Below are 72,089 nucleotides of genomic sequence, written 5' to 3' on the forward strand. Positions count from 1 at the left end.
TACGATAAATATTTAGCTTTATCATGTGTATTGCACATGTGTGTTGCAGGGTGTGTTGTGTGTGTTGAACATGTGTGTTGCAGGGTGTGGTGTGTGTTGCACATGTGTGTTGCAGGGTGTGTTGTGTGTGTTGCACATGTGTGTTGCAGGGTGTGGTGTGTGTTGCACATGTGTGTTGCAGGGTGTGTTGTGTGTGTTGCACATGTGTGTTGCACATGTGTGTTGCAGGGTGTGGTGTGTGTTGCACATGTGTGTTGCAGGGTGTGGTGTGTGTGTTGCAGGGTGTGGTGTGTGTTGCACATGTGTGTTGCAGGGTTTCATAACCGACATACCATATCAGAGGGAGCTGGAGGTGAAATGAGCTGTGGAGGCAGATGAATTGCATACAGGTGTGTGTGATTTGGAACCAATCGCTGGATGATGCCGGACAGGACACCCGCGCTGAGCGTTTGAAAGTCGTGCGCAGCCCAAGATCTACTCGCCAGCTGTGAACGCCCAGTGTGCACTAGCAGTGATTTGCTTTGCAGCTGTGTAAAAACGACACCTGTGGCCCCTAGCACACTCCCCTGCAAGACACCCTCCTTCACGCCCCTTTTCACTATCCTGCGAAGCCACGCCCCCGCACCACCTTCATTACGCCTCATTGCCTGACAGTGAACAGAAAATCCATGTGTATTGCTGCACATTTATCGCACAGCGAGGCAGCACATGTGCACTTCTGGCTTCACGCGTGCGCATTTGGCTTAAACCCGCCACTTGTGATGCGAATACCAAGCAGCGATCAGGTCTGAATTACCCCAATATGCTTACAGATGATACATTTACCACATTGGAAACACCCATGACAATCTAGAGGCTTCTTCATCTCTATTGTAGTGACCTTACTAGGAGCCAAAACCTCCATAAAAATCTGAGCCCTTCTGAAGACCACCTGAGGTTCATGTGGTAATACACCTCCAAGTCCGGGGTCTAGGAGTAAATTATTCCAATGCTTATTCAGGACCTCTTTGATGAGCTTTTCATAAGTGTTATACCTCATAATGAATAATAAAGTGTCTTTCCCTTCTGGTCTATTATCAGGTTTACTTTTATATTCTAATAATTCCTCCCTGGTCAGACTTAGGGCCTCTTTTGATGCTTGTTCAACTACTGTTTTTGGATAACAATTTTCTAAAAAGCATTTGCCATAAAATTCTATTTGTTTCTGACTTTTGGTTATCTAACTACAATTTCTATGAATCCTACGATACCCACCTGCATAAGTTCAGTTGATTGGCAACGCTGTAGACCTGCCCTTTTTTGGTGAGCTTCTACCATAATGACCTCTGTTTCACCAGGACTGAGTCACAGACAACTGGTATCACCCACACCTGGAGCTCAGCTAGACAGCCATTTAAGATTGGTATTTGGTTCTCAATACCCAGAGCAACAGACAGATCATCTACACAGCAGTGGCAGACAAGGGCATGACGTCTGGTTGTTTCACCTAGTGGCAGCAGGTATATTGCAAAAAGCATAGGAGATAGGACAGGACTTTTAGGAACATTGCATGGCAATGGTGATGAGATTAAAAAGGTTCCTCACCTGTGTGATATCTATTGTGTGCAACAGAGCTGATTTTTTTCTCATACTTTCGAGAATGGAAATGGATTCTCACCCGTGTGACTTCTCTCATGTTTAATAAGATCTGATTTGAGTGCAAAACATTTCCCACACTCAGAACATGGAAATGGCTTCTCACCCGTGTGACTTCGCTGATGTGTAATAAGATCTGATTTCCATGCAAAATATTTCCCACACTCAGAACATGGAAATTGAGATGTACCTATGTGATTTCTTTTGTGTTCATCAACAGTTGTTTTGTATGTAAAACATTTCCCACACTCAGAACAGGAATATGGTTTCTCACCTGTATGTATTCTCTTATGTATTACAAATAGTGATTTGTATGTAAAACATTTCCCACACTCAGAACATGGAAATGCCTTCTCACCTGTGTCACTTCTCTGATGTGTAAATTGATCTGATTTCCGTATAAAACATTTCCCACACTCAGAACATGGAAATGGCCTCTCACCTGCCTTACCTCTCTGATGGGTAATAAGCTTTGTGTACTGTGTAAAACATTTGGCATCTATAGAACAGGGAAACACTATATCTACTCTCAGAGCTGTAACAGATGCACCAATATCAGAATGATCCAGAAAACATTTCCCAGGATCAGAGGTATCAACTGGTAAAGCTGGATGTAAAATTGGGGTAATGGGGTTATCTCCTGGAGAATCCTGTCTACTGTCATCTTTTATTTCACAATCCGGGGGTTACCATTAGGTGTCTTTCTGAAATATTCCTGCTTGTGTGTCCATCTGCTGGAAATAAAATACATTATGCAAATATGAATTTTCATGAAACAAATTAAATATTGTATAGGTTATGTTCAAAAATGGAAAATTACTATAAATGAGTAGAGAAGACCCAGGATGTTACATGGTACATTGTATAATTCTGTAACTGACATTAACCAGTACTATAGTTCTGGCATTGCTTTTATGTTTAATGAAAAATACTATGAAGGTTGGAATGGAGTATAACATACACTGAAAGAATGTGGGGAGGAAGCTGGCCAGATCTCTGGGCTGGTGGCACACAGTGACATGATGTGAGGGAGAGAGCAGGAGTATAATAGGGGCTGATGGCTCCTGATGTATGAGATACACCAGAGAATGTGGAGAGGAGACTGGTCAGATCTCTGGGCTGGTAACACACAGTGACATGATGTGAGGGAGAGAGCAGGAGTATAATAGGGGCTGATGGCTCCTGATGTATGAGATACACCAGAGAATGTGGGGAGGAGACTGGTCAGATCTCTGGGCTGGTAACACACAGTGACATGATGTGAGGGGGAGAGCAGGAGTATAATAGGGGCTGATGTCTCCTGATGTATGAGATACACCAGAGAGTGTGGGGAGGAGACTGGTCAGATCTCTAGGCTGGTAACTGTCATGACTGAGGTTTTGTGAACCCGGTGTAGTGAAATCTGTGCGGGGAGGATTAAGTGAATACTACCACTGACCTGGTTTGGAAATGTTGTGGACTCGAGGATTCCTCCGATGACTGGGAAGAGGAACCGCGGCAGAGATGGCCGAATCTAGGCTCTCCTCATACAGGATTAGGTCGGCAGACAGGAAGCACGTGGGGGCGCTGACGGTCTCCTGAAAGACAGAACTGGAAAGGCGCTGATGAATCAGTGAAGAATACCAGGTTCAACTGTGCTAAAGGGCACGGGGTGCTTGGAGACACTGAGGTGCTTGGAGACACTGAGGTGCTTGGAGACACTGAGGTGCTTGGAGACACTGAGGTACTTGGAGACACTGAGGTGCGTAGAGGCACTGGGGTGCGTAGAGGCACTGGGGTGCATAGAGGCACTGGGGTGCATAGAGGCACTGGGGTGCTGAGGCACGGAGGTGCTGGAAGCACGGAGATGCTGAGGCACGGAGTGTCAGGTCTCTGGATTTGTCTGTCCCCGGCAGGGGTGCTAGTGGGTCAGTGTTGGTGCAATGTACAAAGCGGGGAGGCAATATGAAAGTCCGGCGCATAAGCGCTGACGTTTATTATACAGGAATCACAGAGTAAATGGCATAGCAGTGAATGACAAACTGAACCCAGGCAATAAAGTAACTGTGATTGGTCATTGAATCCAAAACAACTGAAAAGTCTCTTGCAACAGAAATATAAAGTGACTTGATGCTGAATGTGAATAAAATAAACAGAACTCCGGTAAGACTTGAAAAGCACACAGTCTCTGTATAACAAAGTCCTTATGGCCACACTAGGCCCAAGCAGGAGACAGTCTCTATGCAATGAGATGATATAACTTGCAGAGATGCACAGATGGTATGCAATTAGCAGTGCACAGGTAATAATGAATGCAACACCTGAGGAGAGTCTCTTACTGCTTGATGAGCTGGTAACTGGCTGTGGATGAAGTCTGAAGAAAACAGGAGAGCTGTAGTGAGATGAGATGACAGGAGGTAACCACGGGGAATCGCTGGAAACAGGAACACAGGAGTCCGGAGAACAAGGCACACCGAATGTCTCGTTGTCTGAGGCAATGTGAGTGAGCCACGGACTGGGAGTTATACCCATGGCTCTGCAGTGATTGGTCACTGAACTCTGGGTGGAGACATAGTGCTGGATTGCACACCTGGATCAGCTGAGTGCAGGAGTCATGGCAACGACCTCACAGGCAGGACACCGGCACACAGCAGAATGCACATAGGACCGGACTCAGGGGTACTCAGCAAGGTGGAAGATGACGCTTGCGGTCCATACACACCTGCAGCCGCACCTGGGGCCATGACCTCCAGAGGCCCGCACACCAGCGCGCTGGTAGGTGAGACGTAGCAGAGCGCTGATTCCTCACACGGAGGTACTGAGGCACGGAGGTGCTGTGGCACGGAGGTGCTGGAAGCACGGAGGTACTGAGGCACGGAGGTACTGAGGCACGGAGGTACTGAGGCACTGAGGTACTGAGGCACGGAGGTGCTGGAAGCACGGAGGTGCTGAGGCATGGAGGTACTGAGGCACGGAGGTGCTGGAAGCACGGAGGTACTGAGGCACGGAGGTGCTGGAAGCACGGAGGTACTGAGGCACGGAGGTACTGAGGCACGGAGGTGCTGGAAGCACGGAGATGACGGAAGCATGGAGGTACTGAGGCACGGAGGTACTGAGGCACGGAGGTACTGAGGCATGGAGGTACTGAGGCACGGAGGTACTGAGCTCTGGAGATCCCAACTACAACAGTAGTAAAACTGAAACATGACAGCTGTGGTTTTCAGTGGAGAATTTTTTCTCTTCTTTTGATTCTTCTTTTGATTCAGATTCTTCTGGTGCAGGGACACTGGACTACGTTGTAACACTTTTAGGCAGAGGTAGAGGTCAACGCATGATACCGCAGACGTTAACCCTTGCAGATCCTGGTGCGTTGCATCCGACCTTATACCCGGTCAGGCTTATCACAGCCCCTCCAGCTGGGGGTGTGGGGCCGGCTCTTACATACTCCAAGCATGTTCCCTGGGCGGCATCAGACCTTAGAGCCCTAGCAGAAAAGATGCCCGACCCTAGAAAAGATCCCAGGACAGGGTGGGATCATTTATTTCTAACTAAAAATATTCACCGGCCCACATATAGAGATGTTTTGCAATTATTACTTGCTGTATTTAAACCCAATGATTATACGTCCCTGATGCAGCAATTTAAAATAGGATTCTACTGCTGATAAGCTTAATAGTGATCAGCTAGTTGCCAAATGGTAAGAACTAGAAACAGCATTTAACAAAACATTCCCTGCCATAACTGATTTCGAAAATAGTTTAGTGAAAAAGGATAAACAGACAACAGAAATTAATGAATATGCAGATTAAAGCAGCTGAGCAAAGTGCTCAGCCAGTACACAAGGCACTGTCCAGTGGGAGGGGCCGCTCCCCGGAGAGATATATTGTGTTACAACTGTCGGGAAAAGGGACACTTTTCATATGATTGTAACAAACCCTCCGTGCAGGGGAGACTTAAATCATCTGACAACTACAATCATAGGGACTTTAGACACCGTCCCGGGAATAGAGATTGACAGAATGTCAAGGCTCCGGTGTATCCTGTATTAGCTACAGATAATCATCCCATGGTAAATGTAATAATAAATAATAAGCCAATTTCTTGTTTACTAGACACCGGAGCCTCTGTTTTATCAATAGCAGGTAGTCAGGATATTCCTACCTCTGACAAAACTGTCACTGCAGTAGGAATCTCAAACAGTCCCGTTGAAATGACGCTTTCAGAGCCCTTGTCACGCTATGGGGTAAATGTACTAAGGTGGGAGATTTTTAGAACTGGTGATGTTGCCCATGGCAACCAATCAGAATCTACTTACCATTTATCTAGCTGCTTCTAGCAGGTAATAGATATAATCTGATTGGTTGCCATGGGCAACATCACCAGTTCTAAAAATCTCCCACCTTAGTAAATTTACTCCTATGTCCTCTTACAAACATGCTTTTTGTTGTTGTCCACCAGTGCCCCTGTCAGTTTGCTTAGTCGCGATCTCCTCTCAAAACTTGGATGTTATATCAGCTGCTCGCCTGCTGGATTCTCTCTGCATGTTCCAGAGCAACACACTGATGCCGTACGAGACGCCCTGTGGCAGTATGATGACAACAGGCTTATGCCTGTCTCACAGGCGCTGCCAGGCTGGCTTTCAGAAATCCCTGAGCAATTGTGGACAAAAGAGGCATTGACACCATCATCAGCGCTAGGCATTCCACATTAGAACAAGCTTTGTCCTTGTTTGGTCATAAAGCGATGAGACATTCTGCAGGTGTGTTAACTCCGCGGCATGGCGATAAACAACGCCCTGTGGCATACTACAGTAGGGTTTTGGACCCAGTTTGCAGAGCCTTTCCGGTGTGTTTGCGAGCAGTGGCTGCTGCCGCAATCTTAGTTCACAAATCTGCAGATATTGTCCTGAATCAACCATTGTATCTGTATGTGCCTCATGCGGTAGCTACTTTACTTACTTGCAAGCAGACACAACATTTAACCACTTCACGGCTCACTAAGGGGGAACTGACTTTGTGTCAGGAATCGACTTACCAGGCTGGCATCCGTCCGCCGCTGCGGACTCCGTCCTGGCTCCCTGCGGTCACCTGTCACCTATGCCCCTGCCATGGGTCATCATCTGGATCCTGGGGGTACTCCTGAGCCAGCAGGCGTGTGCGCGCCGCGTCCCCGCTAGGCCGCGGCGTGGGCGCCGCCATGACAGTCTCCAAACAAGCTAGTATGCTGCGGCCAATCCGGTGCGTGGCCGCACCCACTTTCCTTTCCTCCATCCAATCCCTGCACACCATGGGGTATATAGGAGGCTACAGTTTCACCTCACAGGCATCCTGGACTTTGTGTCATTCTGACAACCTGCATGAAGGGATCGGTTCCTGTTTCTCCTGAGTTCCTGGTTCTCTGCTAAGAACTTATGCTCCTGGTGATTCTGCTTTACTCCCGTGGAACTTCAAGGCTCAGCAATACCAGCAACCTGCATTGGGCTTCACACTCATCACCACCTAGTGTGCTTCAGCCTGCGGTTGAAGACTAAACTCCAGGTGTGTTCATTTCCTCCACCTGTGACACAGCTTGCTGCTGCCAGTGCCTCATCACCTGCACTGTGAGTTGGTCTCCTGCTTATGCTCAGGTTTGCAATATCATCTACTGCCTTAGTTCTCTGTTTTAAAACCCGGCTCTGGTTTCTAAACCAGTATCATTTCATTGACATTCATTCTGTAGTTTTATTTCCGGATATGATTTCTCAAGTCACCTATCATCCATTGCCATAGACTGTTTGTTATCATACCAAGTATTTGACTTTCTCATCTGATATATTATTTCTGCTGCATTTTCTGTTATAACTTATCTGCTGAATAAAATACCATTGCGCTCATGCGCAAGAACGTGATACAACCTCCTCGTTTCTTTCCTCCTACCTCCACTGACCCACTAGCGCCCCCTCCGGGGACACAGACCAAACACAATCTGACAGTAAGTCCAGGATCGATGGACTCGGATGGTGGACGGAGTGTGGGGTCAGAGGCCTTGCAAAATCTGGTCTCCCGTCTGGATGGTCAAGAGGTTGCGCAGCAGCAGATGCTTCACTTTCTACAAGGGATGTCCTCCCGATTGGATACACTGCAGCAGTCCCTGCCAAGTGTACTCTCACCTACTGTTACCCCAGCACCTGCCAGTGCTGAAAGTTCTTCTATGTCGGCTGCATCAGCTCCAGTGTCACGTCTGCACCTGCCCGTGCCGAGCAAATATGATGGCAGTCCTAAATTATGTCGCGGGTTTCTTAACCAGTGCGAAATACAGTTTGAGTTATTGCCACATAACTTTCCTACATCAAGGTCCAAGGTTGCCTACATAATTTCCTTACTCTCTGGATCTGCTCTGAATTGGGTGTCTCCTCTGTGGGAACGTGCTGACCCTCTGATCAATAACTACTCTGACTTCGTGTCAACCTTTAGACGGATCTTTGACGAGCCTGGTCGTGCAACATCAGCTTCGGCAGACCTGATCCAAATTCGTCAAGGTAATCGAAGCATGGGACAATATGTCATCCAGTTCCAGACGTTGGCTGCAGAGGTCCAATGGAACAACCAAGCTCTGGTAGCAACCTTCTGGCACGGACTTTCGGATCGGATCAAGGACGAACTGGCAACCCGTGACATTCCTGTTCAACTGTCTGACTTGATCTCCCTGTGTATAAAGCTGGACTCTCGCATCCGCGAACGCAATAATGAATGCGCTCGGAGTGAGCCTCGCAGAGTAAGGTTCATACCCCCTGTACAGTTCCAGCCTCCTTCTTCTTCTGACGAGCCTATGCAGGTAAATAGGTCCCGCCTAACCCCTGAGGAACGGGCAAGGAGAATACGAGAGAGGCTCTGCCTATACTGTGCTGCTGCGGGTCATCAGATTAACTCCTGCACGATGCGTTCGGGAAACGCCAGATCCTGACTTGTAAGGGAGGAGTCAAGTTAGGATCATTCAGTCAAGCTCCTTCTCAACAAGATCTCATTATTCCAGTGACGCTAGAAACTTCCGTTGGGCTCCAGTCTGCGTCAGCATTAGTGGACTGCGGTGCTGCAGGAAATTTTATCACCCAAGCTGCGGTAAACAAATTTTGCCTGTCTACCTGTGAACTTTCTTGTCCTGTATACATCACTGCTGTGGATGGTAGTAGAATCTCCAAAGGGAACATTTCACATCAAACTACCCCAGTGGTTCTGGGAGTTGGATTTCTCCATTCAGAAATTATCAAGTTCCTGGTCATTCCTCAAGCCACCCAGGAGATTGTCTTGGGCATGCCTTGGCTCCAGCTACATAACCCACAGTTCGACTGGACAACGTTGCAGCTTACCTCATGGGGTTCCCACTGTCATCATTCCTGCTTAGCCCAAGTGTGTCCCATTAAGTCTACCGAAGTGAAGTCACAGCTAAGTCTCCCAGCAGTTTATCAAGACTTCGCAGACGTCTTCTGCGAAAAGGCTGCTGACATCCTACCGCCCCATAGGGAATGGGATTGTCCCATTGATCTCCTTCCTGGCAAGAAGCCACCCAGGGGGCGCACCTATCCCTTGTCTGTTCCTGAAACAGAGGCGATGAGTAACTACATTAGAGAGAATCTTCAGAAAGGATTCATCCGTCCGTCATCATCACCCGCTGGTGCAGGTTTCTTCTTTGTCAAAAAGAAGGATGGAGGACTGCGTCCATGCATTGATTATCGGGGTCTCAACGACATTACCGTCAAGAATAGTTATCCTTTACCACTCATTACCGAACTGTTTGATAGAGTTAAGGGGGCTCGCATCTTCACCAAGTTGGATCTCCGCGGTGCCTATAATCTCATCAGAATCTGGAGTGGTGACGAGTGGAAGACAGCCTTCAACACTCGAGACGGCCATTATGAATACCTGGTAATGCCATTTGGGTTGAGTAATGCTCCAGCGGTATTCCAACACTTCGTGAACGAAATTTTTCGTGATGTCCTGTATAAGTACCTCGTTGTTTACTTAGATGATATTCTTATCTTTTCTCAAGACCTTCCATCTCATCGCCTACAAGTCTGTGAAGTTCTCCGACGTCTTCGTGAGAACCGTCTCTACGGGAAATTATCCAAATGTACCTTCGAAGTTCCCTCTATACCCTTCCTGGGGTATATAATTTCCGGATCGGATCTTCAGATGGACCCGGCAAAATTGGAAGCCATTGCCAATTGGTCCATTCCAAACTCCCTCAAGTCTATCCAGCGGTTCCTGGGTTTTGCCAACTATTATAGAAAATTTATTCGAGGATTCTCCACTCTCATCGCTCCTATTACCAACCTGACTCGGAAAGGGGCAGATCATTCCAACTGGTCAGAAGAAGCCTTGGCAGCCTTCCGGAAGATCAAGCTAGCCTTTATGTCTGCTCCAGTGCTGTCACAGCCAGATGTCAACAGGCCGTTCGAGTTGGAGGTAGATGCCTCTAATGTTGGGGTTGGAGCTGTTCTCTCCCAGAAGGGATCTGATGGGAAAGTCCACCCTTGTGGATTCTATTCTCGCAAGTTTCTTCCTGCAGAAGCTAACTACTCCGTGGGAGATCAAGAGTTACTGGCAATCAAACTGGCTCTCGAGGAATGGAGATATCTCCTAGAAGGGGCCAAACATCCGTTTAACATCTTCACGGATCATAAGAACCTGCTATACCTAAAAGCAGCTCAGTGCCTTAACCCTCGCCAGTCCAGGTGGGCTATGTTTTTCTCACGTTTTAATTTTAGGCTTCATTTCCGCCCAGGTTCACAGAATGTGAAAGCCGACGCATTATCCCGGTCCATGGAATCAGAAGAGGGAACATCTGACTCTGTGCCACATTCCATCCTGAGTCCCGTGGTTTTCGCTGCCTCTCAAGTCTCTCCAGCTCCACCTCCGGGTAAGACTTTTGTTTCCCCAGAACTCCGTCCCAAGTTGCTAGCTTGGGCCCACCAATCCAAGTTCACTGGTCATCCTGGTGTCCTGAAGACATTCAAGTTCCTTTCTGCGTCATATTGGTGGCCAAAGATGAAAGTGGACATCCAGGATTTCGTGGCATCCTGTCCTAAATGTGTGCAGCACAAGACTCCTCGTCAGTCTCCAGCAGGTCAGTTACAACCCTTATCAGTCCCTAGTCGTCCTTGGTCTCACCTATCAATGGACTTTATCACTGATCTTCCACCTTCTCAGGGACATAACACTATTTGGGTTGTAGTGGACAGATTTTCCAAGATGGCTCATTTCGTTCCTCTCCAGGGTCTCCCTTCTGCCCCGAAACTTGCCCAGATCTTCCTACAGGAGATCTTCCGTTTACACGGGTTACCCTCCGAAATAATATCTGATCGGGGGGTACAGTTTGTAGCAAGGTTTTGGAGGGCCCTCTGTTCTGCCATGCAGATAAAATTGAAATTCTCGTCTTCATACCATCCTCAGACGAATGGGCAGACAGAGAGAGTCAATCAAGAACTTGAGACTTTCCTACGGCTATATGTGACATCCTCCCAGGATGATTGGTTTAATCTGCTCCCATGGGCCGAGTTTGCCCATAACTTTCGTTACCATACTGCTACAGACACGACACCATTCTTTGCAGTCTATGGGCAACATCCCCGAGTACCTGAATTCCAAGAACTCCCTCACATGGATGTTCCTGCTGCCACTACTGCTCTGACCCAGTTTTCCTCCATTTGGAAAAGAATTCACGTTTCCCTCAAAAAAGCCTCCAGTCGATACAAGATCTATGCCGACCGTAAGAGACGTGCGGTTCCCCATTTGAAACCGGGGGACAGGGTTTGGTTATCAACCCGCAACCTTCGTCTCAGGGTTCCATCCATGAAGTTCGCACCACGCTTTATTGGTCCTTACCCTATTGAGAGTGTCATCAACCCAGTGGCTTACAAGTTGAAATTACCACCTTCACTTCGTATTCCTAATGCCTTTCACATTTCTCTCCTCAGACCTCTAGTCCTAAACCGCTTTCAGAATACTCTTCCAGCAGGTCCCAAGGTTCGAACTCAGCGGGGCGTGGAATTTGAGATCAACAAGATTCTGGACTCTCGTTGCCGGTATGGACGTCTCCAGTACCTGGTCGATTGGTTCGGTTATGGCCCAGAGGAGAGAAGCTGGGTGTATTCATCTGATGTCCATGCTCCTAGGTTGGTCCGTGTCTTCCACAGCAGTCATCCCTCCAAACCACGTGGGTGTTCGGTGTCCACCCCTAAAGGAGGGGGTACTGTCAGGAATCGACTTACCAGGCTGGCATCCGTCCGCCGCTGCGGACTCCGTCCTGGCTCCCTGCGGTCACCTGTCACCTATGCCCCTGCCATGGGTCATCATCTGGATCCTGGGGGTACTCCTGAGCCAGCAGGCGTGTGCGCGCCGCGTCCCCGCTAGGCCGCGGCGTGGGCGCCGCCATGACAGTCTCCAAACAAGCTAGTATGCTGCGGCCAATCCGGTGCGTGGCCGCACCCACTTTCCTTTCCTCCATCCAATCCCTGCACACCATGGGGTATATAGGAGGCTACAGTTTCACCTCACAGGCATCCTGGACTTTGTGTCATTCTGACAACCTGCATGAAGGGATCGGTTCCTGTTTCTCCTGAGTTCCTGGTTCTCTGCTAAGAACTTATGCTCCTGGTGATTCTGCTTTACTCCCGTGGAACTTCAAGGCTCAGCAATACCAGCAACCTGCATTGGGCTTCACACTCATCACCACCTAGTGTGCTTCAGCCTGCGGTTGAAGACTAAACTCCAGGTGTGTTCATTTCCTCCACCTGTGACACAGCTTGCTGCTGCCAGTGCCTCATCACCTGCACTGTGAGTTGGTCTCCTGCTTATGCTCAGGTTTGCAATATCATCTACTGCCTTAGTTCTCTGTTTTAAAACCCGGCTCTGGTTTCTAAACCAGTATCATTTCATTGACATTCATTCTGTAGTTTTATTTCCGGATATGATTTCTCAAGTCACCTATCATCCATTGCCATAGACTGTTTGTTATCATACCAAGTATTTGACTTTCTCATCTGATATATTATTTCTGCTGCATTTTCTGTTATAACTTATCTGCTGAATAAAATACCATTGCGCTCATGCGCAAGAACGTGATACAACCTCCTCGTTTCTTTCCTCCTACCTCCACTGACCCACTAGCGCCCCCTCCGGGGACACAGACCAAACACAATCTGACACTTTGCTAGCACCCAGTAATCTCATTATCCAGCGCTGCAATACATTGAATCTCGCCACCCTTCTGCTTGTAAGGGATGAGTCTTTCCAGACTCAGAGGGAGGAGGGGAAGGTGGGGACACACAAGACACACAGCCCTGGCCTCGCTGATGAATCCATCCTGCATGCAGATTTAACACTGTTCGTAGATGAAAGCTGATTACGACGAGAAGATGTCAGCCTGGGGTCTGCATATGCTGTGTATACACAGACTGAAACGCTGGAAGCCAGACCCCTGCCAGACCCTAACTCAACTCAAAGCGCTGAGCTTGTAGCATTGACCAGAGCTTGCAAATTAGCAAAGGGTAAAATTGTAATCTGACACTGTTGTAAACTTTACACTGACTCGCGCTATGTGTTTGGTGTGGTGCAAATTTTGTCTGTAGAAAATGAGAAATTTCCTAACATGTAATGAAGCACCTATTGCGCATGCAGACAAGGTGTGGGAACTTTTAGAAGCAGTAATGGAACCTGAACAAATTGCTGTCATAAAGTGCCAGGGCCACACTTCTGGCAGAGATGAGGTGTCAAAAGGAAATGCCAGAGTGGATCGAATAGTAAAGTCCACGGCTATGTTAAAAGAACAAGTGTATGTAATGTCTGAAATATGTATACCTGATACACAAGCATTGATTTCTATGCAATTAACCTCCAGTCCACAGGAAATCTCCACCTGGGAGCGGGAAGGATGCCAGCCAGATGCTGATGGTTTGTGGCGCAATAGAGAAGGCAAGCCAGTGGCCCCCAGATCACTTTTACCTGCATTAGCTCAGGTCACGCATGGCCTGACCCATGCATCTAAAACTGCAATGACTAATTTAGTCAGGACCTACTGCTATGCCCCTGGATTCTCTGCATTGGCTTCTAAGTTTTGTCAAGGCTGTCTAATTATGAATAAGTATTGTATTTGGATGACTGTAATAAAGACGAACTGTGTTCCCGGTCACGTAAGCCATTTCTGATGTTATGTGTATTGTATACTATATAAGCTGTAATGACTGTAACGCAAATTGTCTCACTGAGCCTGCGTGCTCTGCTACCACCCATCTGGGCCTAGATGCAAAATAAACCATATATGCTTTTTCATCTGATCCTGCGTATCTTCTCGATTGATTGGTATTACACCCCCTAACCAGTCATTGCATTTTGCTTAATGGCGCACCTCCAACCAGATTAGCTAATCTTTGGTATTAACACTTTCGGATTATTCCCTCTATCGGTTGGTTCATACATAGAAGGATCATAAAACAATTATCATTTGGGCCTGTGCATAGTCTCTCGGACTTAACGTCTTTCCTGGGAATAATTGTAGATAGAGCCCTTCATTCGCTTTGCCGGGATTCAAGGGTGGTCAATCTGTTGAAATCAGAGCACTACATTTAGGCCACCGTGCTCGGTCCTAGGTTTAAAGCCTACATTTTATCTCTCTTTCCGGACACAAGTCTGCAGAGGTGGAAAGACCTGCTGGTGAGAAAATTGTCAACTCAAGCGGAACGTGACCCGTCAACAGCTCCTCCTTCATTTTCTCCAGCAACTGGGGCTGCGAGGAAAAGGATAACATTTCCGAGCCCACTCACTGGACACAGAAGTAACAATACAAGTGACACATACACAGGAAATTGTTTCTGTCATCATAGCTACAATTATCTCGAAATAAGATAATACGCAGACACAAAAAAAGACTCAACGGAAATCTTTTGTTTTTAAACAACTTTATTTCGTATCTTTAATACACAGATTTTTCTCTATATTTTAAACTTAAAAAATACTTTGCTCTGCACAACATGGATAAAATATCCTTTAAAGCACAAAAACAATTCAAGTTACATTATAGTATTGCAGGTAAGTAAAACAGATTCATATCAGGAGAGCCAAAACCCTATGGGGTTCATTCAGACCCAGCCGCAATAGCGTCGTGCAGCAGTTTGCTGGTGGTGACAAAATGCACGTACGCAGCGGCCGCACAGACACCCACATTGTGGTCGCATACCTAGGGGTAAATGCGGGCGGGCCGGGACCATTTTCCAGGGGCTACATGATGTCACATCTGCGATCATCTCTGATTAACCCCCTATAAGCTTCCAGAGTGCACCTCATATCTCATCTTTTCCAAGTTACTACAAATGATATGAGATTGGTAGCAGCACTACTTTCAGGATTATTATACAGAACACACATAAAGGCTGACACAGCAAATAACAGTAACACATACAAGGGATTCATTAGAAATAAGGAAGCATAATCATCATTAAGTCTAATTATCAACTGGTTCTGTGCGGGACCCATACACCTCTTTACTGCCTCCAGCAGCCCCTGGTACTGCACGGTGACCATCCACCCTTTCTCCCCTCAATACTGCCACCCACCCTGTCTCCTCTCCACTACTGTCACCATCTGCCCCACAACTGCCACTGCCCTGCCTCCCCCCACTACTGCCACCCGCCATGTCCTCTCCCACTACTGCCACCTCCCTGTCTCCCCCAATACTGTCACTGCCCTGTCTCCCCTCTGACACCTTAGCACTGCTTGGGGAAAATATTACCCACAGACAGTGCCTCCAGCAGCCCCCGCTACAGCACTAGTACCACAACCCTGTCTCATCTCTGGCATCTCAGAACTTCTTGGGGATTTTTGGCACTGCTGGTAATAGTCCATCTGCAGATGGAAGTAAGAAAGCAGGGCAGTAAGGAGGCAGAAGCTGCTTCTGGTACTATGGTCCCTGGTCATGTAGGGCTGGGAGAGTCAGTAAGATTATGTAATAGAGTCCCCATCTTACAGGCAGCCGGTGAAGGGAGCAGAGAATGGGTGTTATGTGGCAGGAACGGGCTGGTTAGGTAACAGCCTGGCTGCTGCATTCTGTACAAGCTACAAACGGTGCAATTATTTTGCTGGGAGACACAGGTAGAGGACATTGCAGTACTCTATGCGTGATGATACAAGTGCATGTATGACTGTAGGTAGATCTTCTGAGGGAAATAAGTGCTGGAGTCTGGCTATGTTCCTCACATGAGGATCTGATTGTGGCTGATACCTGATGTCTAAGTGTCACTCCACCATCCAGTACACCAAGATTCCGCACAGGATCAGCATTTTGTAACTCTGAACCCCCAAGCGTAATTCTGGTTGGTTTGCAAAGCTGAGCTGTAGCCCTGCCCTTTGTTGGTGAGCATCTATCATAAGAACCTGTTTCACCAGGACTGAGTCACAGCCAACTGGCATCACCCACACCTGGAGCTCAGCTAGACAACCATTTTGGAATGGTACTGGGTTCTCAGTACCCGGAGCAAAAGACAGGTCATCTGCATAGCAGTAGATGAGGGCATGACATCTGATTATTTCACACTGCGGTAACATGTATATTGCAAAAAGCATAGAAGATAGGATAAAAACCTTGAAGAACAACGCATGGCAATGATGAGTATACTCCAGAAGATTAAAATAGTTCCTCACCTGAGTGATGTCTATTGTGTGCAATAAGAGCTGATTTCTCAGAACATGGAAATGGCTTCTCACCTGTGTGACTTCGCTGATGTTTAATAAGAACTGATTTCCGTGCAAAACATTTCCCACACTCAGAACATGAAAATGGCTTCTCACCAGTGTGACTTCTCTGATGTGTAACAAGACTTGATTTCCGTGTAAAATATTTCCCACAATCAGAACATGGAAATGGATTCTCACATGTGTGAGTTCTCTGATGTTTAACAAGATCTGATTTGTGTGCAAAACATTTCCCACATTCAGAACATGGAAATGGCTTCTCACCTGTGTGACTTCTCTGATGTGTAACAAGTTGTGATTTCCGTGTAAAATATTTCCCACAATCAGAGCAAGAAAACGGCTTCTCACCTGTGTGACATCGCTGATGTGTAACAAGTTGTGATTTAGATGTAAAACATTTCCCACACTCAGAGCAAGAAAATGGCTTCTCACCTGTGTGACGATGCTGATGTGTAACAAAATGTGATTTTTGTGTAAAACATTTCCCACACTCAGAACAAGAAAATGGCTTCTCACCGGTGTGACTTCTGTTGTGTCTATCTAGAGCTGATTTGTGTGCAAAACATTTCCCACACTCAGAGCAAGAAAATGGCTTCTCACCTGTGTGACTTCGCTGATGTATAACAAGACGTGATTCAAATAAACAACATTTCCCACACTCAGAGCAAGAAAATGGCCTTTCACCTGTGTGACTTCTTTGGTGTGTAACAAGATATGATTTGTGTGCAAAACATTTCCCACACTCAGAACATAGAAATGGCTTCTTACCTGTGTGACTTCTCTGATGTGTAACAAGATCTGATTTGTGTGCAAAACATTTCCCACACTCAGAACACGGAAATGGCTTCTCGCCTGTGTGACTACGCTGATGTGCAACAAGTTGTGATTTCCATGCAAAACATTTCTCACACTCAGAACATGGAAATGGCCTCTCACCTGCCTTAGCTGGATGATGGGTAATAATCTTTGTGTTCTGTGTAAAACATTTGGCATCTATAGAACAGGGAAACTCTGTATCTACTGTCAGAGCTGTAACAGATGCACCAATATCAGAGTGATCAGGAGAACATTTCCCAGGATCAGAGGGATCAGCTGATAGAGCTGGATGTATAATTGGGGTAATGGGATTATCTCCTGGAGAATCCTGTCTACCGTCATTATCATTTATGTCACAATCCGGGGATAACATTAGATGTCCTTCTGAGATATTCCTGCTTGTGTGTCCACCTGCTGGAAATAAAATACATTATGGAAATGTGACATTTTCTGTAACAATATTAATCTTGTAAACAATAGGAGAAGACGACTCTCTGGGACACTTAATTGTAAATGTGTCTGTATAATAAAACATAACTTTTAATGAAGGCTTTATAATATTGTGTCTCAGACTATCATTGTGTCCACCCTCCTGAGAACACTCACAATAACAAAATGTAATATAATAATAAGACTTAGATATATCTCTCTCTTGTACTGGTAACTAACCATGAAGTATAAATGGAGATGTAGTCACTCGCCAAGTCCTATGTCAGCACCAATGTAAAACAATGGATGGGGAACATATCGTATGAACTGGAGATTCTAGCTGAACAATAACATCAGTCATATGAGCTGATGGATCAGAGAAAAGTCTCCTAACGTTACTCCTGGAAGCATTGGTAAGGTAGCATTCCTTTATGTGTGTGCCCATATGCTGGTAAGCCTGTACATTTGTTACTCGTCCTTATATAAGGTATATTGCTACAGCAGAGTAGGTGTGGAACAAGGTACTTTACATGCAATACACCATATAATACTCTGTAATCATCATCTGCTAGTTTATAATCCATTTTTACACCCCCATCATCAGTGTCTTACCTCTATTGTCTCAATAGTAATAAGGATGATGTGTGTACGGTATGAAACAGAGAATTACATATCAGAATCTATACAGCTGCCGCCATACTTCTGCTTCTCATACGTGTGCTACTGGCAGCAGTGAACATCTGAGTGAGAGTGCAGGGAAGACAGCAGAGTCTGATGAGAAAGAGATTGGATCTGCCTTTGCATGGCTGTACCACATCTGTCACCCCTGTGAGTATATAAAATAAGAGGGGCGTGGTCCATCCAGATGTGTTTTCTGGAGCTCTCCTCACTAAGTGGCCTCTTATCTACCCTACCTGATAGCTCTCAGCCGCCGCTGGGACTAAGACCCAATCTATTAGGGGGGCGTGGCTTTACAGACATGGAGTAAGCAGCCTTTGATCAGCGCTCTCCATACCAACTATCCTGATTCCATATCCTGGTGTCCCTGCTGTGCCCTGTGCGGCATCTGTGGTGTGGGGGAACTTGCGCTGACCCCGCTGATCCTGCTCCGGACTGTATACTGCGGCTGCCATGCTAGTGAGGACCCAGAGAGTACTGCGGGGATTGGCGCGCGGGAAGACGCCGCGCCATCAAAGATGGGAGAGGCTGGAGCTGAAGCTGTGGCTCATGCACAGGACAGCGCCGGGTGCAGAAGACGGTGGAGACAGTGGATCAGCGGGGTAAGGTCTGCTATACGCTTGTGCCCTGCTGTTCCTGTTCTCCTGAGCCCCAGCCCTGACGCCATTGCCACACATACACCCACCCTGCGGGGGGAGATGAGCGCCTGCAGAGAGAGGGAAGAATACATCTGCCTGAGCCCTATTACTGCCTGCTCTAGCCCCAGTAACTCCCTGCTGATATGTGAACTGCTCTACTGTTTATATCTGCTGGGACCCCTGGATGCTTGTGATCCCCATGCTCTACAGTGATTGCAATGTGAGACATACAGAGGTGGGAAATGCCGCCATTTTACCTCTACAGTGTCTGTGTGTCTTGGAAGTGTGGGCATTTGCTTTTCTATGACCGATGCTTGGTCTGATTTATACCCTGCACAGTATCTCTGCTATTTTATTCTATACTATTGTCCTCTGCCTGAGCACCTCTCCTTGTACAACAGCAAAATGGTGAAACCGCAGCAATCAGCTGCTGCTAAGCTGAAGAAATACTCCCAGTCGTCTAATCCTACCTGTAAAGAGGTGACCCCTGACCGTGACTCCTCTCCTCCGCCTAAATCTCTGCGTGGCTCGGCCGCCTTGGATGCTTCTCCTGATGCTGCCCTACAGAAGGTCCTGGAGGCTGTGGCAGCTAGCGAGGCTAGGCTGGCGTATAAAATTGGTCAGGTTCAATCTGACCTGTCTATTATACATCATGACCTTCAGAGGGTCCGGGAACGTGTGGGTGAGGTGGAGGCCCGTACGTCCACCCTTGAGGACTCAGTGAAGCCGCTGGGGGCCAAGGTCACTACCATTATTGCCCAATTAACGGGTGTACAACACAAACTGCTGGATATGGAGGGGCGTTTGAGGAGATGTAATGTGCGATTCGTAGGTCTCCCGGAACGTGAGGAGGGACAGTCTCCTGAGAAATTTGTGGAAAAATGGCTCACTGACAGTTACGGAATGGAATCCTTCTCGCCCTTTTTCACAGTGGAAAGAGCTCATAGAGTCCCCTTCCATCCTCCTCCACCTGGGGCGCCTCCTCGTACCTTGATAGCTAAGCTCCTTAATTACTGCGACAGAGATGTTTTGCGACTGAATTGTACTAAGAGCCCGCTGTTGTGGAATGGCTCCCGCGTATCCGTATTGCCTGATTTTGCGGTGGAAGTCCAAAAGAGTAGGGCCCAATTTACCCGTTAAGAGATGTCTTCGTGAGCTGAACATATCTTATGCCATGCTATTCCCTTCTAAGTTGAGAATTGTGGTGGATGGAGGCGAAATTCTTTTCCACTCCTCGGGAGGCCTCTGTGTGGCTGGACACTGCCAGGCCAGCGAGACGGGCTATGGCTGAGGATTAAGGACGCGTGGCTAACCTTCTGCTGTGGACGCTCTCTTTTACATTTAGACCTAATTTTTTGCTATTTGTAGAGGTGCTAGGGGGAATATATCGAAAGTCGGCCACCTATTTCCACTTTGTGTAAATACTAAGTTCATTGGTTCTGGGTGGTCTCTACAGTGTGTTCCCTTGCTGGCTGGTAGTTGGGTAGGGGTAGTCAGGGGGTCTGACTTAGTCAGTTAGGCATTGAATAGGTTCCACTTAGGGGAATCTCGGGGTTTGGGGCCTTTTAGAGTTTATGCTTCATGCCACAATGTTATGTTAAATAGAATGTTCTTGCAGTTTTCCCTGTGGGGGGATGCCTTAAATGTATGGAGGGCGCTGAGACATGTCTAGTCGCCACTGTATTTTTTGCCTGCCAGTTTGCCATTGGGTATTTAGGATTTTGATACTTTTTTTTCGGTAGAAGTGGGGAGAGGGGCTAGTTTTTGTTGTAGGGATCCAAGTATGCCAATGTTTGGGGTGGTATACAGGGAGGAGGGTGTGGCATTTGGGAGTAAAGGTTTGGGGCGGTAACTGGGGGAGTAGGTACCAGGACTGTTTTTACAACTGTTGAGATGTGTTTTTTTTTCTTCTTCAACTGCATTGTGGTATGTGGGAAATGTGTATTTCTGTGATATTGGGAGTGCAATGTGTTACATGCTGGATGATGTGTGGGCTGGCGGAGTCTCGGTTCTACGACACACTATGGTACTATGACAACTAATTTAATTAAATTTCTCTCCTGGAATGTACGAGGCCTCAATGACAAGGTTAAAAGGATTCTGGCCCTTAGACAGCTCAAGCAATTTGGGGCGGACATCATTTGTCTGATGGAGACCCACCTAGTTGGGGCTAGAGTTCTGTCTTTGAAAAAACCGTGGGTGGGTTGGACTTACCACTCAACCAATACCTCCTCTTCTCGAGGGGTCTCCATCTTGGTCAGGAAACATATTCCGTTCACGATAGAGCAGGTGCAAATTGACCCCTGGGGTAGATCAGTTTTTATGAAGTGCCAGATTCACTCCGTATCTCTTGTGCTGATAGCACTGTTAGGGTCTCCTGCCCTGTGCTGCCACATCGTCAAGGCAACCGGGAGACAAGTGCTAGCAGAGTAACCTGAGCGCAGCTGATACTCCGGTTCGGGTCTTTTGCTGTGCAGTGGTTACAGGCTCTGTGCACGGCAGGGGATCCGGTGCTGGTTTTTGTGCTCACAGTCTGTGAGGTCTGAGTGGGGCGTGGACAGCACCTGCTATATAAGGCCTCTTCTTAGGTTAAGCAGATGCTGCTGAATCTTTGTTGGTTAGTCAGTTCCTGAAAGTTAGCCAGTACTGTGTAGCTTTGTATTTGTTGTTGCTTACTGCAAATAGGCCTGGGGATTTGGTACTACACTATGCCAATCCAGACCTAGCAGTAAGACTGGAGTCAGTCGTTTAACTTGCTGGGGTTCTTTTGCTACTCTGTGAACTTAGCAAGTTTGCGGCTGTATTCTCAGATTTGCCTGCCTAAATCCTGTCTCACTGTGCAAGGTGTTCAGGTGTCAGTTTAGTGGCAGTAAGCTGAACCTGTGCACTGCAAGTGAGGATTAGGATTGTGGAGACTCTCCTTGTGTCTATCATTCCATCTCTGACCAAGGAGTTTACTGCCACACCCGTTGGTAACCCTTTAGGGTTTTGCTGTTGCCCTTAGCAACAGCATTTCGGGTTCTCTACGTATTAAAACACAACATCTTGCTTTTTCCATCTGAGCATTACTAATACTAGGGAGACACCCAGTTTCTTAGCCTCTGGGCTTCTCTGTTCACTTTGTGTTTATTTTGTTACCCTATCACCTTCTGTGTACGTAATGTCATATTCCCCAGTCTGTCTGTGAGTTCATTTGTTTTGCATCCCTATCCGTTCAGACACCAGTACATTCCTGCAGGCACTGGTGTGCATAACAGTTCAGACACCAGTACATTCCTGCAGGCACTGGTGTGCATAACATATTCAGCAGCCTAATACTCCTGTTGAAATTTTGTGGGAATATGGAGCATACCCCTCAAAATACGTTGCAACAGGTGGTCGATCAGGTGCAGGTCCTGACTCGACAATTTAATGATTTATCCATTAAAATGCACACCTCCCAGGCCGCTGGCGGAGCTCCCGCAGCAGCAGCACCTTCAGGGGTTAAGGAGCCGAAAGTAAATCTCCGGGATCGTTTTTCTGGAGATCGCTCGCAGTTCTTTTGTTTCAAGGAGAGCTGCAAGCTATACTTCCGGCTTAGGCCTCAGTCTTCTGGGTCGGAGATTCAGCGGGTGGGCATAGTGATTTCCTTGCTACAAGAAGACCCCCAGGTCTGGGCATATGGATTGTAGCCTGACTGTCCGTCGCTTAAAAGTGTTGATGCTTTTTTTATGGCCCTGGGCATGTTGTATGATGACCCTGACAAGACGGCCTCAGCCGAGGCTCAGATTTCGATCCTTAAGCAAGGTCGAAGGCCAGTTGAGGTTTACTGTACGGAGTTTCGGAGGTTGGCCCATGATACCCAGTGGAATGACCCAGCCCTGAGACACCAGTACCGAAGAGGTCTTTTTAACCAGATAAAAGACCAACTGGTACAATATCCCTTGCCTGATAGCTTGGATCAGCTCATGCAGTTATCCATCCGGGTGGATAGACGGCTGAGAGAGCGTAGGCTTGAAAGGGAGACCGAGGTTTCCTTCTTTCCCAAGGGAACCTCAGACTCTAAGGAATTTTCTGAAGAGCCTATGCAGATTGGGGCTACCTGCCTCTCCTCGCGTGAGAAGACGCGGAGGAGACAGCAGGGGTTGTGTTTGTACTGTGGGAATAAAGGTCATGTGGTAGTATCATGCCCAGAAAAGCCGGAAAACTTCAGGGCCTGACGGTGATGGGAAATATCCTGTCAGGCCAGAAGTCAGAATTTCCCAAGAAGACTTTTATCATTCCGGTGACCTTGAAGATCCTTGGTCAAACTGTCAAGACTGAGGCCTTTGTGGACAGTGGGGCCGACGGGGTTTTTATGGACCGCCAATTCGCCCTGAAACACTCTGTTCCCTTAGTACCCTTGGCATCGGAAATTGAGATTTGTGGGTTAAACGGGGAACCATTATCCCAAGGTAAAATTACCTCTTGCACTAGCCAGTTTTCTTTGTTTATTGGAGCCACACACTCTGAAAAATTGTCCTTTTATGTGACTGTCTGTACTTTTGTCTCATTGGTGTTGGGGTTACCCTGGTTAAGGGCCCACAATCCTCAATTTGACTGGGTCTCTGGGGAGATTCTTAGTTGGGGTACTGATTGTTTCAGGAGTTGCTTGAGCCTTCCAGTCAGGCTCTCGCAGCTAAGTTTGCCAGGATTGCCAGGGTGTTATGCAGATTTTGCGGACGTGTTCTCCAAAAAAGTTGCAGAGGTACTACCTCCCCATCGCCCCTATGACTGTGCCATTGATTTGTTGCCAAATGCTAAGCTTCCCAAGAGCAGGTTGTACTCCCTGTCACGTCCTGAGACTCAGGCTATGGCAGAGTACATTCAGGAGAACTTGGCTAAGGGATTTATCAGACCTTCACAGTCTCCAGCTGGGTCGGGGTTCTTCTTCGTGGGTAAAAAGGACGGTTCGTTGCGACCCTGCATCGACTTCAGGGAATTGAACCGTATCACGATTAAAAACTCATACCCACTACCTCTCATTTCGGCCTTGTTTGACCAGCTTCGTACTGCCACCATTTTTTCTAAGATTGACCTACGCGGTGCGTACAATCTAATCCGAATAAGAGAGGGGGATGAATAGAAGACTGCCTTTAATACCCACTCAGGGCATTATGAATATTTGGTGATGCCTTTTGGGCTCTGTAATACCCCGGCAGTCTTCCAGGATTTCATGAATGATGTACTCAGGGAATATTTGGATAGATTCTTAGTTGTATACTTAGATGACATCCTAATCTTCTCCCATTCCCTGGAGGAACATCGGAAGCATGTACGCTTAGTCCTCCAGAAACTCAGAGACCACCGGCTTGGGGCGAAGCTGGAGAAGTGCGAATTTGAAGTTCAGCAAATCGCATTTCTAGGATATATTATCTCCCCAGTAGGTTTCCAAATGGAGGGTTCCAAGGTACAGGCAGTCCTGGATTGGGTGCAGCCCACTAGTTTAAAGGCGCTTCAGCGTTTCCTGGGCTTTGCGAATTTTTATAGACGATTTATCGCTGGATTTTCGTCTATAGTGGCGCCCCCTTGGTGGCACTCACTAAGAAAGGGGCGGATGTTGCTCACTGGTCTTGTGAGGCTAAAGCGGCTTTTGCCCGTCTCAAAAGGGCATTTGTTTCGGCCAAGGTGCTGCGACACCCAGATCCAGAGCGTCCTTTTGTGGTGGAGGTGGATGCCTCTGAGATGGGTATTGGGGCAGTGCTCTCTCAGATGGGAGTGTCTGATAATCGCCTTCATCCCTGTGCTTACTTTTCCCGTAAAGTTTCGCCTGCCGAGATGAATTATGACGTGGGTAACCGGGAATTGTTGGCTATTAAGGATGCACTCAAGGAGTGGAAACACTGGCTTGAGGGGGCTAAGTTTGTGGTCTCAATTCTCACCGACCATAAGAATCTGGCATATTTAGAGTAGCGAAGCGTCTCATTGCCAGGCAGGCACAATGGGCTTTGTTTTTTGCTCGCTTTAATTTTTTGATAACATATCGCCATGGGTCAAAAAACATCAAGGCTGATGCGCTCTCGCAGAGTTTTGCTCCAATCCAGGAGACCACGAGGAGCCGTTGCCCATTGTGTCCCCATCATGTATTAAAGTGGGCATTACCCAGGACCTCTTATCATTAGTCCTTAGAGCACAGGAGCAGGCTCCTCCAGACCTTCCGGTAGGTCTTTTGTTTGTGTCTCCTAGGTTAAGACAGTGAGTGTTCCTGGAATTCCATGCCAAGAAGTCGGCAGGTAACCCGGGTATTGCCAGAACTCGGGAGTTGCTATCTAGGGCGGTGTGGTGGCCCTCGGTGGCTAAGGATGTGGATCAGTGGGTTCGGGCATGTGACATCTGTGCCCGAAATAAGACTCCTAGAGGGGTTCCTGTTGGCCCATTACATCCACTCTCTATCCCATCTAAGCCATGGACCCACATTTCAATGGATTTTGTGGTGGACTTGCCCATCTGGGTTGTCGTTGACAGGTTTTCGAAGATGGCGCACTTCGTTCCACTGGTTGGGCTGCCATCGGCCAGACACCTGTCTGAATTATTTATGCTGCATGTTGTGCGTCTCCACGGGTTGCCACTTGATGTGGTCTCTGACCGCGGATCCCAGTTTGTGGCCAAATTCTGGAGGGCATTTTGTTCCGATCTCCAGATTTCTGTCAGCTTGTCGTCAAGCTACCATCCGCAGTCTAATGGGCAGACTGAAAGGGTGAACCAGTCCTTGGAGCAGTTCCTCAGGTGTTATGTCTCCAAGTGTCAGACTGACTGGGTTGCTCATCTGTCCATGGCGGAGTTTGCCTATAACAACGTGGCTCACTCTGCTACAGGGATCTCTCCCTTCCTTTGTGCGTATGGGCATCATCCTAAGGCCAATTCTTTTGAGCCCCTGGACTCCACACCTGGTGGTTTCGGTCCTTAGAGGTATTTGGAGGAAAGTGAAGAAAGCCCTTGTGTCTGTGTCATTAGTGACCAAAAGGGTTTTTGATAAGCGGAAAAGACCCTGCAGCTTCAAATTAGGAGACTTCGTCTGGTTGTCTACCAAGAATTTGAAGTTGAGACAGCCATCTCATAAGTTAGGCCCCCGGTTCATCGGCCCTTATAAGATCACCAGGGTTATCAATCCGGTGGCATTTCAGTTAGATCTGCCCCGTTCTTTGGGTATCAATAAAACATTTCATTGTTCCCTTTTAAAACGGGCGATTAGTAATCCTTCTTCCAGTGGAAGACCTTCCCCTCTTCTGATACGTGGCCAGAGGGAGTTTGTTGTTGAAAGGATTTTTGACTCCAAGATGGTTCGGGGTCGGCTGTCATTTTTGGTGCACTGGAAGGGGTATGGCCCGGAGAAGCGGTCGTGGGTGCGCAGTTGTGATCTTCATGCCCCCAGACTGATACGCTCTTTCTTCTCGCAGTTCCCCGATAAACCCGGTGGTAGGGGTTCTTTGAGGGGGGGTACTGTTAGGGTCTCCTGCCCTGTGCTGCCACGTCGTCAAGGCAACCGGGAGACAAGTGCTAGCAGAGTAACCTGAGCGCAGCTGATACTCCGGTTCGGGTCTTTTGCTGTGCAGTGGTTACAGGCTCTGTGCACGGCAGGGGATCCGGTGCTGGTTTTTGTGCTCACAGTCTGTGAGGTCTGAGTGGGGCGTGGACAGCACCTGCTATATAAGGCCTCTTCTCAGGTTAAGCAGATGCTGCTGAATCTTTGTTGGTTAGTCAGTTCCTGAAAGTTAGCCAGTACTGTGTAGCTTTGTATTTGTTGTTGCTTACTGCAAATAGGCCTGGGGATTTGGTACTACACTCTGCCAATCCAGACCTAGCAGTAAGACTGGAGTCAGTCGTTTAACTTGCTGGGGTTCTTTTGTCATGTGGTATGAGGAACCCCAAGCCTGTGTGTGCCCCAACAAGCAGCCGCACCATGCCAGAAATAAGTGGTTTAAACATAGACTGGCGTGTGCTAACAGGGACACTCTCAGGGCATGTAATACCATAGTCAGAGGTACTGCTAGCACACAGTATGGCTTCTGGTGACACACAGTAACAAAATATGAGGAGAGCAGGAGTATAACAGGGGCTGATGTCTCCTGATGTATGAGATACACCAGAGAGTGTGGGGAGGAGACTGGTCAGATCTCTGGGCTGGTAACACACAGTGACATGATGTGAGAGGGAGAGAAGGAGTATAATAGAGGCTGATGGCTCCTGACTCCCCTACTATGCAAATACAGTTCCCTAATTTCTACTGACAGAGGAGGGTGTAGGATAAGAGATTGCTGTAGTGACTGAGAAAGGAGAATATGTGACTCTTTTCTGTAATAATTGTTTATTACTCACCTGTGCTGATATCTGTAGGGATCTCCTCCTCCTTACACTGCTGATCACCCCTCACATACATCTCTTCTTCTCCCTCTATATCTTCTGCCTTTATATCAGTCACATACGTCTCTTCTTCTCCCTCTGTATCTTTGACTTTAATATGATTTAATTGTGCTTCACCCTATGTAAACCATTAATAAAATATTGTAAAATTGTTGATTTCAGTAATAGATTAAACAATACAAATATAATGTCCCATTCCCAGCAGTCACCTCTCCAGTCATCACCCAGACACGTCCCCTGGTGTTACTGTATAATGCCCCATTCCCAGCAGTCACCTCTCCAGTCTTCACCCAGACACATCCCCTGGTGTTACTGTATAATGTCCTATTCCCAGCAGTCACCTCTCCATTTATCACCCGGACACATCCCCCGGTGTTACTGTATAATGTCCCATTCCCAGCAGTCACCTCTCCAGTCTACACCCAGACACATCCCCTGGTGTTACTGTATAATGTCCCATTCCCAGCAGTCACCTCTCCAGTCATCAACCAGACACGTCCCCTGGTGTTACTGTATAATGTCCCATTCCCAGCAGTCACCTCTCCAGTCTTCACCCAGACACATCCCCTGGTGTTACTGTATAATGTCCCATTCCCAGCAGTCACCTCTCCAGTCTTCACCCAGACTTGTCCCCTGGTGTTACTGTATAGTGTCCCATTCCCAGCAGTCACCTCTCCAGTCATCACCCAGACACATCCCCTGGTGTTACTGTATAATGCCCCATTCCCAGCAGTCACCTCTCTAGTCATCACCCAGACACATCCCCTGGTGTTACTGTATAATGTCCCATTCCCAGCAGTCACCTCTCCAGTCATCACCCAGACACATCCCCCGGTGTTACTGCATAATGCCCCATTCCCAGCAGTCACCTATCCAGTATTCACCCAGACACGTCCCCTGGTGTTACAGTACAATGCCCCATTCCCAGCAGTCACCTCTCCAGTCTTCACCCAGACACATCCCCTGGTGTTACTGTATAATGTCCCATTCCCAGCAGTCACCTCTCCATTCATCACCCGGACACATCCCCCGGTGTTACTGTATAAGGGCCCTCATTCCGAGTTGATCGCTCGCAAGGCGAATGTAGCAGAGTTACACACGCTAAGCCGCCGCCTACTGGGAGTGAATCATAGCTTCTTAAATGTGCGACCGATGTATGCGCAATATTGCGATCACAAACGAGTTAGCAGTTTTTGAGTAGCTTCAGACTTACTCTGCCTGTGCGATCAGTTCAGTGCTTTTCGTTCCTGGCTGACGTCATAAACACACCCAGCGTTCGCCCAGGCACACCCACCGTTTCCCCGGCCACTCCTGCGTTTTTTCCGGAAACGGTAGCGTTTTCAGCCACACGCCCCTAAAACGCCGTGCATCCGCCCAGTAACACCCATTTCCTGTCAATCACAATGCGAACGTCGGAGCGATGAAAAAGCCGTGAGTAAACTTACTTTCTTCATAGCAAAGTTACTTTGCGCAGTCGCAGTGCGAACATTGCGCATGCGCACTAAGAGAATTCTCACTGCGATGCGATGAAAATCTCCGAGCGAACAACTCGGAATGAGGGCCAATGTCCCATTCCCAGCAGTCACCTCTCCAGTCTACACCCAGACACATCCCCTGGTGTTACTGTATAATGTTCCATTCCCAGCAGTCACCTCTCCAGTCATCAACCAGACACGTCCCCTGGTGTTACTGTATAATGTCCCATTCCCAGCAGTCACCTCTCCAGTCATCACTCAGACATCCCCTGGTGTTACTGTATAATGCCCCATTCCCAGCAGTCACCTCTCCAGTCATCATCCATACACATCCCCCGATGTTACTATAGAATGCCCCATTCCCAGCAGTCACCTCTCCAGTCTTCACCAGACACATCCCCTGTTGTTACTGTATAATGCCCCATTCCCAGCATTCACCCAGACACGTCCCCTGGTGTTACTGTATAATATCCCATTCCCAGCAGTCACCTCTCCAGTCATCACCCAGACACATCCCCCGGTGTTACTGTATAATGACCCATTCCAAGCAGTCACCTCTCCAGTCATCACCCAGACACGTCCCCTGGAGTTATTGTATAATGCCCCATTCCCAGCAGTCACCTCTCCAGTCATCACACAGACACGTCCCCGATGTTACTGTATAATGTCCCATTCCCAGCAGTCACCTCTCCAGTCATCACCCAGACACATCCCCTAGTGTTACTGTATAATGTCCCATTCCCAGCAGTCACCTCTCCAGTCTTCACCAGACACATCCCCTGGTGTTACTGCATAATGCCCCATTCCGAGCAGTCACCTCTCCAGTCATCACCCAGACACATCCCCTGGTGTTACTGTATAATGCCCCATTCCCAGCAGTCACCTCTCTAGTCATCACCCAGACACATCTCCTGGTGTTACTGTATAATGTCCCATTCCGAGCAGTCACCTCTCCAGTCATCACCCAGACACATCCCCTGGTGTTACTGTATAATGCCCCATTCCCAACAGTCACCTCTCTAGTCATCACCCAGACACATCTCCTGGTGTTACTGTATAATGTCCCATTCCCAGCAGTCACCTCTCCAGTCTTCACCCAGACACGTCCTCTGGTGTTACAGTACAATGCCCCATTCCCAGCAGTCACCTCTCCAGTCTTCACCCAGACACATCCCCTGGTGTTACTGTATAATGTCCCATTCCCAGCAGTCACTCTCCAGTCATCACCCACACACATCCCCCGGTGTTCCTGTATACATCCCAATCCCAGCAGTCACCTCTCCAGTCATCACCCAGACATGTCCCCCGGTGTTACTGTATAATGTCCCATTCCCAGCAGTCACCTCTCCAGTCATCATCCAGACACAGCCTCCGTTTTTTCTGTATATAGCTAGTTCCTAGCAGTCACCTCTTCAGTCATCACCCAGACACATTCCCCGGTGTTACTGTATAATGCTCCATTCCCGGCAGTCACCTCTCCAGTCATCACCCAGACACGTGCCCCAGTGTTACAGTGTAATGCTCCATTGCCGGCAGTCACCTCTCCAGTCATCACCCAGACACATCCCCCGGTGTTACTGTATAATGCCACATTCCCAGCAGTCACCTCTCCAGTCATCACCCAGACACATCCCCCGGTGTTACTGTATAATGCCACATTCCCAGCAGTCACCTCTCCAGTCATCACCCACACACGTCCCCCGGTGTTACTGTATAATGCCCCATTCCCAGCAGTCACCTCTCCAATCATCACCCAGACACGTCCCCCGGTGTTACTGTATAATGTCCCATTCCCAGCAGTCACCTCTCCAGTCATCACCCAGACACGTCCCCCGGTGTTACTGTATAATGTCCCATTCCCAGCAGTCACCTCTCCAGTCATCACCCAGACACATCCCCTGGTGTTAGTGTATAATGTCCCATTCCCAGCAGTCACCTCTCCAGTTATCAACCAGACACGCCCCCCAGTGTTACTGTATAATGTCCCATTCCCAGCAGTCACCTCTCCAGTCATCACCCAGACACATCCCCTGGTGTTACTGTATAATGTACCATTCCCAGCATTCACCTATCCAGTCTTCACCCAGACACGTCCCCTGGTGTTACTGTATAATGTCCCATTCCCAGCAGTCACCTCTCCAGTCATCACCCAGACACATCCCCCGGTGTTACTGTATAATGACCCATTCCAAGCAGTCACCTCTCCAGTCATCACCCAGACACGTCCCCTGGAGTTACTGTATAATGCCCCATTCCCAGCAGTCACCTCTCCAGTCATCACACAGACACGTCCCCGATGTTACTGTATAATGTCCTATTCCCAGCAGTCACCTCTCCAGTCATCACCCAGACACATCCCCTGGTGTTACTGTATAATGCCCCATTCCCAGCAGTCACCTCTCCAGTCTTCACCCAGACACGTCCCCTGGTGTTACAGTACAATGCCCCATTCCCAGCAGTCACCTCTCCAGTCTTCACCCAGACATGTCCCCTGGTGTTACTGTATAGTGTCCCATTCCCAGCAGTCACCTCTCCAGTCATCACCCAGACACATCCCCTGGTGTTACTGTATAATGTCCCATTCCCAGCAGTAACCCCTCCAGTCTTCACCCAGACACATCCCCTGGTGTTACTGTATAATGTCCCATTCCCAGCAGTCACTCTCCAGTCATCACCCACACACATCCCCCGGTGTTACTGTATACATCCCAATCCCAGCAGTCACCTCTCCAGTCATCACCCAGACATGTCCCCCGGTGTTACTGTATAATGTCCCATTCCCAGCAGTAACCTCTCCAGTCATCACCCAGACACATCCCCCGGTGTTACTGCATAATGCCCCATTCCCAGCAGTCACCTATCCAGTATTCACCCAGACACGTCCCCTGGTGTTACTGTATAATGTCCCATTCCCAGCAGTCACCTCTCCAGTCATCACCCAGACACACCCCCTGGTGTTACTGTATAATGTCCCATTCCCAGCAGTAACCCCTCCAGTCTTCACCCAGACAAATCCCCTGGTGTTACTGTATAATGTCCCATTCCCAGCAGTCACTCTCCGGTCATCACCCACACACGTCCCCCGGTGTTACTGTATACATCCCAATCCCAGCAGTCACCTCTCCAGTCATCACCCAGACACATCCCCTGGTGTTACTGTATAATGTCCCATTCCCAGCAGTCACCTCTCCAGTCATCATCCAGACACAGCCTCCGTTTTTTCTGTATATAGCTAGTTCCTAGCAGTCACCTCTTCAGTCATCACCCAGACACATTCCCCGGTGTTACTGTATAATGCTCCATTCCCGGCAGTCACCTCTCCAGTCATCCCCCAGACACGTGCCCCAGTGTTACAGTGTAATGCTCCATTGCCGGCAGTCACCTCTCCAGTCATCACCTAGACACATCCCCCGGTGTTACTGTATAATGCCACATTCCCAGCAGTCACCTCTCCAGTCATCACCCAGACACATCCCCTGGTGTTACTGTATAATGCCCCATTCCCAGCAGTCACCTCTCCAGTCATCACCCAGACACGTCCCCTGGTGTTACTGTATAATGCCACATTCCCAGCAGTCACCTCTCCAGTCATCACCCACACACGTCCCCCGGTGTTACTGTATAATGCCCCATTCCCAGCAGTCACCTCTCCAGTCATCACCCAGACACGTCCCCCGGTGTTACTGTATAATGTCCCATTCCCAGCAGTCACCTCTCCAGTCATCACCCAGACACGTCCCCCGGTGTTACTGTATAATGTCCCATTCCCAGCAGTCACCTCTCCAGTCATCACCCAGACACATCCCCTGGTGTTACTGTATAATGTCCCATTCCCAGCAGTCACCTCTCCAGTTATCAACCAGACACGCCCCCCAGTGTTACTGTATAATGTCCCATTCCCAGCAATCACCTCTCCAGTCATCACCCAGACACATCCCCTGGTGTTACTGTATAATGTACCATTCCCAGCAGTCACCTCTCCAGTCATCACCCAGACACGTCCCCTGGTGTTACTGTATAATGCCCCATTCCCAGCAGTCACCTCTCCAGTCATCACCCAGACACGTCCCCCGGTGTTACTGTATAATGCCCCATTCCCAGCAGTCACCTCTCCAGTCATCACCCAGACACGTCCCCTGGTGTTACTGTATAATGTCCCATTCCCAGCAGTCACCTCTCCAGTCATCACCCAGACACGTCCCCCGGTGTTACTGTATAATGTCCCATTCCCAGCAGTCACCTCTCCAGTCATCACCCAGACACATCCCCTGGTGTTAGTGTATAATGTCCCATTCCCAGCAGTCACCTCTCCAGTTATCAACCAGACACGCCCCCCAGTGTTACTGTATAATGTCCCATTCCCAGCAGTCACCTCTCCAGTCATCACCCAGACACATCCCCTGGTGTTACTGTATAATGTACCATTCCCAGCATTCACCTATCCAGTCTTCACCCAGACACGTCCCCTGGTGTTACTGTATAATGTCCCATTCCCAGCAGTCACCTCTCCAGTCATCACCCAGACACATCCCCCGGTGTTACTGTATAATGACCCATTCCAAGCAGTCACCTCTCCAGTCATCACCCAGACACGTCCCCTGGAGTTACTGTATAATGCCCCATTCCCAGCAGTCACCTCTCCAGTCATCACACAGACACGTCCCCGATGTTACTGTATAATGTCCCATTCCCAGCAGTCACCTCTCCAGTCATCACCCAGACACATCCCCTGGTGTTACTGTATAATGCCCCATTCCCAGCAGTCACCTCTCTAGTCATCACCCAGACACATCTCCTGGTGTTACTGTATAATGTCCCATTCCCAGCAGTCACCTCTCCAGTCTTCACCCAGACACGTCCCCTGGTGTTACAGTACAATGCCCCATTCCCAGCAGTCACCTCTCCAGTCTTCACCCAGACATGTCCCCTGGTGTTACTGTATAGTGTCCCATTCCCAGCAGTCACCTCTCCAGTCATCACCCAGACACATCCCCTGGTGTTACTGTATAATGTCCCATTCCCAGCAGTAACCCCTCCAGTCTTCACCCAGACACATCCCCTGGTGTTACTGTATAATGTCCCATTCCCAGCAGTCACTCTCCAGTCATCACCCACACACATCCCCCGGTGTTACTGTATACATCCCAATCCCAGCAGTCACCTCTCCAGTCATCACCCAGACATGTCCCCCGGTGTTACTGTATAATGTCCCATTCCCAGCAGTAACCTCTCCAGTCATCACCCAGACACATCCCCCGGTGTTACTGCATAATGCCCCATTCCCAGCAGTCACCTATCCAGTATTCACCCAGACACGTCCCCTGGTGTTACTGTATAATGTCCCATTCCCAGCAGTCACCTCTCCAGTCATCACCCAGACACACCCCCTGGTGTTACTGTATAATGTCCCATTCCCAGCAGTAACCCCTCCAGTCTTCACCCAGACAAATCCCCTGGTGTTACTGTATAATGTCCCATTCCCAGCAGTCACTCTCCGGTCATCACCCACACACGTCCCCCGGTGTTACTGTATACATCCCAATCCCAGCAGTCACCTCTCCAGTCATCACCCAGACACATCCCCTGGTGTTACTGTATAATGTCCCATTCCCAGCAGTCACCTCTCCAGTCATCATCCAGACACAGCCTCCGTTTTTTCTGTATATAGCTAGTTCCTAGCAGTCACCTCTTCAGTCATCACCCAGACACATTCCCCGGTGTTACTGTATAATGCTCCATTCCCGGCAGTCACCTCTCCAGTCATCCCCCAGACACGTGCCCCAGTGTTACAGTGTAATGCTCCATTGCCGGCAGTCACCTCTCCAGTCATCACCTAGACACATCCCCCGGTGTTACTGTATAATGCCACATTCCCAGCAGTCACCTCTCCAGTCATCACCCAGACACATCCCCTGGTGTTACTGTATAATGCCCCATTCCCAGCAGTCACCTCTCCAGTCATCACCCAGACACGTCCCCTGGTGTTACTGTATAATGCCACATTCCCAGCAGTCACCTCTCCAGTCATCACCCACACACGTCCCCCGGTGTTACTGTATAATGCCACATTCCCAGCAGTCACCTCTCCAGTCATCACCCAGACACGTCCCCCGGTGTTACTGTATAATGCCCCATTCCCAGCAGTCACCTCTCCAGTCATCACCCAGACACGTCCCCCGGTGTTACTGTATAATGTCCCATTCCCAGCAGTCACCTCTCCAGTCATCACCCAGACACGTCCCCCGGTGTTACTGTATAATGTCCCATTCCCAGCAGTCACCTCTCCAGTCATCACCCAGACACATCCCCTGGTGTTACTGTATAATGTCCCATTCCCAGCAGTCACCTCTCCAGTTATCAACCAGACACGCCCCCCAGTGTTACTGTATAATGTCCCATTCCCAGCAATCACCTCTCCAGTCATCACCCAGACACATCCCCTGGTGTTACTGTATAATGTACCATTCCCAGCAGTCACCTCTCCAGTCATCACCCAGACACGTCCCCTGGTGTTACTGTATAATGCCCCATTCCCAGCAGTCACCTCTCCAGTCATCACCCAGACACGTCCCCTGGTGTTACTGTATAATGCCCCATTCCCAGCAGTCACCTCTCCAGTCATCACCCAGATACGTCCCCTGGTGTTACTGTATAATGTCCCATTCCCAGCAGTCACTCTCCAGTCATCACCCACACACGTCCCCCGATGTTACTACATATATCCCATTCCCAGCAGTCACCTCTTCAGTTATCACCCAAACACGTTCCCTGGTGTTACTGTATAATGCCCCATTCCCAGCAGTCACCTCTCCAGTCATCACCTGGACACATCCCCTGGTGTTACTGTATAATGCCCCATTCCAAGCAGTAACCTCTCCAGTCATCACCCAGACACATTCCCTGGTGTTACTGTATATATCCCATTCCCAGCAGTCACCTCTCCAGTCATCACCCAGACACATTCCCTGGTGTTACTGTATAATGCCCCATTCCCAGCAGTCACCTCTCCTGTCAGCAACTGAATGATCTTGTTGGCGAGTTCCAGGATCTTCTTGTCATGGTGTCTCTCATGTGTCAGTGAGTGAGGTGGAGGCACCGTGATTGGGCTCTGGGTTCTACTCAGTCCTCCTGATACACGGGGATGGCTGCTGGGTGTCTCATACTCATTGGATGTCTTCTTCACTATTGTGTAATCCTGTGTAATGGTGGTCACATCATATATCAATATATACACTCCCAGATCCCCTCACCTCCCCAGTCATGTCCCTGTATTATTACTATACAAATAAGTGACGTCACTGTGACACTTCCAGATCCCCTCACCTCCACAGTTATGTCCCTGTATTATTACTATAGATATGTGATGTCACTGTGATGCTCCCAGATCCCCTCACCTGCCCAGTCATGTCCCTGTATTATTACTGTAGAAATAAGTGACGTCACTGTGACACTCCCAGATTCCCTCACCTCCACAGTTATGTCCCTGTATTATTACTAGTGATGAGCGGGTTCGTATTTACTCGGTTCTCAAAACGGCATCTTATTGGCTCACGGTTGTCACGTGTTCTGGATAGCCAATAAGGTTCTGTTTTGAGAACCGAGTAAAACCGAATCCGCTCATCACTGATTATTACTATAGATATGTGATGTCACTGTGACACTCCCAGATCCCCTTACCTCCCCAGTCATGTCCCTATATTATTACTATATATATAAGTGACCTCACTATGACGCTCCGACTGCCTCACCTCCCCAGTCATGTCCCTGTATTATTACTATTGATATAAGTGATGTCACTGTGACGCTCCCAGATCCCCCCACTTCCACAGTCAAGTCCCTGTATTATAACTATAGATATAAGTTACTTATCAGTAACGCTTCAAAATCCTCTCAACTCCCCAGTCATGTCCCTGTATTATTACTATAGATATAAGTGATGTCACTGTGATGCTCTAAGACCTCTCAGCTTCCCAGTTACATCCCTGTAATATTACTACAGATATGTGACCTCACGGTGACGCTCTGATTCCCTCAACTCCCTAGTCATATCCCTGTATTATGACTATAGATATTAGTGATGTCACAGTGACGCACCCAGATCCCCTCACCTCCCCAGTCACGTCCCTGTATCATTACTATAGATAAAAATAATTTCACTGTATAGCCTCAAGATCCGCACACCTCCCTAATCATGTCCCTGTATTATTACTATAGAGATAAGTGATGCCACAGTGATGCTCACAGATTCCCTCGCCTCCCCAGTCATGTCCCTGTGTTATTACTATAGCTATAAGATCACAGTGATGCTCACAGATCCTATCACCTCCCCAGTCATGTCCCTGTATTATTACTATAGATATAAATGATGTCACTGTGACACTCCCAGATCTTCTCACCTCCCCAGTTATGTTCCTATATTATTTCTATAGATATAAGGTCACAGTGATGCTCCCAGATCCTTTCATCCCAGATCCTTTCACCTCCCCAGTCATGTCCTTGTTTTATTACTATAGATAAAAGTGATGACACAATGATGCTCCCAGATCCCCTCACCACCCCAGTCATGTCCCTGTATTATTACTAGAGATATAAGGTCACAGTGATGCTCCCAGATCCTTTCATCCCAGATCCTTTCACCTCCCCAGTCATGTCCTTGTTTTATTACTATAGATAAAAGTGATGACACAATGATGCTCCCAGATCCCCTCACCTCCCCAGTCCTGTACCTGTATTATTACTATAGATATAAGGTCACTGTGACGCTCCCAGATCCCCTAACCTCCCCAGTCATGTCCCTGTATTATTACTATAGATATAAGGTCACTGTGACGCTCCTAGATCCACTCACCTCCTCAGTCAGCAGGTAGATGATCTCCAGGGTGATTTTTATTATACTCTCAGTCCTGTGAATCCTGTCCTTGTCCATCCTCGCTGAATCAGAGAGAATACAGAACATGTGATGTGTAATAAAGACTCCGTTCCCCACAGCTGGAGTTCCTGGAATAAAAATAATACATAAAACATATTGCACATGTAACATAGTAAATGTGGAATAGAGTGGTCATTAAGTCTCTTATTTCCCCACAGCCATAGAGTCCTGGTCAGTGTCTACGAGGATCCTGTGACCCAGCCCCATAAAGGCTGTACTGCATAGTGGGCCTGATCTAGATTGTAGCGCTATTGTGGGTGGAGTCACAATGTGTTAGGGTCTCCTGCCCTGTGCTGCCACGTCGTCATGGCAACCGGGAGACAAGTGCTAGTGGAGTAACCTGAGCGCAGCTGATACTCCGGTTCGGGTCTTTTGCTGTGCAGTGGTTATAGGCTCTGTGCACGGCAGGGGATCCGGTGCTGGTTTTTGTGCTCACAGTCTGTGAGGTCTAAGTGGGGCGTGGACAGCACCTGCTTTATAAGGCCTCTTCTCAGGGTAAGCAGATGCTGCTGAATCTTTGTTGGTTAGTCAGTTCATGAAAGTTAGCCAGTACTGTGTAGCTTTGTATTTGTTTGTTGCTTACTGCAAATAGGCCTGGGGATTTGGTATTACACTCTGCCAATCCAGACCTAGCAGTAAGACTGGAGTCAGTCGTTTAGCTTGCTGGGGTTCTGTTACTACTCTGTGAACTTAGCAAGTTTGCGGCTGTATTCTAAGACTTGCCTGTCTAATCCTGTCTCACTGTGCTAGGTGTCAGGGGTCAGTTTAGTGGCAGTAAGCTAAAACCTGTGCACTGCAAGTGAGAATTAGGATTGTGGAGACTCTCCTTGTGTCTATCATTCCATCTCTGACCAAGGAGTTTACTGCCACACCCGTTGGTAACCCTTTAGGGTTTTGCTGTTGCCCTTAGCAACAGCATTTCGGGTTCTCTACGTATTAAAACACAACATCTTGCTTTTTCCATCTGAGCAGTTCTAATACAAGGGAGATACCCAGTTCCTTAGCCTCTGGGCTTCTCTGTTCACTTTGTGTGTATTTTGTTACCCTATCACCTTCTGTGTACGTTATGTCAGTTTGTCTGTGAGTCCATTTGTTTTGCATAACAGTTCAATCACCAGTACTTTCCTGCAGGCACTGGTGTGCATAACACAATGAGCTGATGTTCGGTACACCGCTCTTGTGCAGGACCCATACGGAGTATGTGCTCTAGGTGTCCTGAGTTGTCAGACAAGTATGGCTGCAGCCATGAAGTGGTGTAAGGGTGAGAATTGGTTGTGAAGGGACAGGGTCTCCTGATGGAAATTTCATGGCCTCATTCATGGAGCTGCGGCGTACAGTCTCCGTGACCTCAGGTTTCACACATCAAACCGATGGTGTAGCAAAGGTGGCAGGAGACAGGCAAGGGGGTGGCAGGAGACAGGCAGTGGAAAGGCGGCAGGAGACAGGCAGGGGAAAGGTTGCAGGAGACAGGCAGGGGAAAGGTTGCAGGAGACAGGCAGGGGAAAGGCTGCAGGAGACAGGCAGGGAAAAGGTTGCAGGCGACAGGCAGGGGAAAGGTTGCAGGCGACAGGCAGGGGAAAGGTTGCAGGCGACAGGCATGGGAAAGGTTGGGCAGGGGAAAGGCTGCAGGAGACAGGCAAGGGAAAGGTTGCTGGAGACACGCAAGGAAAAAGGTGGCCGGAGACAGGCAGGGGAAAGGTGGCAGGTGACAGGCAGGTGGGCAGCAGGGTGCGGGTGGCAGGAGATAGGCAGGGGAAAGGTGGCAGGAGACAGGCGGCAAGAGACATTATTTGTTCTCAGGAGATTAAATAATTTCTTAATCATTTGTAATAAAAGTTAAGTTTTATTCTTTGAGAATATCTCATTATTTCTTCACAAGAGTGCGCTCACAAAGAGGTCTACTTTCTTTCTCTTGTCACTGTGGCAGTCCCAGGTCCCCCTCACCTCCCCAGTCATGTCCCTGTATTATAACTATAGATATTAGTGATGTCACTGTGACATTCCCATATCCCCTCACCTCCCCAGTCATGTCCCAGTATTACTACAGATATAAGTGATGTCACTGTGACGCTCCCAGATCCCCTCACCTCCTCAGTCATGTCCCTGTATTATTTCTATATATATAAGTGACGTCAGAGTGACTATCCCAGACCTTCTCACCTCCCCAATCATGTCCTTGTATTATTACTATAGATATAAGTGATGTCACAGTGACACTTCCAGGAGTGTGATATACATTTGCTTCCTCCTGCTCCAATTATCATGTGTTACACATGCCAGGGGTATTATGGGCATTGCTTTAATATATCCTAGAATTTGAGCAATATTTTCAATCCCCACAATTACATATAATAAAATTATTAATAATAACAACAACAACAACAACAACAACAACAACACTTAAAGACTGCACCCCAGTATAAATATAATAACGTCTTTATTAACAGGACACCACAGGTTGCTCCTCCTGTATAATAATAATAATAATAATAATAATAATAATAATAGGACACCACAGGCTACTCCCCCTGTATTATAATAAGATTTTACTTACCGATAAATCTATTTCTCGTAGTCCGTAGTGGATGCTGGGACTCCGTCAGGACCATGGGGATTAGCGGCTCCGCAGGAGACAGGGCACAAAAATAAAGCTTTAGGATCAGGTGGTGTGCACTGGCTCCTCCCCCTATGACCCTCCTCCAAGCCTCAGTTAGGATACTGTGCCCGGACGAGCATACACAATAAGGAAGGATTTTGAATCCCGGGTAAGACTCATACCAGCCACACCAATCACACCGTACAACTTGTGATCTGAACCCAGTTAACAGTATGACAAACGTAGGAGCCTCTGAACAGACGGCTCACAACAATAACAACCCGATTTTTTTTGTAACAATAACTATGTACAAGTATTGCAGACAATCCGCACTTGGGATGGGCGCCCAGCATCCACTACGGACTACGAGAAATAGATTTATCGGTAAGTAAAATCTTATTTTCTCTGACGTCCTAGTGGATGCTGGGACTCCGTCAGGACCATGGGGATTATACCAAAGCTCCCAAATGGGCGGGAGAGTGCGGATGACTCTGCAGCACCGAATGAGAGAACTCCAGGTCCTCTTTAGCCAGGGTATCAAATTTGTAGAATTTTACAAACGTGTTCTCCCCCGACCACGTAACTGCTCGGCAGAGTTGTAATGCCGAGACCCCTCGGGCAGCCGCCCAGGATGAGCCCACCTTCCTTGTGGAATGGGCCTTGACAGATTTAGGCTGTGGCAGGCCTGCCACAGAATGTGCAAGTTGAATTGTGCTACAAATCCAACGAGCAATCATCTGCTTAGAAGCAGGAGCACCCAGCTTGTTGGGTGCATACAGTATAAACAGCGAGTCAGATTTTCTGACTCCAGCCGTCCTTGAAATATATATTTTCAATGCCCTGACAACGTCCAACAACTTGGAATCCTCCAAATCGCTAGTAGCCGCAGGCACCACAATAGGTTGGTTCAGGTGAAACGCTGACACCACCTTAGGCAGAAACTGAGGAGGCGTCCGCAGTTCTGCCCTGTCCGAATGGAAAATCAGATATGGGCTTTTATACGATAAAGCCGCCAATTCTGATACTCTCCTGGCTGAAGCCAGGGCCAGTAGCATGGTTACTTTCCATGTAAGATATTTCAAATCCACCGATTTGAGTGGCTCAAACCAATGGGATTTGAGAAAATCCAAAACTACATTAAGGTCCCACGGAGCCACTGGGGGCACAACCAGGGGCTGTATATGTAGTACTCCTTTTACAAAAGTCTGGACTTCAGGAACTGAAGCCAATTCTTTCTGGAAGAAAATCGACAGGGCCGAAATTTGAACCTTAATGGACCCCAATTTGAGTCCCATAGACAATCCTGTTTGCAGGAAATGTAGGAATCGACCCAGTTGGAATTCCTCCGTGGGGGCCTTCCTGGCCTCACACCATGCAACATATTTTCTCCAAATGCGGTGATAATGTTGTGCAGTCACCTCCTTCCTGGCTTTTACCAGTGTAGGGATGACCTCTTCCGGAATGCCTTTTTCCCTTAGAATTCGGCGTTCGACCGCCATGGCGTCAAACGCAGCCGCGGTAAGTCTTGGAATAGACACGGTCCCTGCTGAAGCAGGTCCCGTCTTAGAGGTAGAGGCCACGGATCTTCCGTGAGCATCTCCTGAAGTTCCGGGTACCAAGTTCTTCTTGGCCAATCCGGAGCCACGAGTATCGTTCTTACTCCCCTTTGCCATATAATTCTCAGTACTTTTGGTATGAGAGGCAGAGGAGGAAACACATACACTGACTGGAACACCCACGGTGTTACCAGAGCGTCCACAGCTATTGCCTGAGGGTCTCTTGACCTGGCGCAATACCTGTCCAGTTTTTTGTTGAGGCGAGACGCCATCATATCCACCTTTGGTTTTTCCCAACGGTTCACAATCATGTGGAAGACTTCTGGATGAAGTCCCCACTCTCCCGGGTGTAGATCGTGTCTGCTGAGGAAGTCCGCTTCCCAGTTGTCCACTCCCGGAATGAACACTGCTGACAGTGCTATCACATGATTTTCCGCCCAGCGAAGAATCCTTGCAGCTTCTGCCATTGCCCTCCTGCTTCTTGTGCCGCCCTGTCTGTTTACGTGGGCGACTGCCGTGATGTTGTCCGACTGGATCAACACCGGCTGACCCTGAAGCAGGGGTTTTGCCAGGCTTAGAGCATTGTAAATCGCTCTTAGCTCCAGTATATTTATGTGAAGAGACATCTCCAGGCTTGACCATACTCCCTGGAAGTTTCTTCCTTGTGTGACCGCTCCCCAGCCTCTCAGACTGGCATCCGTGGTCACCAGGACCCAGTCCTGTATGCCGAATCTGCGGCCCTCTAACATATGAGCACTCTGCAACCACCACAGAAGAGACACCCTTGTCCGTGGCGATAAAGTTATCCGCTGATGCATCTGCAGATGCGATCCGGACCATTTGTCCAGCAGATCCCACTGAAAAGTTTGTGCGTGGAATCTGCCGAAAGGAATCGCTTCGTAAGAAGCCACCATCTTTCCCAGGACTCTTGTGCATTGATGCACAGACACTTTTCCTGGTTTTAGGAGGTTCCTGACAAGTTCGGATAACTCCCTGGCTTTCTCCTCCGGAAGAAACACCTTTTTCTGAACCGTGTCCAGAATCATTCCCAGGAACAGCAGATGTGTCGTCGGCGTCAATTGAGATTTTGGAAAATACAGAATCCACCCGTGCTGTTGCAGCACTATTTGGGTTAGTGCTACTACGTCCTCCAGCTGTTCTCTGGACCTTGCCCTTATCAGGAGATCGTCCAAGTAAGGGATAATTAATACGCCTTTTCTACGCAGAAGAAACATCATTTCGGCCATTACCTTGGTAAAGACCCGAGGTGCCGTGGACAATCCAAACGGCAACGTCTGAAACTGATAATGACAGTTTTGCACCACGAACCTGAGGTACTCTTGATGTGAAGGGCAAATTGGGACATGCAGGTAAGCATCCTTGATGTCCAGGGACACCATAAAGTCCCCTTCTTCCAGATTCGCTATCACTGCTCTGAGTGACTCCATCTTGAACTTGAATTTTTGTATGTACAGGTTCAAAGATTTCAGAATTAGAATAGGTCTTACCGAGCCGTCCGGCTTCGGTACCACAAATAGTGTGGAATAATACCCCTTTCCCTGTTGTAGGAGGGGTACCTTGACTATCACCTGCTGAGAATACAGCTTGTGAATGGCTTCCAATACCGTCGCCCTGTCTGAGGGAGACGTTGGCAAAGCAGACTTTAGGAACCGGCGAGGGGGAGACTTCTCAAATTCCAACCTGTAACCCTGAGATACTACCTGCAGGATCCAGGGGTCCACCTGTGAGTGAGCTCACTGTGCGCTGAAATTCTTGAGTCGACCCCCCACCGCCCCTGAGTCCGCTTGTAAAGCCCCAACGTCATGCTGAGGGCTTTGCAGAAGCCGGGGAGGGCTTCTGCTCCTGGGAAGAAGCTGCTTGGTGCACTCTCTTACCCTTTCCTTTGCCTCGGGGCAGATATGACTGTCCTTTCGCCCGCTTGTTCCTATAGGAACGAAAGGACTGCGGCTGAAAAGACGGTGTCTTTTTCTGTTGGGAGGGGACCTGAGGTAAAAAGGTGGATTTCCCGGCTGTTGCCGTGGCCACCAAATCCGATAGACCGACCCCAAATAATTCCTCCCCTTTATACGGCAATACTTCCATATGCCGTTTGGAATCCGCATCACCTGACCATTGTCGCGTACATAAACTTCTTCTGGCAGATATGGACATCGCACTTTCAATAAAATACTGTCCATATCCAGGGTATCAATATTTTCAGTCAGGGAATCCGACCAAACCACCCCAGCACTGCACATCCATGCTGAGGCGATGGCTGGTCGCAGTATAACACCAGTATGAGTGTATATACTTTTCAGGGTAGTTTCCAGCCTCCTATCCGCTGTATCCTTGAGGGCGGCCGTTTCGGGAGACGGTAACGCCACTTGTTTTGATAAGCGTGTGAGTGCCTTATCCACCCTAGGGGGTGTTTCCCAGCGCGCCCTAACCTCTGGCGGGAAAGGATATAATGCCAATAACTTCTTTGAAATTAGCAGTTTTCTATCGGGGTTAACCCACGCTTCATCACACACTTCATTCAATTCCTCTGATTCAGGAAAAACTACAGGTAGTTTTTTCAGACCCCACATAATACCCCTTTTTGTGGTACTTGCAGTATCAGAGATATGCAAAGCCTCCTTCATTGCCGTGATCATATATCGTGTGGCCCTACTGGAAAATACGTTTGTTTCTTCACCGTCGACACTAGATTTGGTGTCCGTGTCTGGGTCTGTGTCGACCGACTGAGGTAAAGGGCGTTTTACAGCCCCTGACGGTGTCTGAGACGCCTGTACAGGTACTAACTGGTTTGCCGGCCGTCTCATGTCGTCAACTGATTTTTGTAACGTGCTGACATTATCACGTAATTCCATAAACAAAGCCATCCATTCTGGTGTCGACTCCCTAGGGGGTGACATCACCATTACAGGCAATTGCTCCGCCTCCACACCAACATCGTCCTCATACATGTCGACACACACGTACCGACACACAGCAGACACACAGGGAATGCTCTTATCGAAGACAGTACCCCACTAGCCCTTTGGGGAGACAGAGGGAGAGTTTGCCAGCACACACCCAAGCGCTATAAATATATAGGAACAACCCTACAGAAATGTTGTTTCCTTTATAGCATCTTAATATATCAAAAAAATGCCAAAAAAGTGCCCCCCCCCCTCTCTGTTTTACCCTGTTTCTGTAGTGCAGTGCAGGGGAGAGTCCTGGGAGCCTTCCTCGCAGCGGAGTTGAGCAGGAAAATGGCGCCGTGTGCTGAGGAGATAGGCCCCGCCCCCTATTTCGGCGGGCTCTTCTCCCGGTGTTTGTGAGACCTGGCAGGGGTTAAATACATCCATATAGCCCCAGGGGCTATATGTGATGTATTTTTTAGCCAGAACAAGGTATTATCATTGCTGCCCAGGGCGCCCCCCCCAGCGCCCTGCACCCTCCGTGACCGCTGGTGTGAAGTGTGTGACAACAATGGCGCACAGCTGCAGTGCTGTGCGCTACCTCATGAAGACTGAAAAGTCTTCTGCCGCCGGTTTCTGGACCTCTTCTGCTCTTCTGGCTCTGTAAGGGGGTCGGCGGCGCGGCTCCGGGACCGGACTCCATGGCTGGGCCTGTGTTCGATCCCTCTGGAGCTAATGGTGTCCAGTAGCCTAAGAAGCCAATCCATCCTGCACGCAGGTGAGTTCACTTCTTCTCCCCTAAGTCCCTCGATGCAGTGAGCCTGTTGCCAGCAGGACTCACTGAAAATAAAAAACCTAATAACTTTTTCTAAGCAGCTCTTTAGGAGAGCCACCTAGATTGCACCCTGCTCGGACGGGCACAAAAACCTAACTGAGGCTTGGAGGAGGGTCATAGGGGGAGGAGCCAGTGCACACCACCTGATCCTAAAGCTTTATTTTTGTGCCCTGTCTCCTGCGGAGCCGCTAATCCCCATGGTCCTGACGGAGTCCCAGCATCCACTAGGACGTCAGAGAAAATATAGTGTTCACTCTAGGATATTTTTAGGGCAGGGTGCTGAGCATTGAATAGGGCACATTTTTGTTTTGAAGGGCACATTTTTGTTTTGAAGGGCACATTTTAAGCATAGCGTATATGTTTATAGTTTTTGTACATACATTTTGCCCTTAGTAAATCATATACCCATACATACATACATATAAGACCCCTAACATCTGTACTGAGAAACATACTGTATATGTCCAGTCTTCTATGTGTTATAAAACAGAAAAGTTAAACAATGGGTTAAAATATATAGGAAAAAAATAAGTCTGTTCTATTAGGGAAATACTGTAAGCAGAACATGCTCACTGCTTACCCTGTTCTTTCCCTCTTTATCAGAGTGCTGTGTTATTACAGTGCCTCCTCTGCCATCCAGTTCACTAAGGATAGAAATTGTGTTCCAATATCAGAGGTGGGCAAGGAGTAGACGACAACATTGTAACCTGCACTCTGCCTGCTGCATTCTGTATACAAGGGGGCGATTTATGTTCCTGCAGGGTGCACCGAGACAGGCAGGGGGCCGCACCCTGCTGAGACAGCCTAGAAGGAACACTATAATAACAGGACACCACAGGCTGCTCACCCTGTATAATAATAACAGGACACTGCAGGCTGCTCACCCTGTATAATAATAACAGGACACCACAGGCCGCTCACCCTGTATAATAATAACAGGACACCACAGGCCGCTCACCCTGTATAATAATAACAGGACACCACAGGCTGCTCACCCTGTATAATAATAACAGGACACCACAGACTGCTCACCCTGTATAATAATAACAGGACACCACAGGCTGCTCCATCTGTATAATAATAACAGGACACCACAGGCTGCTCACCCTGTATAATAATAACAGGACACCACAGGCTGCTCACCCTGTATAATAATAACAGGACACCACAGGCTGCTCACCCTGTATAATAATAACAGGACACCACAGGCTGCTCACCCTGTATAATAAATAACAGGACACCACAGGCTGCTCACCCTGTATAATAATAATAATAATTACAGGACACCACAGGCTGCTCCCCCTGTATAATAATAATAATAATAATAATAATAATAATAATAACAGGACACCACAGGCTGCTCACCCTGTATAATAATAACAGGACACCACAGGCTGCTCACCCTGTATAATAATAACAGGACACCACAGGCTGCTCACCCTGTATAATAATAACAGGACACCACAGGCTGCTCACCGTGTATAGTAATAATAACAGGACACCACAGGCTGCTCACCCTGTATAATAATAACAGGACACCACAGGCTGCTCACCCTGTATAAAAATAGCAGGACACCACAGGCTGCTCACCCTGTATAATAATAATAATAATAATACTAATAACAGGACACCACAGGCTGCTCACCCTGTATAATAATAATAATTACAGGACACCACAGGCTGCTCACCCTGTATAATAATAACAGGACACCACAGGCTGCTCACCCTGTATAATAATAACAGGACACCACAGGCTGCTCACCCTGTATAATAATAACAGGACACCACAGGCTGCTCACCCTGTATAATAATAACAGGACACCACAGGCCGCTCACCCTGTATAATAATAACAGGACACCACAGGCTGCTCACCCTGTATAATAATAATAATAATAATAATAATAATAATAACAGGACACCACAGGCTGCTCACCCTGTAAAATAATAATAATAATAATAATAATAATAATAACAACAACAGGACACCACAGGCTGCTCAACCTGTATAATAATAATAATAATAATAACAGGACACCACAGGCTGCTCACCCTGTATAATAATAATAATAATAATAATAATTACAGGACACCACAGGCTGCTCACCCTGTATAATAATAACAGGACACCACAGGCTGCTACTCCTGTATAATAATAATTACAGGACACCACAGGCTGCTCACCCTGTATAATAATAACAGGACACCACAGGCTGCTCACCCTGTATAATAATAATAATAACAACAGGACACCACAGGCTGCTACTCCTGTATTATAATAATAATAATAATAACAGGACACCACAGGCTGCTCCCCCTGTATAATAATAATAATAATAATAATAACAGGACACCACAGGCTGCTACTCCTGTATAATAATAATAATAATAATAATAATAATAATAATAATAATAATAACAACAACAGGACACCACAGGCTGCTCACCCTGTATAATAATAATAATAGGACACCACAGGCTGCTACTCCTGTATAATAATAATAATAATAATAATAATAATAATAATAACAACAGGACACCACAGGCTGCTCACCCTGTATAATAATAATAATTACAGGACACCACAGGCTGCTACTACTGTATTATAATAATAATAATAATAGAACACCAGAGACTGCTCCCCTGTATAATAACAACAACAACAACAACAACAACAGGACACTACAGGCTGCTCCCCTGTATAATAATAATAATAATAACAGGACACCACAGGCTGCTCCCTCTGTATAGTAATAACAACAACAGGACACTACAGGCTGCTCCCCTTGTATAATAATATTATTATTATTATTATTATTATTATTATTATTATAATACAAGGGGAGCAGTCTGTAGTGTCCTGTTGTTGTTATTACTATACAGAGGGAGCAGTCCTGTTGTTATTATTATTATTAACAGGACACCACAGTCCGCTCCCCCTGTATAATAATAATAATAATAATAATAATAATAATAATAATAATAATAATAATAATAATAATAATAATAGGATTTTAATACCTACCGGTAAATCCTTTTCTCTTAGTCCGTAGAGGATGCTGGGGACTCCGTAAGGACCATGGGGTATAGATGGGATCCGCAGGAGACATGGGTACACTACAAGACTTTGAATGGGTGTGAACTGGCTCCTCCCTCTATGCCCCTCCTCCAGACTCCAGTTACAAACTATACCCAGGGAGACGGACATTTCGAGGAAAGAATTTATTGTTTAAACACGGTGAGTGTCATACCAGCTCACACCATGAACATACCGCAGAACGTGGCATTCAATAGCACACCAGCCAACGGCATGAACAATACACAGCCACATGCTGAGAGAATATGTAACACAACCTGTGTGTCAACACAACCAATAATAAGACACCGCATGCCATGGCATGCACAACGTCAGCAACGGCCTGTCAGAAAAGAAACACCACAAGAGTGTAACCATAACCAATAACTGCAGCCACAGTACGCACTGCGCCCAGCATCCTCTATGGACTAAGAGAAAAGGATTTACTGGTAGCTATTAAAATCCTATTTTCTCATACATCCTAGAGGATGCTGGGGACTCCGTAAGGGCCATGGGGTTTATATCAAAGCTCCAGACCGAGCGGGAGAGTGCGGACGACTCTGCAGCACCGATTGAGCAAACATGAGGTCCCCATCAGCCAGGGTATCAAACTTGTAGAGCTTAGCAAAAGTGTTTGAACCCGACCAAGTATCCGCTCGGCAAAGTTGAACCGCCAAGACTCCTCGGGCATCCGCCCAAGAAGAGCCCACCTTCCTAGTAGAATGGGTCACCACCAAATTCGGTAACGGCAATCCAGCCATAGAACGAGCACACCGACACGGATCACAGATCTAGTGTGTAACCGACTGCAGAGACGCAGGCGCCCCAATCACGCTGGGAGCATACCGGACAAACAGAGCCTCTGTTTCCCCAATCTGAGCCAAATTGGCGACATAAATATTCAAAGCCCTGACTATATCGAGAGACCATGAATCAGCCAATGCTTAAGTAACCACAGGCATCAAATAGGCTGGTTTCTGCGAAACACCGAAACCACTTTTGGCATAACTAATATCCGAGTTCTCAATTCCGCTCTATCCACCTGGAAGATCAAACAGGGGCTCTTGTGAGACCCAGCCGCTACTTCCGACACCTGCCTTGCGGAAGCCAAAGCCAAAAGCATGACCACTCTCCAAGAGATAAATTTTAACACAACCTTTCATAAACGTTCCAATCATTGTGACACAAGAAAATGCAACACCACGGTGCCTATGGGGGCACAAATGGAGGTTGGATGTGCAGTACTCCTTCCACGAAGGTCCGAACTTCCAGAAAGGTTGCCAATTCTTTCTTGAAAGAAAATGCATAAGGTCAAACCCGCACTTGAATGGAGCCTAACTCTAGGCCTGCACCCACACCTGCTTGCAAAGAATGGAGAAGAACGACCCAGCTGAAGCTTCCGTAGTAGCTTTCTTGGATTCACACCAAGACACATATTTTCTCCAAACACGGTGGTAAGGCTTTGCTTCTTTTCTAGCCTGAAGAAGATTGGCAATGACGTCACTGGGAATATCCTTTCTGGCAAGGATATGGCATTGAATCGCCACGCCGTCAAACGCAGCCACTGTAAGTCTTGATACACGCCCGGATCTTGCTGAAACAGTTCCTCACGTAGAGGAAGAGGCCAGGGATCTTCTATGAGTAAATCTTGAAGAACTGGATACCAAGCCCTCCTTGTTTAGACCGGAACAATGAGGATCGCCGGAACCTTTGTTCTTCTTACGTTTATCACCTTCAGAAGAGTGATAACGGACGGGACACATAGACCGACTGAAAACACCCAAGGTGTCCCGAGATCGCGTCTGCAGAGGAAACTATTTCTCCGTCGTTCACATCCGGAACTAAGACTGCTAATATAGCGTTTACCAATCTTTCCACCCAGCAGAAAACTTTTACGGCATCTGCCATCGCCGCTTTGCTCCTTGTTCCGCCCTAGCAGCTTACTTACACCACTGCTGTCAAGTCGTCAAACAGAATTAACACGTGCAGATCACTAATACCCCTTTCACATCGCACAAATAACCCGGTACCGACACGGCATATTGCCGTGTCGAACCGGGTCAGTGTGCGATGTGAAAGCACACTGGGTGATTTAGCGGGTCGCCTGACCCGGTAAATCAACCCGGTAAAAAAGAAGGGTTTTACCCGGGTTGATTACCGGGTCAGTTGCGGTGTGAATGGGAGCCGTGTCGATGCGACACGGTTCCCATTCACAAGATAGGGAGAGGCGGCGCTGGAGATGAGCTCATCTCCCGACGCCGCCTCCACCCCCGCCCCTGCTGCGGCCTCCGTTGTCATGGCAACCGACCCGGTATATTGCCGGGTCGGGAAGCCTGCAACGGAGCGCAAATTCCGGATCCCACCCGGTAAGTACACGTTTGTCTTACCGGGTAGGACCCGGCATTTGCGATGTGAATGCAGCATTAGCATATGTTCACTGAAAATAGCTCTTAATTCAAGAAAGCTTATTGCAGACAAAGTACCCAGCTTGACCTTTTCCTCTGGAAATACTTCCCTTGCAAGGACTGCTCCCCAGTATCGGAGATCTGCATACATGGACACCAGGATCTCATCCTGGATTCCGAACCTTCGTCCCTCTAGGAGGTGAGAACTGAGAAGACACCACAGGAGCGATATCCTGGCCATTAGGATTATATTCTGGCGCATGTGCAGGTGAGATTCGGACCACATTTCCAACTGGCCCCGTGAAATCCACTCTGGCATTTGACCTGCTCACCGAAAAGCCTCTTAGGCTGCACCATCTTCTTCATCAACGGAACATAATGATGGATTGTCACTGCAAATCTGACCCGACTCCGGATCCGCAGACCTCTTTCCACAGGAACACACAGAACCTCAACCGTTCAGTATCTACCCTGATACCCACCTCCGACATCTCCGTCATTGGGAACAACAGCCTTCCCCTGTGTTGAAGAACACTCAGAGAGAAACAACGATCTGCACTTGTGTCTTGACCTCGCCTTAATCAGGAGAGTGTCCCAGTACAGAATAACAATGGCTCTCACTAGTGAAAGAATACCATCCCACTGCCATCACTCCGGTGAAATGGCAAAGACAGTCCTGGATATCAACCCAGGTAAGCCGAATGTGGAGAAAAACGCATCTAAACCCCTTTCTACCTTTACGTACTGGAGCTCCCTGGCCTGAGAGATTCCATCCTGTAGTTCAACTTCGTAAGGAGAAATCTCTGTTTTCCCCTTTTTTTTTTTTTACCAGGGACTGCAGGACAATGCCCTGACCTTGAAGCAACTCTGGTATGGCGTCGCGTACTACCTCCCCTTCCTGTATGTCCCCCTTTGGATTCCATTATTAACTCACAGGTCCAAGTCCATTCCCGGACTGACTGAAGAGTATTGGACGAGTTCCCACCAGAGTGGGCTCCAGCCAGATAGACCCAGCGACATGCGGTGGATGTGGTAGAAACAGAAAACGACATCCGCTTCTGCGAACCTGACAAGGCTGCAGAACTCTTACCTTTTCACCTTCCACAATCTGCACAGAAAGGGAAAAAAGAACGGTATCGAACCGGTTAAAATGACTGCATCCCACAGCAGAATGCGTCACCAACCGTGGTGAGGGAATCTAACTCACGAAGTTAGACTTACCAGTGGTATCCGCCGAGATTGACTGAGGCCTCCCCTAACAGCGGTACACCGTCCCAGGGAAACACTCCAGTATCTCTCGGAGTCAGCCTCAGCATTCCCCCGGCCACACCTCCTGCAGTCGCACGGCAGCCAGCCGCCATGTTATAGAGAGGAACCAACATAAGACACATCCCCTCTCCCTATAGGGTAATTCTATCGGATGCCTTTCCGAATACAAACACTCCCCCATGTGCATGTAATGCAAATAACTCCAAAGCATAGAAATAAAATATCACTTAGCTTCCTGTGTACGATCCTTTGTGACAGGGCCCCGTGTCGACAAGGAGTTGACTTTTACAGTATTCTGTCTACGGCGGGAAAAATAATAATCATTCGGACTCCTTGTGAGGATCTGAGACCAACTCGTCACGGCTGACCTAGAGCTTTATCAACAGAGCGACCAGCACATGAGAAGGAATACTTTTACTTCAGCACTCATTAGAAATCATAATATGAATATACATAATGTAATATACATATATCTATATACATATATATCCAAAAAATGGTCGCACTCACATCTTCAAAGGAGACAACGACTGGGGTGATCACTCCAGAATGCAAAGGCATTCAAATTATAGAACAGACAGTAGAGGCACTCTCCAGAATTCATAAAGATGCAAAAAGGTGAATTTATTTATACGTTACACAATACACTCGAATGGTATTCCTTGATATGTCCTCAAGCGCTTTCGGCCCACAGAGGGCCTTCCTCAGGAGGCAGTATGTAATAATTCCATCAGAACATAAGACCAAACACAGGGTCTACCCGGATATCCAGCAGTAAGCTGGGTTATGCCTGACAGGCTCTATATACACCAGTGATCAATTAGAATTTGGCGCTAAACACGCCCCTAATATGACCTCATATCAAATGCGACATAATTATACAAACTAACATCTAAAGCAATCAGTACAAAATAAATACCAAAATTTCCCAACCAAGAAGGGGTAATGCAGGACACACTTATACTTAGCGGCCAGGCTCCATGTGACACAAGTGGGCAAAGCCCGTCCGTTGTAAACACTAATAGCGGACATTCCCCGTCCACAGCTGCTGAGTACAGACGGACCGCAGTGACGTGCGTAACTAGGCAACAAGCCGCACTTCCTGTCTGTGAAACGCACGTGTCACAAAGACGGAAGTAAAGCTGGAACGCATATCGGAACTCTCTTAGACAGAATAAAGACATCCAGTCTGTCAAATCCAAGTAAATTCTGAATTAATTCACTCCAATACGGAATCTATATTAAATAACATGGGACCTAGCCAGTTTAGTGTGTACCTCATTCCCCGGTGTAAAGAGCCAATCAGCTGCAGTTAAAAACCCCAAAGTTAAAGATAATAAACACACAATATACAAACCATAAGGGAATATACAAAAAATACACAAAAGAATTTAGTATTGATCAGACCATACAATGGGTACCCACTATTGCTGTATTATCTCTATGCAAAACTTGATATATAAATAAATAAATAGGATACCTCTTCATACAAAGATGAAGAAAATCTTATGATCCAATTAGTGGGTAACCCCAGTCGACCAATATTAAATCAAAAAAAAAAAAAAAACAAAAGAAACAGCCTTAGCTATAAAATATCATAATCACCACATATCCAGACAATAAAAATTCCTACATATGTATATACATATACCTATAGGTGTCGGTCAGAGCATATCACTACCCCTAATCAAAGATATTTTTTTAAAACAAACATCTATACGGGAAGATATGTATCAAAAGTGCTATTGCACAATCTATATCCACCATAGTCAACGTAGAAAAAAATTAAGAGGGTTAGATTCATTAAGTCCATAGGGGGACACTGAACCCAGTCTGTGGATCCACCTCGCTTCCAACTTCTTTAATAGGAGTGATCGATCCCCACCCCTCTTAGGAACCGGAACCCAGTCAATGATCCGGCACTTCAAGGACGCCACTTGATGTCCTAATGTTAGGAAATGTTGGGCCACCGGTTTGTCAGTCTGTCCTGTCAACAATGCCTTGTGAATTGAACTCCGATGGTTCGCCATCCTCTCCCTAAAGGTGCATGTGGTCATTCCCACATAGGGGAGGCCACAAGGGCAGAGGAGCATGTAAATTACATGATCGAGTCGGCAATGCAGCCGAAATCTAATATTAATCATTTTCCCACTTATGGTTTGTATATTGTGTGTTTATTATCTTTAACTTTGGGGTTTTTAACTGCAGCTGATTGGCTCTTTACACCGGGGAATGAGGTACACACTAAACTGGCTAGGTCCCATGTTATTTAATATAGATTCCGTATTGGAGTGAATTAATTCAGAATTTACTTGGATTTGACAGACTGGATGTCTTTATTCTGTCTAAGAGAGTTCCGATATGCGTTCCAGCTTTACTTCCGTCTTTGTGACACGTGCGTTTCACAGACAGGAAGTGCGGCTTGTTGCCTAGTTACGCACGTCACTGCGGTCCGTCTGTACTCAGCAGCTGTGGACGGGGAATGTCCGCTATTAGTGTTTACAACGGACGGGCTTTGCCCACTTGTGTCACATGGAGCCTGGCCGCTAAGTATAAGTGTGTCCTGCATTACCCCTTCTTGGTTGGGAAATTTTGGTATTTATTTTGTACTGATTGCTTTAGATGTTAGTTTGTATAATTATGTCGCATTTGATATGAGGTCATATTAGGGGCGTGTTTAGCGCCAAATTCTAATTGATCACTGGTGTATATAGAGCCTGTCAGGCATAACCCAGCTTACTGCTGGATATCCGGGTAGACCCTGTGTTTGGTCTTATGTTCTGATGGAATTATTACATACTGCCTCCTGAGGAAGGCCCTCTGTGGGCCGAAAGCGCTTGAGGACATATCAAGGAATACCATTCGAGTGTATTGTGTAACGTATAAATAAATTCACCTTTTTGCATCTTTATGAATTCTGGAGAGTGCCTCTACTGTCTGTTCTATATACATATATACATATATATATATATATATACACACACACACATACACCATACATATAAGCGGATTGTCCGGAACCATTGGGTCCCTAGTGACATCAATGTGTTCTGAATGTGTATGACCATGTACTGAATGCTCCAGTTGTGGATCTAACAGGAAACCTTATGGTCGACAGAAAACCTAGCAATCGTCGACAGCAGGGAGTAGTACCAGGCAAAATAACATTCTTGCGACCCCGAGGGGTCCGAGGGAAGTATACATATGTAATTTTAAGCACACTTCCCCACAAATACTACCATGTCTGTGCTCGAGCTACAGGCCCATGGAACCGTACCATACATATACATATAAATATATATACAGGTTAGTTACAGCATGTTAATTTTCACCCGGTAATAAGAGTTGGTGCCGACAAAGTCACCCACATACTACTGTGTCTCCCCTACACCCACATACTACTGTGTCTCCCCTACACCCACATACTACTGTGTCTCCCCTACACCCACATACTACTGTGTCTCCCCTACACCCACATACTACTGTGTCTCCCCTACACCCACATACTACTGTGTCTCCCCTACACCCACATACTACTGTGTCTCCCCTACACCCACATACTACTGTGTCTCCCCTACACCCACATACTACTGTGTCTCCCCTACACCCACATACTACTGTGTCTCCCCTACACCCACATACTACTGTGTCTCCCCTACACCCACATACTACTGTGTCTCCCCTACACCCACATACTACTGTGTCTCCCCTACACCCACATACTACTGTGTCTCCCCTACACCCACATACTACTGTGTCTCCCCTACACCCACATACTACTGTGTCTCCCCTACACCCACATACTACTGTGTCTCCCCTACAGTGTTTACTTTGAAAAGCATAATACTACCGACCTGCTGACACTGCATCTACTTAATCAAGTATCAACAGGAGTCGGCGATGTCGACAGAGAGAATCGCATAGTGGTTTGCGACCTAGCACTCACACGTGTTGACACGTGTACTAAAAAGCTATAGTGGGTATACCTGACAGGGAAAACACAGACACATATGCACAACACAATGATTACATGCCCATTATATAAGATAGTGCTATATTTCATACTATATTGCACTAATCACTGTGCCCCCCCTTTCGTTTACACTGTACACTATTTTGGCGGGGACATGTAGAAAATGGCGCCATGGTGTGAGGGCTAAGCCCCGCCCCTTCTCTGCGCGCTTCAGCCCCGCTAATATTTTAGCTTTTTATGCTGGCAGGGGTCCGTATACAGAGCCTATGCACTGTATACGTGTTTAACCAGGCTTAATGGAGAGGATATTGCTGCCCAGGGCTCCCCCCCCCTGCGCCCTGCACCCTTGTAAAGCCATTGGTGTGTGGGAGCATTGGCGCACAGTGCGACCGCTGCTTTATACTGGTGGGGGTATCGTACACGGTGCCCGGGCACCAACTCTTGCCAGTGAAAAGACCCTCAGTAACTGCTGCCCAGGGCGCTCCCCCCCAGCGCCCTGCACCCTGTGAGTGCCGTTGGTGTGTGGGAGCATGAAGCGCAGCGCTACCGCTGTACTTACTTCCGTTACTGAAGTCTTCTGCCGTCTGATGTCTTCTGTTCTTCTCATACTCACCCGGCTTCTGTCTTCTGAGGGGGGTGACGGCGCGGCTCCGGGAACAAGCAGCTAGGCCAGGGGTGAGCAATTATTTAAGCTGGGGGGACACCGAACAGTTTCTAATGAATATCGGAGGGCCGCCCCCCCCCCCCCCTTTCCCCGCAGGCTCAAATAAACATACAATGTATAAACACCACTATAAGCCAGTATTAAAAAAATCCCAAAAGAAAACAAAACAGTGCTGAAAACAAAGACATCACCCAGTATTATGCTGTTATTGATAATATTAGCAGCATGATAGGGGCAGTATGTGCCACACCCACCCATCTTAATTTATTATAAATTACCTCCCCTCTCCCCTACCCGTCGACCGAGTCTCCCCGATTTGTGAGGCACAGAAGTGACTAATACTGCAGTCAGTGAGAGCACCGGAGACAGCCAGTCACTGGTTCAGCCTGTTCTCCTTTGGCGCTACCCTTGCACCTCGTCCGGCTCCATTAAAACCCCATGCGAGAACTACCTGAGGAGCTGCAGGAGCTACAGGCAGCCAGCCCAGCAGCCAGTCTCCCACTCTCACGTTAGGACTACGCAGCTGCCTCAACCGTGGCAGACACAATCTGGCTGAGCTCCCGCCCTCTGTAAAAAAATTAAATACATCAGTCAGCAGACCAGCTGACGTGAGGCATCACATGACACGACCGCGAGACCCGCGCCCAGGATTTCCTCAGCGGCGCCGGCAGCAGCTTTGGAAGTGCTGCATCGCAATCACAAACAGCTCAGCCTGTCAAGCCACTTGTGATTGCGCGCTGGTGGGAGGTAGCGGGCCGGGCAGGATCGGTTTGCGGGCCGCATCCGGCCCGCGGGCCGTATGTTGCCCACCCCTAAGCTAGGCGCACCAAGTGATCAAACCCTCTGGAGCTAATGGTGTCCAGTAGCCTAAGAAGCAGAGCCCTTGAACTAAGAAGTAGGTCTGACTTCTCTCCCCTCACTCCCACGATGCAGGGAGCCTGTAGCCAGCAGGTCTCCCTGAAAATAAAAAAGCCTAACATAAAGTCTTTTTCCAGAGAAACTCAGTAGAGCTCCCCTAGTGTGTGTCCAGTCTCTACTGGGCACAGAATCTAACTGAGGTCTGGAGGAGGGGCATAGAGGGAGGAGCCAGTTCACACCCATTCAAAGTCTTAATAGTGTACCCATGTCTCCTGCGGATCCTGTCTATACCCCATGGTCCTTACGGAGTCTCCAGCATCCTCTAGGACATATGAGAAAATAATAATAATAACAGGACACCACAGGCTGCACCCCTGTATAATAATAATAATAATAAAATTATACCACAGGCTACTCCCCCTGTATAATAATAACAGGACACCACATGCTGCTTCCCCTGTATAATAATAATAATAATAATAATAATAAGAGGACACCACAGGCGACCCCCCTGAATAATAATAACAGGACACCACAGGCTGCTTCCCCTGTATAATAATAATAACAACAGGAACTAACAGGCTGCTCCCCCTGTATAATAATAATAATAATTACAGAACACCCCAAGCTGCTCCCCTTGTATAATAACAACAACAACAACAACAACAACAACAACAACAACAACAGGACACCACAGGCTGCTCAACCTGTATTATTATTATAATAATATTAATAATAATAATAATAATAATAACAACAACAACAACAACTACAGGACACCACAGGTTGCTCCCCCTGTATAATAATAATAATAATAATAATAATAATAATAACAGGACACCACAGGCTGCTACTCCTGCATAATAAAAGGACACAACAGGCTGCTCCTCCTGTATAATAAAAATAATAACAAGACACCACAGGCCGCTCCCCCTGTATAAAAATAATAATAATAATAATAATAACAGGACACCACAGGCTGCTCCCCTGGATAATAATAATATCAGGACACCACAGGCTGCTCCCCCTGTATAATAATAATAACTGGACACCACAGGCTGCTCCCCCTGTATAAAAATAACTGGACACCACAGGCTGCTCCTCCTGTATAATAATAAGAGGACACCACAGGCCGCTCCCCCTGTATGGTAAGACGTCGTTACCTGATTTCCACGGACACTGGGAGGCTGCAGCAGTCGATGAAAACTCACTTCCAGCATGTGGACCGCACAGTCCGGAAGTAAGGTGGAACGCACAGACAGGAAGTAGGGCATGATTGGCAAATGTCGCTTACTGATTACTGGCCCCTCCCCTACTACACCCCGCCCACAATCCCGGCCTATGTAAGCTTTAACCATACATGTCCTCAGTGCATGAGGCCAGCGGCCATTTTCTTGTAGACCAGTCCGGCAGCAGCAATAGGTTCCCTGGCCGTGTAGTGACGTCAGGAGCGGCGGCCATTTTCCCCTGGTCTGAGCTCCGCCTTCCTTCTATCATTCCCACAAGGCAGCAGGAGCAGAGAGCAGCCATTGCTGTGTCTGGCAGCAGGTAATGATATTATTATTATTATTATTATTCTATAGGCTGAGCAGCTCTGCTGTCAGGTTCTGTACTACAGGGGGAGCAGCCTCTGGTGCCTTGTTATAGTGCAGCTGGAGCAGCCTCTGGTGCTGCATTATCCCTGTACAGGTGGCTGACACTCTAGTGTCCTATTACTGTAATACAGGTGGCGCAGACCCCGCTGTTACCGTGATACAGTTGGCGCAGACCCCGCCGTTACCGTAATACAGTTGGCGCAGACCCCGCCGTTACCGTAATACAGGTGGTGCAGACCCCGCCGTTACCGTAATACAGGTAGCGCAGACCCCGGTGTTACCGTAATACAGGTGGCGCAGACCCCGGTGTTACCGTAATACAGGTGGTGCAGACCCCGCTGTTACCGTAATACAGGTGGTACAGACCCCGCCGTTACCGTAATACAGGGGGCACGGACCCCGTCGTTACCGTAATACTGTGGCGTGGACCCCGCCGTTACCGTAATACAGGTGGCGCGGACCCCGCCGTTACCGTAATACAGGCGGCGCAGACCCCGCCGTTACCGTAATACAGGCGGCGCAGACCCCGCCGTTACCGTAATACAGGTGGCGCAGACCCCGCCGTTACCGTAATAAGGGTGGCGCAGACCCCGCCGTTACCGTAATACAGGTGGCGCAGACCCCGCCGTTACCGTAATACAGGTGGCGCAGACTCCGCCGTTACCGTAATACAGGTGGCGCAGACTCCGCCGTTACCGTAATACAGGTGGCGCAGACTCCGCCGTTACCGTAATACAGGTGGCGCAGACCCTGCCGTTACCGTAATACAGGTGTCGCAGACCCCGCCGTTACCGTAATACAGGTGGTGCAGACCCCGCTGTTACTGTAATACAGGTGTATCAGACCCCGCCGTTACCGTAATACAGGTGGCGCAGAGCCCGCCGTTACCGTAATACAGGTGGCGCAGACCCCGCCGTTACCGTAATACAGGGGGTGCAGACCCCGCCGTTACCGTAATACAGGAGGTGCAGACCCCGCCGTTACCGTAATACAGGTGTCGCAGACCCTGCCGTTACCGTAATACAGGTGTCGCAGACCCCGCCGTTACCGTAATACAGGTGGCGCCGACCCCGCCATTACCGTAATACAGGTGGCGCAGACCCTGCCGTTACCGTAATACAGGGGGTGCAGACCCCGCCGTTACCGTAATACAGGTGTCGCAGACCCCACCGTTACCGTAATACAGGTGTCGCAGACCCCGCCGTTACCGTAATACAGGAGGTGCAGACCCCGCCGTTACCGTAATACAGGTGGCGCAGACCCCGCCGTTACCGTAATACAAGTGGCACAGGGCCCGCCGTTACCGTAATACAAGTGGCGCAGAGCCCGCCGTTACTGTAATACAGGGAGTCGCCTGTGGTGTGCAGTTGTTGTTGTTATTATTATTATACAGGAGGAGCAACCTTTGTTGTCCTATTATTAATATTATAAAGAAGGAGTAGCTAGTGGTGTCGTCTTATTATTATTATTATTATTATTATTATACAGATCAAAAGAATTAGATGGAAAAAACTATTCATATGATATGCGCATGCGCAATCCCATTCAGCAAGGCAGGCAGGGGGCGGGATTGTGGGCGGGGCATGGAATAGTAACGATGCTGTTATAAGGAGTGGCGCATGCGCAGTATTCATGCAGAGCGGCTGGAGGGGACGGAGTTGGACAGAGCATCTGTCAACAGTGGGAGGAGCCAGAGGTGGAGCATCAGGATATCACAAGAGTGAGTGACAGCACTGACTGATATATCCATCTCACTCAATCACCGTTGACAGATGTTTGACATGCTGGGAGTAGTAGGAGTCAGGAGGACAGCGTCTTCTCATCCGACTCCCAGTGCTGGGTGCTTACAGGCTGGTTAATGGGTAACAATTAACCTACATATATATATATATATATATATATATATATATATAGCCTTCTGAGCTGTGTAGCTAGCTGGCTGCTGCAAGGGAAAGGGCTGAACTCTGATTGGTTTTCACCACGCTAGTTATGTTTCCTGTTGCCTAGTTGCAGCTTAGAGAGGGGAGGGATCATTAGAGCAGGCAGGCAGAGTTGCAGAGACATCCTCCAACGAACCCAAGATGCCCTGAAGCAGAGACACAGCAGCCAAGAACAGTGTATATCTCAGGAATAAATAAAGAAAACAGTTAACATCGCTACGCCATCGAATCATTACCATCCGATGGTGACAAACATCGGGATGCCACCATCGAATGTTAAAAACACTAACATCGAAACAAAAACATCGACCATCGATGTCCATCCCTACTATAAAGGGAGAGCAAAATGGGGTGTCCTGTTGTTAGTATAATACAGGGGGAGCAGGTTTTTGTGTATGGTTATTATTATACAGGGACAGCAGCTTGTGGTATCCTGGTAGTATTATTATTATTATTATTATTATTATTATTATTATACATTGGGAGTGGTGGTGATGTCAAAGTGATTTCACTTATATCTATAGTAGTAATACAGGGACATGACTGGGGAAGTGAGGGGATCTGGGAGTGTCACAGTGACATCACTTATATCTATAGTAATAATACAGGGACATGACTGGGGAGGTGAGGGCATCTGGTAGCATCACTTATATCTATAGTAATAATACAGGGACATGACTGGGGAAGTGAGGGGATCTGGGAGTGTCACAGTGACATCACTTATATCTATAGTAATAATACAGGGACATGACTGGGAAGGTGAGGGCATCTGGGAGTGTCACAGTGACATCACTTATATATAGTAATAATACAGGGGCATGACTGGGGGGTGAGGGGGATCTGGGAGCATCATATTTACATCACGAATAACTACAGTTATAATACAGGGACATGACTGGGGAGGTGAGGGGGATCTTGGAGCTTCACAGTGACATCACTTATATCTATAGTAATAATACAGGGACATGACTGGGGAGATTAAGGGGTCTGGGAGTGTCACAGTGACATCACTTATATCTATAGTAATAATACAGGGACATCACTGGGGAGGTAAGGCAATCTGGGAATGTCACAGTGACATCACTTACATCTATAGTAATAATACAGGGATATGACTGGGGGGTGTAGAGGGGGATCTGGGAATGTCACTGTAACACCACTCATTTCTATAGTAATAATACAGGTACATGACTGGGAAGGTGAGGAGATCTGGGAGTATTTACAGTGATATTGATGATTCCCCCATTTAGCAGGATTACACCATAGTGAAGAAGACATCCGGTAAGCGTGAGACCCCCCAGCAACCATCCTCGTGTTGCAGGTGGACTAAGCAGGACCTAGAGCCTCATCACGGTGCCTCCACCTCACTCACTGACTCACTGATACATAAGAGACACAATGACCAGAAGATTCTTTAACTCAGCAACAAGATCATTCAACTGCTGACTGGACAGGTGACTGCTGGGAATGGGACATTATACAGTAACGCCAGGGGACGTGTCCGGGTGATAACTGGAGAGGTGTCTGCTGGGAATGGGGCATTATACAGTAACACCAGGGGACGTGTCTGGGTGGTGACTAGAGAGGTGACTGCTCGGAATGGGGCATTATACAGTAACACCAGGGGATGTGTCTGGGTGATGACTGGAGAGGTGACTGGTAGGAATGGGACATTATACAGTAACACCAGGGGATGTGTCTGGGTGATGACTGGAGAGGTGACTGCTGGGAATGGGACATTATACAGTAACACCAGGGGATATGTCTGGGTGGTGACTGGAGAAGTGACTGCTGGGAATGGGACATTATACAGTAACACCAGGGTATGTGTCTGGGTGATGACTGGAGAGGTGACTGCTGGGAATGGGGCATTATACAGTAACACCAGGGGACGTGTCTGTGTGATGACTGGAGAGGTGACTGCTGGGAATGGGGCATTATACAGTAACACCGGGGGACGTGTCTGGGTGATGATTGGAGAGGTGACTGCTGGGAATGGGACATTATACAGTAACACCAGGGGATGTGTCTGGGTGATGACTGGAGAGGTGACTGCTGGGAATGGGACATTATACAGTAACACCAGGGGATGTGTCTGGGTGATGACTGTATCACTGTGTGTGTCAGGTTCCTAAAAGGTGTCATGATGTCACTGTCTATGTCTCCATGCAGGAAGGGGATTATATAGAGGAATACAGGGGTCTGTACAAGGACGTGATGATGGAGAATCACCGGCCCCTCACATCACTGGGTAAGAGGAGACTGTCATGTATTGTACAGGGAAGAGCAGGTATGGGGGCTCCTATATACACACATCACCTGATAATCACATATATACACTATACTCAGTCACTGTGTGTCTCCTACAGATGGACCCAGTAACAGAGATACCCCAGAGAGATGTCCCCGTCCTCTATATTCCCAGGATTTAGGGTCTTCCCAATATACCAAAGTGACTGTCACTATATGATCTGTAGAGGAGCTGTGTGTCTTATACACTGATATTATACTGTTTCACCTCAGTTTAATCTGACTGTATGCAAATGTCATTATAGTGTTCTGTTTTTTTAGGTAGCACGTCTGTCTGATATTAAAACAGAAGATACAGAGAGAGAAGAAGAGACGTATGTTACTGATATAAAGGCAGAAGATATAGAGGGAGAAGAAGAGATGTATGTGACTGATATAAAAGCAGAAGATATAGAGGGAGAAGAAGAGACGTATGTTACTGATATAAAGGCAGAAGATATAGAGGGAGAAGAAGAGATGTATGTGACTGATATAAAAGCAGAAGATATAGAGGGAGAAGAAGAGACGTATGTGACTGATATAAAGGCAGAAGATATAGAGGGAGAAGAAGAGACGTATGTGACTGATATAAAGGCAGAAGATATAGAGGGAGAAGAAGAGACGTATGTGACTGATATGAAGGCAGAAGATATAGAGGGAGAAGAAGAGACGTATGTGACTGATATAAAGACAGAAAATATAGAGGGAGAAGAAGAGACGTATGTGAGGGGTGATCAGAAGTGTAAGGGCGAGGAGATTCCTACAGATATTGGCACAGGTGAGTAATAAACACTTATTCTCCTTGGTCAGTCACTACAGCTATCTCTTCCACCTCCTCTGACAGTAAAAACTAATGAGGAATATGTATTTTCCCAGTGGGGGAGGCGGGAGACATCAGCCCCTATTATACTCCTGCTCTCCTCCTCACATCATGTCACTGTGTGTTACCAGCCCAGAGATCTGACCAGTCTCCTCCCCACACTCTCTGGTGTATCTAATACATCAGGAGGCATCAACCCCTATTATACTCCTGCTCTCCCCCTCACATCATGTCACCGTGTGTTACCAGCCCAGAGATCTGACCAGTCTCCTCCCCACACTCTTTAGTGTATCTCATACATCAGGAGACATCAGCCCCTATTATACTCCTGCTCTCCCCCTCACATCATGTCACCGTGTCACCAGCCCAGAGATCTGACCAGTCTCCTCCCCACACTCTCTGGTGTATCTCATACATCAGGAGCCATCAGCCCCAATTATACTCCTGCTCTCCCCCTCACATCATGTCACTGTGTGTCACCAGCCCAGATATCTGACCAGTCTCCTCCCCACACTCTCTGGTGTATCTCATACATCAGGAGCCATCAGCCCCAATTATACTCCTGCTCTCCCCCTCACATCATGTCACTGTGTGTCACCAGCAGCCATACTGTGTGCTAGCATTACCTCTGCGTATGGTATTACATGCCCTGAGAGTGTCACTATTAGCACACGCCGGTCTATATATAAACCATTTTTCTCTATCATCCTACAGGTAAATCTTTTTCTCGTAGTTCGTAGAGGATGCTGGGGACTCCGTAAGGACCATGGGGAATAGACGGGCTCCACAGGAGACATGGGCACTTTAAGAAATACTTTGACTCTGGGTGTGCACTGGCTCCTCCCTCTATGCCCTCCTCCAGACCTCAGTTTGAGACTGTGCCCAGAGGAGATGGGTGCACTGCAGGGAGCTCTCCTGAGTTTCCTGCTAAGAAAGTATATTTGTTAGGTTTTCTTATTTTCAGGGAGCTCTGCTGGCAACAGACTCTCTGCATCGAGGGACTGAGGAGAGAGAAACAGCCCTACTTCTCTGAGTTGCAAGGTCTTGTTTCTTAGGCTACTGGACACCATTAGCTCCAGAGGGATTGGAACACAGGTTCGTCCTGGACGTTCGTCCCAGAGCCGCGCCGCCGTCCTCCTCACAGAGCCAGAAGATAGAAGCCGGGTGAGTATGAGAAGAAAGAAGGCTTCAAAGGCGGCAGAAGACTTTGTGAGCTTCACAGAGGTAACACACAGCATTGCAGCTGTGCGCCATTGCTCCCATACACCTCACACACTCCGGTCACTGTAAGGGTGCAGGGGGGCGCCATGGGCAGCAATATAAACCTCTCCTATGGCAATAAGAGATATATACATGTACAGTTGGGCACTGTACATGTATATAAAAGAGCCCCGCCATGTTTTACATATTTTGAGCGGGACAGAAGCCCGCCGTCGAGGGGGCGGTGCTTCTCCCTCAGCACTCACCAGCGCCATTTCTTTTCACAGCACAGCGCTGAGAGGAAGCTCCCCGGACTCTCCCCTGCTTACAGACGGTGACAGTGGGTTTTCAAGAGAAGGGGGGGGGGGGCACATAATTGGCGGTATACAGGTGTTTCAGTGCTATTGGAAGGAACATACTGTGTTTTTTCCTGGGTTATAGCGCTGGGGTGTGTGCTGGCATACTCTCTCTCTGGGCGGGATGTACTAATGTACATCGCCGCCCATCGCCGCCCTGCGCTACGTTGCTGATCGCATATGTACTAACATATGCGATCAGCATTGCGGAGGACAGCTCTTCCGATAAGAGCTGTCCTCCGCGATGCGCAGCGGCAGCCTGACTTCCGGGATTCGGCCCCAGAAGTCAGTCTGCGCATGCGCGGGGTGACGGGAACGGCCGCAGGGCATGCTGGGAGGGATCCGATCGGATCCCTCACACAGCGCCGCGGAGAGAAGCCCATAGGCTTCTATGGACGTACGCCAGCTAAAGCTTGCGTACCCCACCGCGGCGCTGACCTTGCGGCCGGGGGTTAGTACATCCGGAAAATGCGGTAAACAGGTAGTTTACCGCATTTTTCGTTTAGTACATCCCGCCCCCTGTCTCTCCAAAGGGCCTAGGGGGAACCTGTCTTCAGAAAAGAGATTCCCTGTGTGTGTGTAGTGTGTCGGTACGTGTGTGTCGACATGTTTGACGCTGAAGGCTCGCCTAAGGAGGAGGGGGAGTGCATGAATGTCAGGTTGCCGTCGGCAGCGCCGACACCGGACTGGATGGATAAGTGGAATGTCTTGAGTGCTAATGTAAATGTATTACACAAGAGATTAGACAACACTGAGGCTAGGGAACAGGCAGGTAGTCAGACCATGCCTGTCCCAGTGGTACCAGGACCTTCCGGGTCTCAGAAGCGCACATTATCCCAAATCACTGACACAGATACCGACACGGATTCAGATTCCAGTGTCGATTATGAGGATGCAAAATTACAGCCAAAAGTGGCTAAGGGTATTCGTTACATGATTATTGCTATAAAAGACGTTTTGCATATCTCAGAAGAACCCTCTGTCCCTGACACGACGGTACACATGTATAAAGAGAAAAAGCCTGAGGTCACCTTTCTGTCCTCATATGAGCTAAGCGAATTGTGCGAAAAGGCTTGGGAATCTCCAGACAGGAGACTGCAAATTCCCAAAAGGATTCTTATGGCGTATCCCTTCCCACAAAAGGACAGGATACGATGGGAATCTTCACTAAAGGTGTACAAGGCGTTAACGCGCTTATCAAAAAAGGTAGCACTGCCATCACAAGATACGGCTACCCTCAAAGATGCTGCTGATCGCGAGCGGGAAGTTACCATGAAGTCCATTCACACGCATTCTGGTACTATTATTAGGCCGGCTATGGCATCGGGCCTGGGTTTGTAGTGCTGTCACAGCATGGACTGATTCCCTATCAGCAGAGATTGAAACTCTGGATAAGGATACCATTTTGATGACCCTAGGGCATGTAAAAGATGCTGCGTTATATATGAGGGATGCTCAAAGAGACATTTGTTTACTAAGCTCTAGAATAAATGCTATGTCTATATCTGCTAGGCGACTCTTGTGGACCCGGCAGTGGACGGGGGATGCCGATTCAAAGCGGCATATGGTGTCGTTGCCTTACAAGGTGGAAGAGTTGTTTGGAGAAGGCCTCTCGGACCTTGTCTCTACTGCTACAGCAGGTAAATCTAATTTTTTGCCTTATGTTCCCCCACAAACTAAGAAGGCGCTTTATTATCAATTGCAGTCCTTTCGTTCAAATAATCCCTTACGCAATCTGCGGGGATGTGTCAGCATGGGAAGGGGGGGGGGGTGCACGAGCAGCGGGCATGTGCATTGGGGTTAGTACAAGGCATATGAATCATGATATTTTTCGACTTTGACAATACCCATGGTACTAATGTGGACCCCAGCATCCTCTAGGACGTAAGAGAAAATAGGATTTTAATAACCTACCTGTAAATCATTTTCTTGTAGTCCGTAGAGGATGTTAAGATGTTTTGCAGCAGTTGCTGTTATGTTATGCATGCACGTTGGCATGGGTTATGTTAATGGCCATGTTAGGCGGCATGTTTGTGTCAGGAATCGTCTTACCAGACTGGCATCCGTCCGCCGCTGCGGACTCCGTCCTGGCTCCCTGCGGTCACCTGTCACCTATGCCCCTGCCATGGGACATCATCTGGATCCTGGGGGCACTCCTGGACCAGCGGGCGTGTGCGCGCCGCGTCCCCGCTAGGCCGCGGCGTGGGCGCCGCCATGACAGTCTCCAAACAGCTAGTATGCTGCGGCCAATCCGGTGCGTGGCCGCACCCACTTTCCTTTTCTCCATCCAATCCCTGCACACCATGGGGTATATAGGAGGCACAGTTTCACCTCACAGGCATCCTGGACTTTGTGTCATTCTGACTACCTGCATGAAAGGATCAGCTCCTGTCTCTCCTGAGTTCCTGCTAAGAACTTATACTCCTGGTGATTCTGCTTGCTCCCGTGGAACTTCAAGGCTCAGCAATACCGGCAACCTGCATTGGGCTTCACACTCATCACAACCTTGTGTGCTTCAGCCTGCAGTTGAAGACTAAACTCCAGGTGTGTTCATTCCTCCACCTGTGACACAGCTTGCTGCTGCCAGTGCCTGATCACCTGCACTGTGAGTTGGTCTCCTGCTAATGCTCAGGTTTGCAATTTCCATCAACTGCCTTAGTTCTTTGTTTTAAAACCCTGCTCTGGTTTCTAAACCAGTATCATTTCATTGACATTCATTCTGCCGTTTTATTTTCCGGATATGATTTCTCAAGTCACCTATCATTCATTGCCATAGACTATTTGTTACCATTTCAAGTATTTTCCATCTGCTATTATTTCTGCTGCATTTCTGTTATTATTTATCTGCTGAATAAATACCATTGCGCTCATGCGCAAGAACGTGATACAACCTCCTCGTCTCTTTCCTCCTACCTCCACTGACCCACTAGCGCCCCCTCCGGGGACACAGACCAAACACAATCTGACAGTAAGTCCAGGATCGATGGACTCGGATGGTGGACGGAGTGTGGGGTCAGAGGCCTTGCAAAATCTGGTCTCCCGTCTGGATGGTCAAGAGGTTGCGCAGCAGCAGATGCTTCACTTTCTACAAGGGATGTCCTCCCGATTGGATACACTGCAGCAGTCCCTGCCAAGTGTACTCTCACCTACTGTTACCCCAGCACCTGCCAGTGCTGTAAGTTCTTCTGTGTCGGCTGCATCAGCTCCAGTGTCACGTCTGCACCTGCCCGTGCCGAGCAAATATGATGGCAGTCCTAAATTATGTCGCGGGTTCCTTAACCAGTGCGAAATACAGTTTGAGTTATTGCCACATAACTTTCCTACACCAAGGTCCAAGGTTGCCTACATCATTTCCTTACTCTCTGGATCTGCTTTGAATTGGGTGTCTCCTCTGTGGGAACGTGCTGACCCCCTGATCAATAACTACTCTGACTTCGTGTCAACCTTTAGACGGATCTTTGACGAGCCTGGTCGTGCAACATCAGCTTCGGCAGACCTGATCCAAATTCGTCAAGGTAACCGAAGCATGGGACAGTATGTCATCCAGTTCCAGACGTTGGCTGCAGAGGTCCAATGGAACAACCAAGCTCTGGTAGCAACCTTCTGGCACGGACTTTCGGATCGGATCAAGGACGAACTGGCAACCCGTGACATTCCTGTTCAACTGTCTGACTTGATCTCCCTGTGTATAAAGCTGGACTCTCGCATCCGCGAACGCAATAATGAACGCGCTCGGAGTGAGCCTCGCAGAATAAGGTTCATACCCCCTGTACAGTTCCAGCCTCCTTCTCCTTCTGACGAGCCTATGCAGGTAAATAGGTCCCGCCTAACCCATGAGGAACGGGCAAGAAGAATACGAGAGAGGCTCTGCCTATACTGTGCTGCTGCGGGTCATCAAATTAACTCCTGCACGATGCGTTCGGGAAACGCCAGATCCTGACTTGTAAGGGAGGAGTCAAGTTAGGATCATTCAGTCAAGCTCCTTCTCAACAAGATCTCATTATTCCGGTGACGCTAGAAACTTCCGTTGGGCTCCAGTCTGCGTCAGCATTAGTGGACTGCGGTGCTGCAGGAAATTTTATCACCCAAGCTGCGGTAAACAAATATTGCCTGTCTACCTGTGAACTTTCTTGTCCTGTTTACATTACTGCTGTGGATGGTAGTAGAATCTCCAAAGGGAACATTTCACATCAAACTACCCCAGTGGTTCTGGGAGTTGGATTTCTCCATTCAGAAATTATCAAGTTCCTGGTCATTCCTCAAGCCACCCAGGAGATTGTCTTGGGCATGCCTTGGCTCCAGCTACATAACCCACAGTTCGACTGGACAACGTTGCAGCTTACCTCATGGGGTTCACACTGTCATCATTCCTGCTTAGCCCAAGTGTGTCCTCTTAAGTCCACCGAAGTGAAGTCACAGCTAAGTCTCCCAGCAGTTTATCAAGACTTCGCAGACGTCTTCTGCGAAAAAGCTGCTGATATCCTGCCGCCCCATAGGGAATGGGATTGTCCCATTGATCTCCTTCCTGGCAAGAAGCCACCCAGGGGGCGCACCTATCCTTTGTCTGTTCCTGAAACAGAGGCGATGAGTAACTACATTAGAGAGAATCTTCAGAAAGGATTCATCCGTCCGTCATCATCACCCGCTGGCGCAGGTTTCTTCTTTGTCAAAAAGAAGGATGGAGGACTGCGTCCATGCATTGACTATCGGGGTCTCAATGACATTACCGTCAAGAATAGTTATCCTTTACCACTCATTACCGAACTGTTTGATAGAGTTAAGGGGGCTCGCATCTTCACCAAGTTAGATCTCCGCGGTGCCTATAATCTCATCAGAATCCGGAGTGGTGACGAGTGGAAGACAGCCTTCAACACTCGTGACGGCCATTATGAATACCTGGTAATGCCATTTGGGTTGAGTAATGCTCCAGCGGTATTCCAACACTTCGTGAACGAAATTTTTCGTGATGTCCTGTATAAGTACCTCGTTGTTTACTTAGATGATATTCTTATCTTTTCTCAAGACCTTCCATCTCATCGCCTACAAGTCTGTGAAGTTCTCCGACGTCTTCGTGAGAACCGTCTCTACGGGAAGTTATCCAAATGCACCTTCGAAGTTCCCTCTATACCCTTCCTGGGGTATATAATTTCCGGATCGGATCTTCAGATGGACCCGGCAAAATTGGAAGCCATTGCCAATTGGTCCATTCCAAACTCCCTCAAGTCTATCCAGCGATTCCTGGGTTTTGCCAACTATTATAGAAAATTTATTCGAGGATTCTCCACTCTCATCGCTCCTATTACCAACCTGACTCGGAAAGGGGCAGATCATTCCAACTGGTCAGAAGAAGCCTTGGCAGCCTTCCGGAAGATCAAGTTAGCCTTTATGTCTGCTCCAGTGCTGTCACAGCCAGATGTCAACAGGCCGTTCGAGTTGGAGGTAGATGCCTCTAATGTTGGGGTTGGAGCTGTTCTCTCCCAGAAGGGATCTGATGGGAAAGTCCACCCTTGTGGATTCTACTCTCGCAAGTTTCTTCCTGCAGAAGCTAACTACTCCGTGGGAGATCAAGAGTTATTGGCAATCAAACTGGCTCTCGAGGAATGGAGATATCTCCTAGAAGGGGCCAAACATCCGTTTAACATCTTCACGGATCATAAGAACCTGCTATACCTAAAAGCAGCTCAGTGCCTTAACCCTCGCCAGTCCAGGTGGGCTATGTTTTTCTCTCGTTTTAATTTTAGGCTTAATTTCCGCCCAGGTTCACAGAATGTGAAAGCCGACGCATTATCCCGGTCCATGGAATCAGAAGAGGGAACATCTGACTCTGTGCCACATTCCATCCTGAGTCCCGTGGTTTTCGCTACCTCTCAAGTCTCTCCAGCTCCACCTCCGGGTAAGACTTTTGTTTCCCCAGAACTCCGTCCCAAGTTGCTAGCTTGGGCCCACCAATCCAAGTTTACTGGTCATCCTGGTGTCCTGAAGAAATTCAAGTTCCTTTCTGCGTCATATTGGTGGCCGAAGATGAAAGTGGACATCCAGGATTTCGTGGCATCCTGTCCTAAATGTGTGCAGCACAAG

General features: G+C 48.0%; 1 protein-coding gene across 1 annotated transcript; it reads right to left on the reverse strand.

The window, feature by feature from the left end:
- Positions 1 to 14,559: 14,559 nt before the first annotated feature.
- LOC134983498 (gastrula zinc finger protein XlCGF57.1-like) lies at positions 14,560 to 59,016 on the reverse strand. The gene is made up of 5 exons (XM_063949162.1): positions 58,975 to 59,016; positions 37,598 to 37,746; positions 35,753 to 35,944; positions 27,230 to 27,392; positions 14,560 to 17,564 (listed from the first exon to the last, which is right to left on the reverse strand). Exons 2-5 carry the CDS (start codon positions 37,703 to 37,705, stop codon positions 16,267 to 16,269), a joined length of 1,761 nt encoding a protein of 586 aa, XP_063805232.1. The 5' UTR covers positions 37,706 to 37,746; positions 58,975 to 59,016; the 3' UTR covers positions 14,560 to 16,266.
- Between the last annotated feature and the right edge of the window lie 13,073 nt (positions 59,017 to 72,089).

Source organism: Pseudophryne corroboree (assembly GCF_028390025.1).
Source record: "Pseudophryne corroboree isolate aPseCor3 chromosome 3 unlocalized genomic scaffold, aPseCor3.hap2 SUPER_3_unloc_16, whole genome shotgun sequence".
NCBI classification, from domain to species: domain Eukaryota; kingdom Metazoa; phylum Chordata; class Amphibia; order Anura; family Myobatrachidae; genus Pseudophryne; species Pseudophryne corroboree.

Coding starts and splice junctions, on each gene's coding strand:
- LOC134983498 (XM_063949162.1), bottom strand. CDS start 37,705: ATGTTCTGTATTCTCTCTGATTCAGCGAGGATGGACAAGGACAGGATT. Junction 27,393..35,752: donor TTCAGTTGCTGACAGGAGAG/GTGACTGCTGGG, acceptor TGGTTTACATAG/GGTGAAGCACAATTAAATCA. Junction 17,565..27,229: donor CCCTACAGATATCAGCACAG/GTGAGTAATAAA, acceptor TTTTATTTCCAG/CAGGTGGACACACAAGCAGG.